The 57949-nt window shown below is 36.2% G+C and overlaps 3 protein-coding genes and 1 long non-coding RNA gene across 5 annotated transcripts; 3 read left to right on the forward strand and 1 right to left on the reverse strand.

Moving 5' to 3' along the window:
- Nucleotides 1-13251: 13251 nt before the first annotated feature.
- Edem1 (ER degradation-enhancing alpha-mannosidase-like protein 2) lies at nucleotides 13252-16855 on the forward strand. The gene is made up of 4 exons (XM_073977679.1): nucleotides 13252-13510; nucleotides 13595-13928; nucleotides 13983-14777; nucleotides 14888-16855. Exons 1-4 carry the CDS (start codon nucleotides 13401-13403, stop codon nucleotides 16544-16546), a joined length of 2898 nt encoding a protein of 965 aa, XP_073833780.1. The 5' UTR covers nucleotides 13252-13400; the 3' UTR covers nucleotides 16547-16855.
- Nucleotides 16856-19035: 2180 nt separating this feature from the next.
- Nucleotides 19036-21551, forward strand: LOC141399265 (uncharacterized). Of its 2 annotated transcripts, none has more exons than XM_073977735.1 (3): nucleotides 19036-19167; nucleotides 19393-19648; nucleotides 21259-21551. In XM_073977735.1, exons 2-3 carry the CDS (start codon nucleotides 19450-19452, stop codon nucleotides 21546-21548), a joined length of 489 nt encoding a protein of 162 aa, XP_073833836.1. In that variant the 5' UTR covers nucleotides 19036-19167; nucleotides 19393-19449; the 3' UTR covers nucleotides 21549-21551. The 2 variants fall into 2 exon arrangements, with proteins under 2 accessions (XP_073833836.1, XP_073833837.1); XM_073977736.1 differs by having other exon boundaries at nucleotides 19036-19162.
- Nucleotides 21552-21568: 17 nt separating this feature from the next.
- Npc1b (Niemann-Pick type C-1b) lies at nucleotides 21569-55478 on the reverse strand. The gene is made up of 9 exons (XM_073977678.1): nucleotides 55260-55478; nucleotides 33909-34148; nucleotides 32880-33811; nucleotides 32510-32811; nucleotides 26456-27394; nucleotides 26091-26390; nucleotides 22712-22821; nucleotides 22490-22644; nucleotides 21569-22421 (listed from the first exon to the last, which is right to left on the reverse strand). Exons 1-9 carry the CDS (start codon nucleotides 55264-55266, stop codon nucleotides 21672-21674), a joined length of 3735 nt encoding a protein of 1244 aa, XP_073833779.1. The 5' UTR covers nucleotides 55267-55478; the 3' UTR covers nucleotides 21569-21671.
- On the forward strand, nucleotides 42123-51117 carry LOC141399266 (uncharacterized). The gene is made up of 3 exons (XR_012411802.1): nucleotides 42123-42547; nucleotides 42990-43062; nucleotides 49290-51117. It is a non-coding gene; the product is annotated as an uncharacterized lncRNA (long non-coding RNA).
- Nucleotides 55479-57949: the final 2471 nt, after the last annotated feature.

Here is a 57949-nt window from a genome sequence, read left to right on the forward strand (position 1 = left end):
TATTCTCGTAAAAATTATAAAAATGTGTGTAACTTGAACGTTCTTCCATCTTCGGTGATAACGTATGACAACTGTTAGAAATTTAATACAGTTTGTCAAGAGCTGGAAAACTATCGATATTTCTAACATTATGCCATGTTCATACTAGAATTTGAATCACGTAGTTCGTTCTCATAATTACGTAAACGAATTAACCCGTTCATACTACATGGTACACAATTCATAGCAACATTATTCATATTTTCATACTTTTTATTTTCTGATTTTAAAGAAAGTTTCGTCCAAAAGACGAGTAAAATTAATTGATATGAACTGAAAAACTATTTGACCTTCTTTCAGATATCTATTTAATATTTAATTACATTATTTTCATTCATCTTTTCTATTTTTTCTCACAATTTTGGTGTTTTCAGCAAATAAAAATATTTTTCTATTTTCAAAATTAACGAGAGAGAGACTAGGGATAAGTAAAACCGATTTCGATTAATCGGTTATTAGCCGTAAAATCTCTAAAAATCGTAGTCGACTGTTGACTGTGCGAAAACCGTATAATCGATTATTCTTAATCGACTTTCGAAAGTCGGAGTCGACTATTAATCGTGGACGACTATTAGTCGTAGTTGACTATTGGGTGTGCTAAAACCGCGTAATGGACGGTACTTTTTTGTACATGCGTACATCACATATTGCATCAACGAAAACGGTCGATTATGATCGGTTTTCCGCGGTTAACGAATAATCGAAACTCGACTTTTAGTACACTCTCAAATAATCGACTAACCGAAAATCGAGTTTTAAGTTTTTCACGAAAACCGTATAATCGAAAAACCGATTATTGCATTTCACTGCGTATCCCTAAGAGAGACCTGCCAAAATAACTTTTTGTTATACAGACTTTCTGGCAGCCATTTGATTTTTGTTTTTAAATTTGTACGCGAATTTGAAACGAAGGACAAGAAATGCAACTGCAATAAACGAAAATAGAAAATTTGCTATGATTTGAATGTTTATTAGTCCTTAAGAACAGTACACATTGTCAGTTTTGAATGACGATTTTTTGCAATTATCGATAACTGTCCAACCGTCCAGCAACCACAAAACATTTTGTGGTTGCATGATGAATGACAAAAATGAACGGCCACACTAGCAAGCAACAACAAAGCTGTCATTCAAAACTGACAATGTGTACCCAGCTTTAAACCGTTTACTTTTCATTCAGGTTTTGCAGTTTTACTAAAAAATTTTGGGTTTTTAATAAATTTTAAAATTTATATTTTTTCTGTCATAATTAATTTATTTCGATAAATTCTCTCATTTGTTAGAGATGGGACAAATTTTATCGTCGTTCTGAGAGTAATTTAAATTGAACAAAGTACACAAATCGTTGTTCGTTCTCAAAATTTTGTATGGGAAATGAAGTTATTATATCGTAATTTGGGGTCGAACAACGAATAGAGAACGAATTACAGTCAGTCTGAACAAGGCATTAGATACTTTCGATATTTCATTTCAAAAAATCGATTGATATAGATTCCCAGCAAAATGTTTGGATCCGCAGATGCAGTTGAATCACTACAAGTGTACAGTACATGTGCCGTTCGAGTACATCTTTTCCTATGAATTCACTTATGAATTTTATAAGAGAGTGCGCAGCTAGGATGCACTCCATTTCGATTCCACAGCACACAGCTAGGATGCACTCCATTTTCGATCCAAATCACAACTTAAGATGCAGTGCTTTGGATCGAATTTATATGCATTCTTCGGATTGCATTTTTAATCAGTCTGAGGATGCAATTAAAATGCAAGCCATTGCGAAATATCGCAAAATAAATAAAATGCATTTATTATTTGTGTAAAACAAGAACACAAAGAACTTTATTATATAAACTTACTTACTTAGTTGGCCCATTACAGAACATTTGTTCCATAGACCGAACTAGAAAAGATCTCCATTCCTCTCTGTTTTTCGCTTGACTTTTTGGAATACCGCGCCTTTCCATTTCTTCATCCACTTGTGTGCTCCATCGAAGCTTAGGCCTGCCGATTCTGCGTGCACCGCCATGTGGCATGTATTCATACGCCTTTTTAGCGGGTTCATCATCGCTCATTCTCATGATATGGCCTAGTCAACGCAATCGTTGCATCTCGATACGTTTAACTATATGCATGTCTTTGTATAGCTTATATAGCTCGTGAAAGGCTGTCTCCTTGTCTGAAACCTCTTTTGGTACAAAATTCTTCGGAGAGGTTCTTTCCAATTTTAACTGAGGACCTAGTATCAGTTAGAGTTATCTTACAAAGCCGGATGAGCTTTGCGGGAATACCAAATTCAGACATTGCATGGAATACCTTTGATCGGAGGGGACTGTCGAATGCTGCTTTATAATCGACAAAAAGGTGAAATGTGTCGATCTGCATCTCTTGGGTCTTCTCTAGGATTTGCCGCAGGGTAAATATCTGGTCAATGGTGGACTTGCCAGGTCTAAAGCCACATTGGTATGGTCCAATTATCTTGTTGACCATAGGCTTTATTCGTTCGCACAGTATCCCTGACACTATCTTATAGGCAATAGGGAGTAGACTTATGCCCCTATAGTTGGAGCATACAGTCTTATCTCCTTCCAGATGGTGCTAACTAGCTGATGCATACACCTTATCAGCGCGTCGCCTCCGGTTTTAAACAGCTCGGCTGGTAAGCCATCGGCTCCTGCTGCTTTATTATTCTTCAGCCGGTTGATTGCTGTTTTTACCTCATCTTGGCCGGGTGGTATACATTCTATACCATCTTCTGGCTCCTGTACATCTCGATTTTTTCACACTCCCGCTTTCTTGCGGAAAATACGTTTCTCTTCTCTCCTTTTCTCCCGATATCTCTCTCGTGCGCTACGCGTTGCTACTGATTGTAAAGTAGCTCTATATGCCGCATTTTTATCTTCGGTAGCAGCACGACACTCCTGGTCATACCATGAATTCCTTTGTGGAGGTCTCTGGAATCCAAGTATGGATTTTGCGGCTGTTTGCATGGAGTGGGCAATATTTTGCCATTGTGTTGTTATGTTATCGGGACAAGGAGTGCTCGCGTTAAGCAATTGGGCTAGTTGAGTGGAATATGCTGTGGCTATCTGTTGTGTTTGCAGCCTATCGATGTCCAACTTCCGCGTTGTGTCTGTTCGTGCTTTATTTGCAACGTTTAGACGGGTACGTACCTTTGCTGCAACAAGATAGTGGTCCGAATCAATGTTTGCGCCTCGGAACGATCGTACATCCAACACGCTGGATGAATGTCTTCCATCTATCACAACATGATCAATTTGATTACTTGTTCTTTGATCTGGGGACAGCCAGGTGCCCTTATGAATATCGAGATGATTAAATCTGGTACTGCTAACTACCATGTTTTTCGCAGCTGCAAAGTCTATCAGCCTCATACCATTGTCAGATGTTTCACTGTGGAGACTGAATTTCCCGACTGTTGGGCCAAAGATATTCTCCTTTCCAATTTTGGCATTAAAATCGCCTAGAATGATTTTAATGTCATGGGCAGGGCAACGGTCATATGTTTCTTCTAAGCGCTCGTAAAATATATCTTTGGTCTGTTCGTCCTTTTCTTCAGTGGGAGCATGAGCGCAAATAATAGCCCGTTTCCACGTCGTTTGTTTTCCTATTCGTTGTTCGACCCTCAAATACGAATAAATTACTTGATTCCCCATACAAAATTCTAAGAACGAACGACGATTTTTCTACGTTGTTCAAGTAGAAATACTCTCCGAACAACGATAAAATATGTCCCATCTCTAACAAATGAGAGCATTTATCGAAATAAATTAATTATGACATGTCTAAATTCAAAATCGAAAAATTAAAATTTTTAGAAAAAAGGAAAAATATGAATGAAAATTAATGAACTAAACATTTTATAAAGAAGCAGAAGGAAGATGGTTGTGTTTCCTTCTTAATTCCACACACATTTCTTGTCCATTAGTTCAAAATCGCGTAAAAAATCAGAAACAAAAAGGAAACAAATAACTGAAAGTCTGTATACACAAACATTGTTTTGGCATGTCTCTCTCTCTCTCTCTCTCTTTAATTTTGAAAATAGAAACATATAAAAATATATTGAAAATACAAAATTATTCAGAATTTATGGAAAAATGAATGAAATGTGTGTAGTTAAATATAGAAGATACATTTGAAGGAAAGTCTATTGTTTTTCCTATTTATTTAATGTATATTTTATGTGTTTTCGGTTCAAATTTTCGTAAAAACAAGGAAACAAAAATGAAGGAAATTTTGTTTATGTTTCTGTTAATTACAAATAGTGTCGTGGAAACGGGTTAATTCGTGTACGTCGTTCGTCAGGCGAACAACGTAATTGAAACGCTCGTGTGAACATGACATAAAGCTGATGTTGAAGAATTTAGCTTTTATTCGAATTGCAGCAAGTCTTTCATTCACTGGGGTGAAGCTGGATACCAGATGTTTTAGTCTCCGACTAACTACGAATCCGCAACCAAACTCATGCTTTACGTCATGGCAGCTATAATACAGTGCGTCACCTTTAGGTGTTGTTGTGACGCCTTTCCCAATCCATCGTATTTCCTGTATGGCAGTAATATCGGCCTTGTACTTTTCAAGTACGTCTGCCAATGCGAAGACTGTACCTTCTCTATAAAGAGTGCGAACATTCCAGGTGCAGATTCGCAGATCATGGTCCTTAAAACGTTTGCGGGGTTCGTCAACTTTAGAGGGGTTTGTTTTTCTTTTCTTTCGTTTTTTCATAGTAGGCTGTTTTTTCTAGGGGAGGGTTACTAACCCGACGCCCAAACCCAAGTTTTTAACGTTCTTATGGGTGAACGCGCGGCACATGTTAGCTCACTACCTTAAACGGGTGTTAAAGGCAGTTCCCCAGGTGACACCACGGGGAGGTCAGTGTCCACTTGAGATGAAAGAGGGACCAAGATAAATCCTGGGCTTTGCCATGTTAAAACCGGTCAGGACCGTTCCTTGGTATCTTCCATCCCCTACGTCACCCTTATTATATAAACACAAATTAAAAAAAGTTTTCAATAAATTCAATCACATTTGAGCTTACTTCCTCCGTTCTCGATTTAATCCAAGTGCATCTGATTTTCTTTCATCATCCTATAGGTTTTTTATGTTGCCTTCCCATCACTAGTTCAGCTTTCGACATGAACTCCAACATCACTCCATTAAAAATTTCCGTCTCGTGAATTACCGCACAAATTTTCGCAACTTAAGTTGATATTTATTTATTTTTATTTTATAACAAATTCTTCGAAATGTATACACTCTCGTTTATTTTTTGAAGAAATGTGTAGGGATCAACCAAATGTTTTTTTTTCTGTAGAGACTGCCTATAAAATGTATCGAACGGAGTGCGTTTTTCATAACTCTGTTGGAGTACATCCATGGTTTAATAAGAAAGGTTAGCCAAAGTTTTATGTCAATTTAAATTTTTTCATTCGAGTATGCCTAAAACGTCAAAACAATATAAACGAACTGTGTATGTTTGTGTGGTGTTTGAATAATATGCCAAACAATTTTAAAAACAATCGAATTCAATGATTTTTAAAATTGTTTTTATACCATTGGTATAGAAGAAATTGGTGAGATTTACATTGAAACAATCAGTTTATCATATTCACAACTCGATTATGTGGAGAAAACTTAACTCTTCATTCATTTTTCGCGTTTTTAATAAAATGCTCAAAAAATGCATTGTAAACAAACCCACTTGTTGCTTTTATTTTGAAGTTTTAGGAATTCTAGAAAAACAAGGGTTCTATAGATTTTTTTCATTTAAATCTACCTCTTTACTTATACCATGAGTACATCGAAAGATGTTGTGAAATCATAAGCTGTATTCCAGAACTAAAAAGTTTTTACAATTTGTACGACTTTTACACATTTTACTCGAAAAAGCGTTCCCGTACACAAAAAAGGTTGTAAAATGTGCACTTCTCTTTAAACAAAAATGGCGCTGAATGACGCTCTCTTTAAAAACTTTTTACACGACAAATTTGGGCGAGTAAAAAAATAGTAACATGGTTGCAAAATACCAAATACCTCTCAATAATCAGATCTAAAGCTCTGTTCCAGAACAAAAAAAATTTAAAATTTTTACCACTTTTACACATTTTGCGTTCCCGTACACAAACTTTATATGAACATCGTTTACGACTTTTACCACTTTATAAAGTACGGGAACAGGCCAAAACTTACTACTAAACTTACCGTAATGCTTGGTTTACATTCGGCGTCGTTTCGTGATTTCGAAGGCGTTTCGTGATTTCGTCCGGAATCAAGCAAAATTTATCATGATTTCGCATACAAAAATGAAATCATCTCATTTCGTGATTTCAGCGAAATCAACATTGAAATCACAGTACACATGATATACAACCTTGCTTTTGCATAAAAAAGTACCAAAAGTTGCAACACTTTTCACGTACAAGGTAGATGTGCGAATTGCTGCAACAAAAAATTTTAGTATTACAATTTGTAAACAACGTGAAAAAATATTAAATTACTTTGTTACAATGCTATTTTCATTGTGTTCCCGTACTTTTTTATGGTAATTTTAGGAAATAGATCAAATTGTCAAATATTTCTCCCCCATACAAATTTCCTAAAAAATATGGGAACGGAAAAATGACGGAAATTGCAAAAACTTCAGCAGAAATGTCAAAATCAACGTATCAGTTATAATATTAGACACCAATGAACATATGAACATGCTTGCTTCTAGTTTCTACTAGGCCAAAATTGTATGGCAGAAAAACAGGAGAAGAGGGTGTTATTCGGCGCCATTTTTGTTTAAAGAGAAGTGCAAGTCTTGCTAGATTTCGGAGTACGGGAACGCATTTTTAGCACTAAACGGAAAACAAAATTTATTATTATGATGTTTCAACGATAAAATCATTATTTTTTTTTTTTTTGTTTTTTGGTACTATACACAATTGATATGATATACAGATAATTTTACGAAAATTTTCCAAATAAAGTTGTAAAGTTCTACATTGTCGAATATTTTTGATGTTTAATTCAATTTACAACAACTTGTTTTGAAAATTCATGTTCAATCAGCTGCGCATATGCATCTACCTTGATCATTGTGATCTGTTTGAAATCAACAAAAAATAAGTGTAAACACCGCGGTGTATTTCAGGATTTCGTGAAATCCAGTGGATTTTGGAGCGCAAGTGTAAACTTGGCATAACTCAAGTTTACGTTCTTTGGTATAGTGTTTCAAAGCGTATACATTGCTAAAACTGCTCACTACCAGTAGAATAACTATTATAAATGTTCGCCAAGTGCACTTCATATTGCTTCATTGGCACCTAATCTAATAAAAAATAAAAATATATGCAAAATATGCAATCAAAACAAAAACAGATGTGTGGTATGTTCAGTGCATGACTATTTCAATGCCGGCAAATTTAACCCATAACTGTTATAATTGTAACATTATAATTAACCCATAATTGTTACATGAAAAAGAGAAAAAACAGCACACAATTGAATAAATTGAAATGAAACAATTTTTGCCTTATGATATCGAATAAATACTAAAAATTAGTAGATTCTTGCAGTTCTGGAACAGACCATATTTCGGGAAGTATGGACTTTCGCAATAAATGATATATATGTTTGTGATCAGGTTGACGAGACCTACCTATGAAAAAAATTTGGTCCTGATCCGAGCTTAATGAAAACATTAAACTTAAGCCAAAGTCTCAATGCCAAATGAAAGGGGGAGTCCTCACGAGAATTTTGGCATACTCCATGTGTTCCAGGTCAGTTTTTGTAGAACAAAGAATATACTGATTTCCAACTGGTGGTCAGGACAGAAAATTGGCTTTGGAAGCCACAATATAAAAACATACATAAAAGTCTCAACTCTAAATGAAAGAGGGAGTCCTCACGAGCATTTTGGCATACTCCATATGTTTCAGGTCAGTTTTTTGTAGAACAAAGTTTCCAATTTTGGTGTTCAAAATTTGTGCCAAATTATTCTTCTTTGCCGTTCACTTTGTGCTGTTCACTTCTTCTTATTTATAATCTGTGCATACACAGTTTGCGACAAACAACGCATTTTCTTCTATTCTTGTATACTCCCTCTTTTATAAAATAATATACATATATTCCATATATTTATAAAATGGAAATAGTGTTTGAAATGTTGCCAAATGTATTGCAATGTAAAACCGAAAGCCCAATAAACGAAAAAGGTTTGCGTCATTAACCCATTACCGCCCTCTGTCCCCATATGAGGACACCTGTTTAAAGAGAGACAACTATAAATAATACCGTTATCTTTCTCATTGTAAATACACATATGACTGCTGTAGGCTACGTGTGATTTATAAACTAGGACACGTGGTCCCAAGAGCCAAACAAGTGTTATTTTTAGTGTTTTGTAATCTCGATATCGGTTCAGCTGTGTTTGGTAAAAAAGTTTTACTGTTATTAATTATACCAAGTGATTTAAAGTTAGTAATTCTTGGTGTATAATATCTCGATTACGTGTAGAGAAGCGTGTTATATTTGAAATAAACAAAAAGTGGGAATTTTATTGTTCAGTGGTTATAACCATCTACCTACAGAGCGAGCATATTGGAGTTTGGATGAAGAGCTTGGGGTCCCTTTGGTCGCAAGTACTATGAGACGAAATAGATTTTTAGAAATAAAGAAAAACTTGCACTTCGCAGATAACAGCAAAATCATAACTTCGACTGACAAAATGTTTAAAATAAGACCCCTTTGCAATCTAATTGAAAGAAATTCATGTCAATGGGGTGTTCCCCACGAAAACTTGTCAGTAGACGAATCCATGATAAAATATTTTGGTCGCCATTCTGCGAAGCAGTTTATTATGGGAAAGCCAGTGCGGTTTGGCTATAAGAACTGGGCAGCAACAAGTTCAGATGGATACTGCTACGGTTTTGACATTTATTGTGGCAAAACTACAGAAGTAATTACTGATCCTTTAGGCGAACGAGTTGTTAAATCTCTGCTTGCAAAAATGCCTATAGTTCCAAAGGAGCACATCGTATATTTCGACAACTTCTTTACAAACTACCATTTGTTGTGTGAATTGAAACGTCTGGGATATAGAGCCACTGGTACAATACGAGATAACAGAACAAAGAAATGAACAAAAAGTGTTTGAGAGCAGAATATGATTATCGATTTGACAAAATTAATGAAATCGCAATAGTACGTTGGAAAGACGACAACAACAACGACGATGGCAACAAATTTTGATCATATAAATCCACTAGGAAAAGTGAAACGATGGTGTAAGGATCGAAGGGAAAAGGTGGACTTCCAAATACCAAGACTCTTCGTCAATTACAACCAGGGTATGGGAGGTGTAGATCAAATGGATCAATCCATTAGCCTCTATAGTGTGTCCATAAGAGGAAAAAAGTGGTGGTGGCCTACATATACGTATCTATTAGATTTGGCAGTTAGTAACGCGTGGCGCTTACATGTTATAAGGTGTAAAGCTGAAAATAATCCACCGATGGACCAATTATCGTTCAGACGAAGCATTGCTCGGGCGTATTTACAACCTACAACATCACGACATCGCAATTCCTTGTCCGTAGTAGTTAGTGACGATCGAAAAAACAACGGCCATAACCCGGAACGCATATCTAATCAATTACGATGTGTTGTTTCTCATGCAAAGTGTCGCTGGAGATGTGAATTATGCAAAAAAACTCTTTGTGTTGAACGAAGCTGCTTTGGGCAATTCAATTTTTTTCAATTCAATTTTTTTATTGAGTCTTTTCGAAAAATATTAATAAGTTCACAATTGCATAAAAAATAATAACTTAAAACTATTACGTGTTGTTTTAATTACAATATGTGAATGTAAAATAATCATTACAGCAACTAGCTTATTTTATAAACTGGGGAAACATGTTAAATAGAAACTGTAATGGTATACCGAGCTTGCTCCCGGCTCTTTCATATCTAGAGAGCGTGTCTCAATTTCTGCTTTGGGCAATTTCATAATTAATCTGCCCATTGTCCCCATGTAGGGACACCCCTTTTTCTCAAAAGTGAGCAACGAATTTTAAGTTTTTTTATGGAATCCCTTTTATTTAGTCGGTAATGAATTAATAAAGATCAATTAAAGCAATTTTTGACCGACAGTTTTCTTTTGGGCGTTAATGGGCTAAAAGGCTTGTATTTTGGTGAAAAGATAAAAAATTTTTCTTTTCACCTAAATGCAAGGTCTATAGCAAGAAGTCGGAATCTCTCGTGGTACAATCATTTGGAAGGTAGGTCAGGTTCGAAAAAATTGTGAAAAATAAGGCCTGGGTGTATTTGCTTATTCTGTCAGAATTACCATAAATGGTACAATCATTTGGAAGGTAGGTCAGGATCGAAAAAATTGTGAAAAATAAGGCCTGGGTGTATTTGCTTATTCTGTCAGAATTACCATAAATGAATAAGCAACAGTAGTGGGATTCTGTAACTCATTTTTGCTGTTGCCGACAAAAATCGGTAAAAGTTAATCGCAAAATTATGACTAAAAACATAAAGAAAAGTTGTAATCACTGTTTGTTGTCGGTAGAGGCGAGCGACTACTTTTTATTCATCGTTAACTTATCGAAAAATTTCGTTAATTATCGAAATTATAAGCATTTTAATTTTACTGACAATTATCGATAACAGCAAAAATGAGTTACAGAATCCCACTACAGGTTGTACTGTTTATTTAATATTTTGGGTCATTAACTAAAACGCGAAAAATAAATGGGTGGCTAAATTTTCTTAGTCCGTGTTTAGACACACAAATTTCTCGGGAAAGTAAATTCAGTTTTTAGGCAATAGGGGGTAGGAAAGAGTATTGAGGAGCTCTTTCCTCTCCGCTCTCTTCCAAAAAAATCAATTTACTTTCCCGAGAAATTTGTGTGTCTAAACACAGACTTAACAGAGTCAGCTTCTGTATATGTTCAAAAGTTTGTTTCATCACAATGTTGTAATAAGTATAAATAATAAATGTTGTAATAACAATTTTCATTTCGACTGAATTTTAATATGTATAAAATATTTTGTCATATTTTTCAAAACCATACACATACATACACAATTTCTGTATACTGATTTGAAAAGAATAAGTCCCAATTTACATTGGGCGAGTTTACTTGCGGCAATTGTAATTTTGGAGAGAGAGGTGAGGCATATGGTAACCCTTTGCCTCTCAGCACCCTCCATGGTATAATAATACAGGTAGCATTATCATGCCAGCTGATGGTAACATAAAGTGTCAATTGCATTGTATTGACGTCAAATTTTGACATCTTTTGTTGCCAACAATTGCCGATGCGGCTACCTGTGTATTTGTACCATGGCACCCTCTCTCACCTACAAACTGACAATTGCCGCAAGTAAACTCGCCTAATGTAAATTGGGACTAAGCAAACCAATCATGATAGAACAAATACAAGGTAAAGTTAATACTACAACAAATACAACTCGAACAACAACCACAAAGGAATTTGTTTTTGTTTGTAACGTTACTGCCAGTTGTATCTGTAAACAAAACAAGGAAATGTCTATAAATTATTGGAATTTAAAAAACTAATAATTTTTCACATTTGGTTGAATATTTTGGAAAACATGAATGAAAATTCGTTACATTTTCAATTTGTATGTTTCCACATCATTCCACTAAATTCATAAATTCTCGCAGAAAGTAGAATTCTTGCAGAAAAGTTTGGGGTCGCTGAAAATTCATAGAAAAAGGAGAAGCTGTTTCAATGTTTTGTTTTAGAAATCAAAGAAGCACATGTTTATTAGGGCTTTATTTTTTTAAATTTTAATAAAATACCTCACATATTAACAAACGTTGTATCGCCTCTACAAGCGGGGATTTACTGCGCGGCTTATCGTTCGAATTTGGAGGAGGTTACATATCATTGATATGAAGAAGTCTTTCTGGGAAATGGTTTTTTCCGAATGATATATTTTTTTCTCAAAAAATATATGTCCCTAATGTACATCGAAATAGAAATTAATGTATAAAATGTCATATGAAATTTGGCACTAACGTTACAACCCAGTTCAGTCAGCTGTTTATTGCTGCTACCTTTTCTTATTCTACCATGCAAACCAATAAGAAAAATTGTAATCAGCTGTTTGCTATGTCCTACCTTGTAATGATTCTACCATGGGAATTTCTCATAGTTTGTTTGCAAGTCCCAATTTACATTAGGCGAGTTTACTTGCGGCAATTGTCAGTTTGAGGGTGTTGAGAGGCAAAGGGTTACCATATACCTCATCTCTCTCTCCGTTAAACTGACAATTGCCGCAAGTAAACTCGCCTAATGTAAATTGGGACTAATTAAATAATGAAAAATTTACAAAAATGCCAAAAGTAGTAGTTGCACGGTTACATTAGAGTTTTTTTTTGCCGGATTAACCCACTTCATGATAGTTTATTTGACGTTTGCGCTATGGAATTGACATTTCAAATCCAAGCCCACTGGGTTAATGCGGTTAAGAGTAACCGGGGTATAAGTACACTCCCGCTCATCTGAATAGGTTTGACCATTATTCTCTTTATATGTTAAGTTTTCTTCAGAAGTATTTGGATTACAGGTCCATACTATATAGCTTTTGAGAGTCCTATATAATGGAAACATTCGCATGAAAAATCATAACGGTGTTGCCATATTTTCGGACAATATCTCTGTTATAATAAAAACGTGCCAAAAAGCTCATCTGTAGTGCGATTATCTAACTCATTTGTTGAGTGAAAAGTTCAAATAAAAGTTGACAGCACTATTGCTATCGGTAGAACTTTACGACTACTTTTTATTGGTCGCTAACTTACCGAATAATATCGTTAATTACCGAAATTATAAGCATTTTAATTTTACCGACATTTGTCGGTAATGGCTATATCACACCATATGCTTTTTCACATGTATGGCATCAGCTGGTATATTTGGCATTGAGATTTTGGCTTAAGTTAAATGTTTTCATTAAGCTCAGATCAGGACCAAATTTTTTCATAGGTAGGTCTCGTCAACCTGATAACATTTATTGCGGAAGTCCATACTTCCCGAAATATGGTCTGTTCCAGAACTGCAAGAATCTACTAATTTTTAGTATTTATTCGATATCATAAGGCAAAAATTGTTTCATTTCAATTTATTCAATTGTGTGCTCTTTTTTCTCTTTTTCATGTAACAATTATGGGTTAATTATAATGTTACAATTATAACAGTTATGGGTTAAATTTGCCGGCATTGAAATAGTCATGCACTGAACATACCACACATCTGTTTTTGTTTTGATTGCATATTTTGTATATTTTTATTTTTTATTAGATTAGGTGTCAATGAAGCAATATGAAGTGCACTTGGCGAACATTTATAATAGTTATTCTACTGGTAGTGAGCAGTTTTAGCAATGTATACGCTTTGAAACACTATACCAAAGAACGTAAACTGGAGTTACGGTAAGTTTAGTTCTGGTAGATCTGGAAGATCTGGAAGTCTTATTAAACGAATGTGTTTGCTGATACAATTGTTATGTTTCTTAGTGAACAAGTACGTGGTATGTTCCAACATGCCTATGAGGGTTACTTGAAATATGCTTCAGATTATGATGAATTACGACCATTGACATGTGATGGTGTGGATACATGGGGTAGCTATTCTTTGACCATGATTGATTCTTTAGACACCTTGGCTACAATGGGTAATTTTACGGAGTTTCGTAGAATAGCTAAGCTATTGGAGGAGAAAATGGATTTCGACAGAGATATTAATGTATCGGTTTTTGAAACCAATATACGAATTGTTGGTGGTCTGCTATCGGCCCATTTGTTGTCCAAAAAGGCTGGAGTGGATTTGGAAGAGGGCTGGCCTTGTCAGGTAAGTGAATAAGTTCTGGACATTTTGCGGTTATGGAATTTTGTTTTCTTTTAGGGTCCATTGCTGCGTATGGCTGAAGACGTGGCGAGACGTTTGCTGCCCGCCTTTGACACATCCACCGGAATGCCTTATGGTACTGTAAACTTACGTTATGGAGTACCCAAGGGTGAAACCTCCATAACATGTACAGCTGGTGTGGGCACTTTGTTGGTTGAGTTTGGTACCCTATCACGTTTAACGGGAAATAGTATCTATGAAGAAGTGGCCTTGAATGCATTACACTCATTGTGGAAAAGAAGATCCAATATTGGTTTATTTGGCAATCACATAGACGTGCAGAGTGGTCGTTGGACGGCTTTAGATTCTGGAATTGGTGCTGGCGTCGATTCCTTTTTTGAATATATGGTCAAGGGGGCGATATTATTACAGCGGCCGGAGCTGTTGGATATGTTTCATGCGGCACGTCAATCGATTGATAAATATTTACGCCATGAAGATTGGTATGTGTGGGCCAATATGAATAAGGGCCAGGTAACGCTGCCAGTGTTTCAGTCTTTGGAAGCTTTTTGGCCTGGTATCTTAAGTATGGTTGGTGATAGATCCGCAGCAATTAAGACAATGGCCAATTATGCCAGTGTGTGGAGGAAATATGGTTTCTTGCCGGAATTTTATACCATAACTACGGGAGAGGCGGCGGCGAATAGGGAGAGTTATCCTTTGAGACCAGAGTTAATAGAATCCGCAATGTATTTGTATAGAGCCTCCAAGAATGAGTTCCTGTTGGAGTTGGGCGAAAGTATGTTGCAAACCATTGAACATAGTGGCAAGACTCGATGTGGTTATGCTACGGTAAGTAAACAAAGGTTTCGTCAGAACATCACTTCTCTTAAACTGAACATACGTGCGTCATGAAATTAATTGAAGAAGTATTTGAAATCAAAATATTTTTCTCTTTACAGATCCGTAATGTGGTCACCCACGAGAAAGAGAATCGCATGGAATCCTTCTTTTTATCGGAAACCACCAAATATTTGTATTTATTGTTTGATGAGGATAATTTTCTGCACAATGGTGCAGGCAGAGGAGATATTGTGGATTTGGGAGCCATCAATGGTGGTGGACAATGTGTTGTGAATAGTGGACCCTATATTTTTAACACAGAAGCCCATCCCATTGACATGTCCGCCTTGTATTGTTGCCATGATCGCAAGCAAGATTTATTCGATGGCTTGGATTTACAAAATTTCAGTGATTCCGCTTTGGCCAAGGCTGATTACGAAGCAAATATAAAGGATAAAATTGAAAATGATGCATATTGTTCACCTCCGCCAAATCGGGAACGTGTAAGAAAACCGATACGACCCAACTCTAACAAATCCAACAACCAAAACCAAGAGCCCAGTATGGCTGTTGATATTGAGGTATTTGATGAAAACAATAAGCCAGCTGGAGATATTTTGGTGGAGTCCTTTGAACGTGTTAAACACGAGTATCTCACCGCTAACAGAACTCCGCCAACAGGGGTACCAGGTTCCACCTCGCAACGTAATCAATTAACGGTTTCAGATTTACAAGATTTCTTTGGCAGAAGACGGGATAACTTTAGAAATCCCCAAGAAGTTTTGGAGTATACTGTGAAATTTTTGAAAAACTACACCCTAGACCCCTCGTATATCGTAAGTTTAAAGTTATTCGATAAGACAGTCACTGAGTATCTTGGATCAGCCACTCAAAAGGAATATGGAAGTACCACAAAAACCCTTTGGAACCTTTATGAATTGAAACAAAAATATCAAATGAATATGGAGCTCTTGAAGGCCTTCAATTTACACATCCTTGAAGATTTTGATAGTAAAATGGTAGAAAAGGTGTTGCTGGTCTTAAACGGTGATCAAAGTGACGTCTCCAATAATGTGATATGGAATAAAATGACTGAACTTTATTTGGAATATTCCAAATCTTTGACAAATACCACCGAAATGCAAAATTTCCTATTGCGGATACTCATCAATGGCTCAGAGGAGAAGCAGAGCAAGTATAGAGCCCTGCTCACACAGGAAGAAATAACAAAGCTGTCCCCGGAAATTGTGGATGTGTCGCAACACTTAAAGGAATTTTCTTATGCCAAAAAGATCGTGGAGGCAGAGAAACGTGTCACTGATACATTTGAACAACTGCAAAAGCTAATGGCCGATATAAATAATAAACAAAAAGAAAAGGGAGATATTAAAAAGGCACAGCCTTCTGATACCACAACCACCAACGGCACGAAAGAAGTCCAACACCAAAATTCCTCTAGAAATTCCAATAATTTAACTACAACTAATTCCAATATATCTTCAACTAACACAGTTTCTAATTCGGATGACACCAACCTAATACATTCCCCCTCCACCAAAGAGAATGAAAATAATTCCGTTTCAGTATGGACCCACTTGGTCGATACATTCTTGGGCAAAAGTTCTTCACAAAAATCCAAATTTGATGCCGGAGACCTTTTACAAAAAACTCGCAAATCTCTTGAACAATATCAAGCTCTGGATATCAACTACAGCCTGCTAACATGTTCGCGTCCTAAATTTATTGAACAATTTGCTTATCGTTACTATCATCCATAAGCAAATCGCGAATACTCTGTTTGACAAGGTATCTTCATCATCATCTTTATAGTCTGTATATTTTTTACAATATATTTAAGACTGTTGAACACTGCTTGCTGTGTATTCCCGCCCAGCCATGTGAATTGAAAACAAAATAAAGTTGTAAATAATTATTTATATTAGAAAGAGAAAAAAAGAATTGGAAAAGAAGAAACAATAATCATTCCACCAAAAAATTGTGTTGTGTAAGTTACGTTGACAAAATGTGTAATTGAGTGATTTGATTATAAAGTAAATAAATAAAAACATATTGATATAAGTTAAAAAGATTTGTGTTTTTTTTCTGTGCCCATGCCCATGACCTCAAGAAAGGTGCTTTTTTAAAGAATATTTTTTCACCCATCACCAGGCCACAAAACGTGGATTTTTTAAAGAATATTTTTTCACCCATCACCAGGCCACAAAACGTGGATTTTTTAAAGAATATTTTTTCACCCATCACCAGGCCACAAAACGTGGATTTTTTAAAGAATATTTTTTCACCCATCACCAGGCCACAAAACGTGGATTTTTTAAAGAATATTTTTTCACCCATCACCAGGCCACAAAACGTGGATTTTTTAAAGAATATTTTTTCACCCATCACCAGGCCACAAAACGTGGATTTTTTAAAGAATATTTTTTCACCCATCACCAGGCCACAAAACGTGGATTTTTTAAAGAATATTTTTTCACCCATCACCAGGCCACAAAACGTGGATTTTTTAAAGAATATTTTTTCACCCATCACCAGGCCACAAAACGTGGATTTTTTAAAGAATATTTTTTCACCCATCACCAGGCCACAAAACGTGGATTTTTTAAAGAATATTTTTTCACCCATCACCAGGCCACAAAACGTGGATTTTTTAAAGAATATTTTTTCACCCATCAACAGGCCACAATACGTGGATTTTTAAAGAATATTTTTTCACCCATCAACAGGCCACAATACGTGGATTTTTAAAGAATATTTTTTCACCCATTACCAGGCCACAATACGTGGATTTTTAAAGAATATTTTTTCACCCATTACCAGGCCACAATACGTGGATTTTTAAAGAATATTTTTTCACCCATCACCAGGCCACAAAACGTGGATTTTTTAAAGAATATTTTTTCACCCATCACCAGGCCACAAAACGTGGATTTTTTAAAGAATATTTTTTCACCCATCACCAGGCCACAAAACGTGGATTTTTTAAAGAATATTTTTTCACCCATCACCAGGCCACAAAACGTGGATTTTTTAAAGAATATTTTTTCACCCATCACCAGGCCACAAAACGTGGATTTTTTAAAGAATATTTTTTCACCCATCACCAGGCCACAAAACGTGGATTTTTTAAAGAATATTTTTTCACCCATCACCAGGCCACAAAACGTGGATTTTTTAAAGAATATTTTTTCACCCATCACCAGGCCACAAAACGTGGATTTTTTAAAGAATATTTTTTCACCCATCACCAGGCCACAAAACGTGGATTTTTTAAAGAATATTTTTTCACCCATCACCAGGCCACAAAACGTGGATTTTTTAAAGAATATTTTTTCACCCATCACCAGGCCACAAAACGTGGATTTTTTAAAGAATATTTTTTCACCCATCACCAGGCCACAAAACGTGGATTTTTTAAAGAATATTTTTTCACCCATCACCAGGCCACAAAACGTGGATTTTTTAAAGAATATTTTTTCACCCATCACCAGGCCACAAAACGTGGATTTTTTAAAGAATATTTTTTCACCCATCACCAGGCCACAAAACGTGGATTTTTTAAAGAATATTTTTTCACCCATCACCAGGCCACAAAACGTGGATTTTTTAAAGAATATTTTTTCACCCATCACCAGGCCACAAAACGTGGATTTTTTAAAGAATATTTTTTCACCCATCACCAGGCCACAAAACGTGGATTTTTTAAAGAATATTTTTTCACCCATCACTAACGTGGATTTTTTAAAGAATATTTTTTCACCCATCACCAGGCCACAAAACGTGGATTTTTTAAAGAATATTTTTTCACCCATCACTAGGCCACAAAACGTGGATTTTTTAAAGAATATTTTTTCACCCATCACTAGGCCACAAATCGTGGATTTTTTAAAGAATATTTTTTCACCCATCACTAGGCCACAAAACGTGGATTTGTTAAAGAATATTTTTTCACCCATCACTAGCCCACATTAGTTGCTTTATGTTCTCGTTACACCCTTGTAAACCTCTTTCCCTGCAAATAAGTGAATTTCAAAAAGTTTGCAATATCAGAAAAGCACAATTTGAAAACTTTTGTTTATCATCGTATTGAAATTATTTTGCGGTTCATTACCTTACCATTCATTGATAGCTGCCCTGCCATGCAATCAACCCAAAAAGAATCAACAACTACCAAAAACAAATATTTTGCAAATAGTTTTTGTTGTTGCTTTTGTCATTTAAGGAAGTAGGTCCTTTGCAAATCTCAGCTGCGAGTACAAGTTGTTTTGTTGTCACGGACTTAAAGTGCGTGTTTTACATGAATTTTTCTTTCCACACAATACCCCACATTCCTAAGAAGACTAACTCTTTTACTCAATTCCGATTTTGTGGTGGAGGTAAGGTAGGTTCCAGCAATAGGGAACTTGGTATGGGGGATACATAAAGTTATGACAATCGTCATAATCATCCAAGTCATGAACACAAAATTAAATCAATGATAAACTTAATAACTAACTCCTATAAAAATAATAATATATGTTGTTGTTGTTGTTGTCGTGGTCGTTGTTTTGTATTTGTTTTTCACTTATTTCATTTATTTGTTTTGTGGTTTCTCCATCATATTTAGTTGTTGGTTGAGGCTTCATGTAATCGGTAATGGATAGTGGGTACATGGGCGAGAACAATGTCTTCAAATTCAAATTCAAGTCCCAAGACCGGGAAGTCTAGTGGAAATAAAAGCAGTGGTGGAACCACTCATGAGTCTGTTGAAGAAAGTGGTATAAAAGAACCTCGTCCTCTGCCATATCTATTCGAAAAGGAATTAATAAATCGGGCCAATAAGCATATTCATGTTGTGGATGATTTTCAACCATCGCGGACAAGTGAGTATATATGTAGAAGTTAAAAAAATGTTTGGGAACATGCTAAAATTGAACCACGGTGCGTATGGATATTGGAAATAATTTTAAAAATATTATTCATAAGTACGCATACTTTCAAATAATTTTCCAATGATTGTCAAACGTGGATTTATTAAAAAATATTTTTCAAGGATTATTTATCAAACGTGGATTTATTAAAAAATATTTTTCAAGGATTATTTATCAAACGTGGATTTATTAAAAAATATTTTTCAAGGATTATTTATCAAACGTGGATTTATTAAAAAATATTTTTCAAGGATTATTTATCAAACGTGGATTTATTAAAAAATATTTTTCAAGGATTATTTATCAAACGTGGATTTATTAAAAAATATTTTTCAAGGATTATTTATCAAACGTGGATTTATTAAAAAATATTTTTCAAGGATTATTTATCAAACGTGGATTTATTAAAAAATATTTTTCAAGGATTATTTATCAAACGTGGATTTATTAAAAAATATTTTTCAAGGATTATTTATCAAACGTGGATTTATTAAAAAATATTTTTCAAGGATTATTTATCAAACGTGGATTTATTAAAAAATATTTTTCAAGGATTATTTATCAAACGTGGATTTATTAAAAAATATTTTTCAAGGATTATTTATCAAACGTGGATTTATTAAAAAATATTTTTCAAGGATTATTTATCGAATTGTTAAAAAATATTTTTCAAGGATTATTTATCAAACGTGGATTTATTAAAAAAATATTTTTCAAGGATTATTTATCAAACGTGGATTTATTAAAAAATATTTTTCAAGGATTATTTATCAAACGTGGATTTATTAAAAAATATTTTTCAAGGATAATTTATCAAACGTGGATTTATTAAAAAATATTTTTTAAGGATTATTTACCAAACGTGGATTTATTAAAAAATATTTTCAAGGATTATTTAACAAACGTGGATTTATTAAAAAATATTTTCAAGGATTATTTATCAAACGTGGATTTATTAAAAAATATTTTCAAGGATTATTTAACAAACGTGGATTTATTAAAAAATATTTTCAAGGATTATTTATCAAACGTGGATTTATTAAAAAATATTTTCAAGGATTATTTAACAAACGTGGATTTATTAAAAAATATTTTCAAGGATTATTTATAAAACGTGGATTTATTAAAAAATATTTTCAAGGATTATTTATCAAACGTGGATTTATTAAAAAATATTTTTCAAGGATTATTTATCAAACGTGGATTTATTAAAAAATATTTTGCAAGGATTATTTATCAAATGTGGATTTATTAACAAATATTTTTCAAGGATTATATCAAACGTGGATTTATTAAAAAATATTTTTCAAGGATTATATCAAACGTGGATTTATTAAAAAATATTTTTCAAGGATTATATCAAACGTGGATTTATTAAAAAATATTTTTCAAGGATTATATCAAACGTGGATTTATTAAAAAATATTTTTCAAGGATTATATCAAACGTGGATTTATTAAAAAATATTTTTCAAGGATTATATCAAACGTGGATTTATTAAAAAATATTTTTCAATATTTTAAGATTTATATTTCTTTCTCTCTTTCTTTCCTCTCTCACAGCACATCATATAACTGCAAAATTTTATGCTCATCACCAACAAAGAGAGCCTGAAAATGAAAAAGTCTATCGACGCTTTATCGATAGACCCTGCCCTGAATGGCATCTAACGGAAAATGGTGTTTATGGGTGGATGCCCCAGACACTCAAGCCAACCCACCTCCTCAGTGAATTGAATTTCATCAATGCCCCCAAGAGAAGATGTTGCCTCACCGTCTATGGGGAGATATTGCAAAGCGACAGAATTACCGAGAGGCCAGGTTTTAATGGTTTGCCTTTTCATTTACAATAATAAAAAAACAACAACAAATATTAATTTTATTCGTTTTTTATTACTGTTCGTATAAAAAATAACTAATTATGTTAACTTATATAACTAAAGGCTTATAGACATAAATATTCTTAGATACCTAATTTAAATGTTTTGTAATGTATATTCTGTGGGTTCACGTTCTCCTTTACTTCTTGGTCCGAAGAAACTAAGCAGGACGGGTAATAATATTAAGCCATGGGCTGCTCCTATTAGAACTATACCCAAATACATGCGGAAATAGAATACCTCAAAGACTTGGGAATTGGAGAAACCCAAGACAATAATACCGGCAAATTTGGTTAAAGTAATGCCGGACAAGACACTGCTACCTGTTACCGATAGGGAGTGCAGGGCCCGTTCTTGTTTGCTACCAACAGCATTTTTGTACGAACGTATAATGTGCGACACAAACTCGACACCAATACCCACTGAGACTACCAGATTCACCAAAGAGATGGCATTCAATGTAATGCCCCAGGCCCACATCATACCGCACATATTGATCAGAATTAACAAGACCATAAAGAGAACCATACCCGCCGAGAGTATATCAAATCCGGTTATAAGGAAGGTTACCAAGAAAATGGCCACAAGCGATATGCCCAGAGAGAAGAGAGCATCATCCCATATTGTCAAGTATTGTTCGTAGAATATGAAGAATACACAATAGGGGAATATGGTAGCATCCACGTTATTCTCGGCGAACATTTCGTTGATTTCAGCTGCCACACGGCGAGCCTCACGCAAGGCACTGTAGAATTGTACCGATGTCGTTGAGGTTGTGGAATATTGCATAAAGTAGGTATCCAAGATGGTACTGGCACCCTCGTGATCCAGGGTGTAAACAACGGCCTAAGGGAGGGAGAGACAGGGGGTTAGAATTTGTGTTTTCATTCTGGCAAATCGTGTCCTGTACTTACATCTGCATATGCTGCCCTACCAGCCTTGGCACACTCAGCATCGGGTAAGTCAGACAAGAAATATGGAATATATTGCCTAAAGGTTTCATCTGTTGGTCTTAAGCCATCTTCCATGAAGGAACGTGGACAAGGTTCACATTCGTATTCCTTGGAATCTGGAAAAAGAGAATGACGAGGGGTTTGTTAACATTTTTGTTGGAAATAGTAGACAACAAAACTTACTGCTTGGACAGAAAGTATTATCGGTGGTGTTAACTTTACAACAATCGGAAATGCGCAACCAATCGATGTAATCATCAATCCATGAAGATGCAGGACGGGCCAGGTAGGTACTGTAAGAAGAGATATTCATTAGATTTATTTTTAGAACATGGGGACGTAGATTTTTAGAAGAATTTTTTCAAATACTGTTTTTTTTAAGATTTTTTTCAAGAACGTGGATTCTTAATGAATTTAAGAATTTAAAGAAAGACATTTTTTTTTTCAAGGACGTGGATTTTTAAAGAATTTTTTTCAGAAACGTGGATTTTTTAAAGAACTTTTTTCAGGCTCGTGGATTTTTTAAAGAATCTTTTTCAGGCTCGTGGATTTTTTAAAGAATTTTTTTCAGGCTCGTGGATTTTTTAAAGAATTTTTTTCAGGCTCGTGGATTTTTTAAAGATTTTTTTTTTAGGCTCGTGGATTTCTTAAAGATTTTTTTCTAAGGGCGTGGATTTTTAAAGAATTTTTTTCAGGCTCGTGGATTTTTTAAAGAATTTTTTTCAGGCTCGTGGATTTTTTAAAGAATTTTTTTTTTGTGCTCGTGGATTTCTTAAAGATTTTTTTCTAAGGGCGTGGATTTTTTAAAGAATTTTTTCCAAGGACGTGGATTTTTTAAAGAATTTTTTCCAAGGACGTGGATTTTTTAAAGAATTTTTTCCAAGGACGTGGATTTTTTAAAGAATTTTTTCCAAGGACGTGGATTTTTTAAAGAATTTTTTCCAAGGACGTGGATTTTTTAAAGAATTTTTTCCAAGGACGTGGATTTTTTAAAGAATTTTTTCCAAGGACGTGGATTTTTTAAAGAATTTTTTCCAAGGACGTGGATTTTTTAAAGAATTTTTTCCAAGGACGTGGATTTTTTAAAGAATTTTTTCCAAGGACGTGGATTTTTTAAAGAATTTTTTCCAAGGACGTGGATTTTTTAAAGAATTTTTTCCAAGGACGTGGATTTTTTAAAGAATTTTTTCCAAGGACGTGGATTTTTTAAAGAATTTTTTCCAAGGACGTGGATTTTTTAAAGAATTTTTTCCAAGGACGTGGATTTTTTAAAGAATTTTTTCCAAGGACGTGGATTTTTTAAAGAATTTTTTCCAAGGACGTGGATTTTTTAAAGAATTTTTTCCAAGGACGTGGATTTTTTAAAGAATTTTTTCCAAGGACGTGGATTTTTTAAAGAACTTCTTCCAAGGGCACTGATTTTTTAAAATTTTATCCAAGGACGTGGATTTTTTAAAGAATTTTTTCTTCAAGGACGTGGATTTTTTAAAGAATTTTTTCTTCAAGGACGTGGATTTTTTAAAGAATTTTTTCTTCAAGGACGTGGATTTTTTAAAGAATTTTTTCTTCAAGGACGTGGATTTTTTAAAGAATTTTTTCTTCAAGGACGTGGATTTTTTAAAGAATTTTTTCTTCAAGGACGTGGATTTTTTAAAGAATTTTTTCTTCAAGGACGTGGATTTTTTAAAGAATTTTTTCTTCAAGGACGTGGATTTTTTAAAGAATTTTTTCTTCAAGGACGTGGATTTTTTAAAGAATTTTTTCTTCAAGGACGTGGATTTTTTAAAGAATTTTTTCTTCAAGGACGTGGATTTTTTAAAGAATTTTTTCTTCAAGGACGTGGATTTTTTAAAGAATTTTTTCTTCAAGGACGTGGATTTTTTAAAGAATTTTTTCTTCAAGGACGTGGATTTTTTAAAGAATTTTTTCTTCAAGGACGTGGATTTTTTAAAGAATTTTTTCTTCAAGGACGTGGATTTTTTAAAGAATTTTTTCTTCAAGGACGTGGATTTTTTAAAGAATTTTTTCTTCAAGGACGTGGATTTTTTAAAGAATTTTTTCTTCAAGGACGTGGATTTTTTAAAGAATTTTTTCTTCAAGGACGTGGATTTTTTAAAGAATTTTTTCTTCAAGGACGTGGATTTTTTAAAGAATTTTTTCTTCTAAGACGTGGATTTTTTAAAGAATTTTTTCTTCTAAGACGTGGATTTTTTAAAGAATTTTTTCTTCTAAGACGTGGATTTTTTAAAGAATTTTTTCTTCTAAGACGTGGATTTTTTAAAGAATTTTTTCTTCTAAGACGTGGATTTTTTAAAGAATTTTTTCTTCTAAGACGTGGATTTTTTAAAGAATTTTTTCTTCTAAGACGTGGATTTTTTAAAGAATTTTTTCTTCTAAGACGTGGATTTTTTAAAGAATTTTTTCTTCTAAGACGTGGATTTTTTAAAGAATTTTTTCTTCTAAGACGTGGATTTTTTAAAGAATTTTTTCTTCTAAGACGTGGATTTTTTAAAGAATTTTTTCTTCAAGGACGTGAATTTTTTAAAGAATTTTTTCTTCAAGGACGTGGATTTTTTAAAGAATTTTTTCTTCAAGGACGTGGATTTTTTAAAGAATTTTTTTTTCAAGGACGTGGATTTTTTAAAGAATTTTTTCTTCAAGGACGTGGATTTTTTAAAGAATTTTTTCTTCAAGGACGTGGATTTTTTAAAGAATTTTTTCTTCAAGGACGTGGATTTTTTAAAGAATTTTTTCTTCAAGGACGTGGATTTTTTAAAGAATTTTTTCTTCAAGGACGTGGATTTTTTAAAGAATTTTTTCTTCAAGGACGTGGATTTTTTAAAGAATTTTTTCTTCAAGGACGTGGATTTTTTAAAGAATTTTTTCTTCAAGGACGTGGATTTTTAAAGAATTTTTTCTTCAAGGACCTGGATTTTTTAAAGAATTTTTTCTTCAATGACCTGGATTTTTTAAAGAATTTTTTCTTCAAGGACGTGGATTTTTTAAAGAATATTTTCTTCAAGGACGTGGATTTTTTAAAGAATTTTTTCTTCAAGGACGTGGATTTTTAAAGAATTTTTTCTTCAAGGACGTGGATTTTTTAAAGAATTTTTATCAGGCTCGTGGATTTTTTAAAGAATTTTTATCAGGCTCGTAGATTTTTTAAAGAATTTTTATCAGGCTCGTGGATTTTTTAAAGAATTTTTTTCAGGCTCGTGGATTTTTTAAAGAATTTTTTCAGGTTCGTGGATTTTTAAAGAATTTTTTCAGGTTTGTGGATTATTTAAAGAGTTGTTTAGACTCGTGGATTTTTTAAATATTTTTTTCAGGTTTGTGTTTTTTTTAAGAATTTTCGTCAGGGTTGGGAATTTTTAAGAAAATTTTCTGGGTTGTGGATTCCTTAAAGAATGTTTTTTCAGGGTCGCGGATTTTTTAAAGAAATTTTCTTTCAGAATCGTGGATTTTTTAAAGAATTTTTCAGGATCTTGGTTTTTTTAAAAACAAATTTCAGGGTCGTAGATTTTTTTTAAGAATTTTTTGAGGACCTTCAAATGTTACTTACATCTCTGGATAACGGGACTGAGTGTATAGCTGCACCGACAATGAATTGTTGTTGCACTCCACACCACCACATATCAAATTTTGATGATCACGATCGGTGTAATCCAAGCCGGGCTTGAGAACCCAGTAAACGGGAGCACCCATGGCCAATAGATCATCCATATAACGGAAGTATTTGACAACATGTGATTCCTTGGGCATAGACATTTCCTGGTCCAAGCCCAATTCCAAATTTGGTGTCACCAGCAATGACAGAGATGTGACCACAAAGAAAACAATGCAGACAATGATTTTGACAGGTCTGAAAGGCGATAAAGGATAATTAGAAAGAAAGACTCCCTGAAGGTTCTATAAGGCCCCACTTACTTGGACAAAATGAAGGGGGCATAGAGGTTTTTAAATAGCTTCTCCAAAACACCCACACTTTCATGGTTGTTACTATCCCCGGATTTCTTAGAGGTTTTGCAGCAACAGAACAAATCCAAACGTCCCGATTCATAGCGTCTCTCATCCAAAGCCATCATGGCCACAAAGGCGGTGATTTGGAAGAGGAAATTGAAGAAAATGGCAGCGGCAGCATACATGGCAAATGTCTTTACCGCAGGCATATCCGAAATGGCACCAATGGCAAAGCAGGCAAATTCTGAACCAGCAGTTTGCAAAATAGAAGGTCCCACCTGGCCCATGGCTTCACCAATGGCCTCCTCAACACTGTCGAACTTTTTGCGATTCAAACGATGATACGTATGGACCATAATAAATATATTATCCACACCCACAGCCAACACCAAGAAAGGTATAACTTCGATGGCCAACATAGTTGTGACCACATCCAAGTAACCCCAGAAACCCAAACTGCATGCCACCGAAGCCAAGACAATGATGATACCACCAATTGCCAAAACAATTTTCGATTCTCTCAAGAAATGTAAACAGCTGCGGATTTTGCCCAAAGCAATGGCCACATAGACGAACATCACCACATAACTGATGAGCACAGTAGAGACTTCACCTTCGGACAGCTCAACAATGGCATCTTGGATGGAACGTTCAGCGGAGAAGGCAATATCAAGTTTGTCATTTGTATAGTTTTTCAAGAAGTCAACAAAACGCTTCTCCCATTCCAAATTGGGTTCCAGCAGGGCTTCATTGTTTTGATTTTTACCCAGGAAGGTTAAGGATACACCTGTGGCTAACAGGTAATTGGGATCTTCACCGGAATTTACTTTGGGCATACCACCCACCGAAATACCAGGTTCAATGGGACCACCGTAAGGACCAAAGCAGGCCTCCAACATGGGTACACTGAAAACGAATAAAAGTTGGTGAATTATTGGATTTAAAAAAAAAAATAGGAAAACTTCCATTCAGCCGGGCTGAATGGGGTTTTCTTTTGGAAAACTTCTATTCAGCCGGCTGAATAGGGTTTTCACTAAGAAAACATCTATTCAGCCCGGCTGAATAGGGTTTTCATTAAGAAAACATCTATTCAGCCCGGCTGAATAGGGTTTTCATTAAGAAAACTTCTATTCAGCCAGGCTGAATAGGATTTTCATTAAGAAAGCTTCTATTCAGCCAGGCTGAATAGGATTTTCATTAAGAAAACTTCTATTCAGCCTGGCTGAATAGGGTTTTCATTAAGAAAACTTCTATTCAGCCTGGCTGAATAGGGTTTTCATTAATAAAACTTCTATTCATCCTGGCTGAATAGGGTTTTCATTAAGAAAACTTATATTCAGCCTGGCTGAATAGGGTTTTCATTAAGAAAACTTATATTCAGCCTGGCTGAATAGGGTTTTCATTAAGAAAACTTATATTCAGCCTGGCTGAATAGGGTTTTCATTAAGAAAACTTCTATTCAGCCTGGCTGAATAGGGTTTTCATTAAGAAAACTTCTATTCAGCCTGGCTGAATAGGGTTTTCATTAATAAAACTTCTATTCATCCTGGCTGAATAGGGTTTTCATTAAGAAAACTTATATTCAGCCTGGCTGAATAGGGTTTTCATTAAGAAAACTTCTATTCAGCCTGGCTGAATAGGGTTTTCATTAAGAAAACTTCTATTCAGCCTGGCTGAATAGGGTTTTCATTAAGAAAACTTCTATTCAGCCTGGCTGAATAGGGTTTTCATTAAGAAAACTTCTATTCAGCCTGGCTGAATAGGGTTTTCATTAAGAAAACTTCTATTCAGCCTGGCTGAATAGGGTTTTCATTAAGAAAACTTCTATTCAGCCTGGCTGAATAGGGTTTTCATTAAGAAAACTTCTATTCAGCCTGGCTGAATAGGGTTTTCATTAAGAAAACTTCTATTCAGCCTGGCTGAATAGGGTTTTCATTAAGAAAACTTCTATTCAGCCTGGCTGAATAGGGTTTTCATTAAGAAAACTTCTATTCAGCCTGGCTGAATAGGGTTTTCATTAAGAAAACTTCTATTCAGCCTGGCTGAATAGGGTTTTCATTAAGAAAACTTCTATTCAGCCGGGCTGAATAGGGTTTTCATTAAGAAAACTTCTATTCAGCCTGGCTGAATAGGGTTTTCATTAAGAAAACTTCTATTCAGCCTGGCTGAATAGGGTTTTCATTAAGAAAACTTCTATTCAGCCTGGCTGAATAGGGTTTTCATTAAGAAAACTTCTATTCAGCCTGGCTGAATAGGGTTTTCATTAGGAAAACTTCTATTCAGCCTGGCTGAATAGGGTTTTCATTAGGAAAACTTCTATTCAGCCTGGCTGAATAGGGTTTTCATTAGGAAAACTTCTATTCAGCCTGGCTGAATAGGGTTTTCATTAGGAAAACTTCTATTCAGCCTGGCTGAATAGGGGTTTCATTAGGAAAACTTCTATTCAGCCTGGCTGAATAGGGTTTTCTTTAGGAAAACTTCTATTCAGCCGGGCTGAATAGGGTTTTCTTTAGGAAAACTTCTATTCAGCCGGGCTGAATAGGGTTTTCTTTAGGAAAACTTCTATTCAGCCGGGCTGAATAGGGTTTTCTTTAGGAAAACTTCTATTCAGCCGGGCTGAATAGGGTTTTCTTTAGGAAAACTTCTATTCAGCCGGGCTGAATAGGGTTTTCTTTAGGAAAACTTCTATTCAGCCGGGCTGAATAGGGTTTTCTTTAGGAAAACTTCTATTCAGCCGGGCTGAATAGGGTTATCTTTAGGAAAACTTCTATTCAGCCGGGCTGAATAGGGTTTTCTTTAGGAAAACTTCTATTCAGCCGGGCTGAATAGGGTTTTCTTTAGGAAAACTTATATTCAGCCGGGCTGAATAGGGTTTTCTTTAGGAAAACTTCTATTCAGCCGGGCTGAATAGGGTTTTCTTTAGGAAAACTTATATTCAGCCGGGCTGAATAGGGTTTTCTTTAGGAAAACTTCTATTCAGCCGGGCTGAATAGGGTTTTCTTTAGGAAAACTTATATTCAGCCGGGCTGAATAGGGTTTTCTTTAGGAAAACTTCTATTCAGCCGGGCTGAATAGGGTTTTCTTTAGGAAAACTTATATTCAGCCGGGCTGAATAGGGTTTTCTTTAGGAAAACTTCTATTCAGCCGGGCTGAATAGGGTTTTCTTCAGGAAAGCTTCTATTCAGCCGGGCTGAATAGGGTTTTCTTTAGGAAAACTTCTATTCAGCCGGGCTGAATAGGGTTTTCTTCAGGAAAGCTTCTATTCAGCCGGGCTGAATAGGGTTTTCTTCAGGAAAGCTTCTATTCAGCCGGGCTGAATAGGGTTTTCTTTAGGAAAACTTCTATTCAGCCGGGCTGAATAGGGTTTTCTTTAGGAAAACTTCTATTCAGCCGGGCTGAATAGGGTTTTCTTTAGGAAAACTTCTATTCAGCCGGGCTGAATAGGGTTTTCTTTAGGAAAACTTCTATTCAGCCGGGCTGAATAGGGTTTTCTTTAGGAAAACTTCTATTCAGCCGGGCTGAATAGGGTTTTCTTTAGGAAAACTTCTATTCAGCCGGGCTGAATAGGGTTTTCTTTAGGAAAACTTCTATTCAGCCGGGCTGAATAGGGTTTTCTTTAGGAAAACTTCTATTCAGCCGGGCTGAATAGGGTTTTCTTTAGGAAAACTTCTATTCAGCCGGGCTGAATAGGGTTTTCTTTAGGAAAACTTCTATTCAGCCGGGCTGAATAGGGTTTTCTTTAGGAAAACTTCTATTCAGCCGGGCTGAATAGGGTTTTCTTTAGGAAAACTTCTATTCAGCCGGGCTGAATAGGGTTTTCTTTAGGAAAACTTCTATTCAGCCGGGCTGAATAGGGTTTTCTTTAGGAAAACTTCTATTCAGCCGGGCTGAATAGGGTTTTCTTTAGGAAAACTTCTATTCAGCCGGGCTGAATAGGGTTTTCTTTAGGAAAACTTCTATTCAGCCGGGCTGAATAGGGTTTTCTTTAGGAAAACTTCTATTCAGCCGGGCTGAATAGGGTTTTCTTTAGGAAAACTTCTATTCAGCCGGGCTGAATAGGGTTTTCTTTAGGAAAACTTCTATTCAGCCGGGCTGAATAGGGTTTTCTTTAGGAAAACTTCTATTCAGCCGGGCTGAATAGGGTTTTCATTAAGAAAACTTCTATTCAGCCGGGCTGAATAGGGTTTTCATTAAGAAAACTTCTATTCAGCCGGGCTGAATAGGGTTTTCATTAAGAAAACTTCTATTCAGCCGGGCTGAATAGGGTTTTCATTAAGAAAACTTATATTCAGCCGGGCTGAATGGGGTTTTCTTTAGGAAAACTTATATTCAGCCGGGCTGAATGGGGTTTTCTTTAGGAAAACTTATATTCAGCCGGGCTGAATTGGAGTTTCTTTAGAAAACTTATATTCAGCCAGGCTGAATGGGGTTTTCTTTAGGAAAACTTCTATTCAGCCAGGCTGAATGGGGTTTTCTTTAGGAAAACTTCTATTCAGCCAGGCTGAATGGGGTTTTCTTTAGGAATAGGGTTTTCATTAAGAAAACTTTTATTCAGCCTGGCTGAATAGGGTTTTCATTAAGAAAACTTCTATTCAGCTTGGCTGAATAGGGTTTTCATTAAGAAAACTTCTATTCAGCTTGGCTGAATAGGGTTTTCATTAAGAAAACTTCTACTCAGCTTGGCTGAATAGGGTTTTCATTAAGAAAACTTCTATTCAGCCTGGCTGAATAGGGTTTTCATCAAGAAAACTTCTATTCAGCCTGGCTGAATAGTGTTTTCATTAAGAAAACTTCTATTCAGCCTGGCTGAATAGGGTTTTCATTAAGAAAACTTCTATTCAGCCTGGCTGAATAGGGTTTTCATTAAGAAAACTTCTATTCAGATTGGCTGAATAGGGTTTTCATTAAGAAAACTTCTATTCAGCCTGGCTGAATAGGGTTTTCATTAAGAAAACTTCTATTCAGCCTGGCTGAATAGGGTTTTCATTAAGAAAACTTCTATTCAGCCTGGCTGAATAGGGTTTTCATTAAGAAAACTTCCTTTCAGCCTGGCTGAATAGGGTTTTCATTAAGAAAACTTCCTTTCAGCCTGGCTGAATAGGGTTTTCATTAAGAAAACTTCTATTCAGCTTGGCTGAATAGGGTTTTCATTAAGAAAACTTCTATTCAGCCTGGCTGAATAGGGTTTTCATTAAGAAAACTTCTATTCAGCCTGGCTGAATAGGGTTTTCATTAAGAAAACTTCTATTCAGCCTGGCTGAATAGGGTTTTCATTAAGAAAACTTCTATTCAGCCTGGCTGAATAGGGTTTTCATTAAGAAAACTTCTATTCAGCCTGGCTGAATAGGGTTTTCATTAAGAAAACTTCTATTCAGCCTGGCTGAATAGGGTTTTCATTAAGAAAACTTCTATTCAGCCTGGCTGAATAGGGTTTTCATTAAGAAAACTTCTATTCAGCCTGGCTGAATAGGGTTTTCATTAAGAAAACTTCTATTCAGCCTGGCTGAATAGGGTTTTCATTAAGAAAACTTCTATTCAGCCTGGCTGAATAGGGTTTTCATTAAGAAAACTTCTATTCAGCCTGGCTGAATAGGGTTTTCATTAGGAAAACTTCTATTCAGCCTGGCTGAATAGGGGTTTCATTAAGAAAACTTCTATTCAGCCTGGCTGAATAGGGTTTTCATTAAGAAAACTTCTATTCAACCTGGCTGAATAGGGTTTTCATTAAGAAAACTTCTATTCAGCCTGGCTGAATAGGGTTTTCATTAAGAAAACTTCTATTCAGTGTGGCTGAATAGGGTTTTCATTAAGAAAACTTCTATTCAGCCTGGCTGAATATGGATTTCTATAGGAAAATTTCTATTCAGCCTGGCTGAATATGGTTTTCTATAGGAAAATTTCTATTCAGCCTGGCTGAATGGGGTTTTCTTTGGGAAAACTGTTATTCAGCCTGGCTGAATGGGATTTTCATTAGAAAATTTTTATTTAGTAAGCTTGAATGGTTTGGAGAATTATACTTACTTCAAACAGTCTTCCAAATGATTCAAATAATTGATAACATAGCCATTTTCATCTTCATATTCAGTCTCGAAAAATTCCCAATCATTTTGGAAAAATCCAAAAATTGATTGTACCAAACATTTGTCGACACTGGTCTTTTCACCGGGATAAAGAATGGGAGCATAACAGACTTTATCCAAACCAATACCATCTTCTATGCCAATGGCCTCAATGGCTTCCTGCAATCGAAATACTTCCACAAGGAAACTTTTTTCGTAGGCAGGACCGAATTCTGTAATACCGCCTGTGGTATTGTGGGTGAACTGAAGAGGGAATGAGATAAAAAAGAGATTAACTTCAGCTTATAACTTTCCATGAAATCACATCTTACCCCAGATCCATTGACGGGTTTAATGAAAACTTGATTGGTCCTATAGAAGGGGCCAAAGTGCGAATCAAAATATTCCTTTTCCAAACGAGTTTGACTTTCTTCGCCAGCCCATAACTCAACGGGATCTGTTGTAACTTGCATGTATGTGATGCCATAGCAAAGGCCACCAATTACCCATGACAATATGGCCAAAATCAAGACAGGATGTTTGGCAATGAATGTACCGCCGGCACGGAATACTTTGTACAGGACATCATTGAAGCAACCAAAGCCAGAAAAACATCCGGGGATATTACATTTCGAACGGAAACGTTCAAATACCCACACGGCCACAATAAAGACAACAAAACCGGCCATAATAAACAAACCCATTAACACAAAGACCTCCTCATGGGCCACTGGTATATCGGTAATGACACACGAATCTGGACAATCAATACAAGCACAGGCGTATTTATTTTCATAGGCCTCCGAACATGACAGCGGGTACATTTTTAAACGACCCTCCTCCGATGATTCATTTAAGAAGATATAATTAATGGGAAAGGGTACATAGTCACTGACATCCGTGTCACCCATAAACCGATACCATTTCTGATGGTCACATGTCCTGGCATTATAAGCACCACAACCTAAATCCATGGCGGGACGTCCGGTCTGTGAGTGTTGTATATATTTGCAGCTGTCATAGATGCTTTCGACAAATTCATCATCGATCCGATAATCGATTTTTTCCACATATTCCACACCGTTGTGGGTGTTGTGATAGGGGGTCAGGAAGAGACTGTGATTGTGGGCACATGTCATCGAACAGATACTGAGACCCATATTCACCACACATGTCGGGCAGCGGGAGTAAATACCATCAGCCTGGGACATACCCTGTTCCATGGCTTGGATTTGATCACCATCACAGCACAAATACATGGGGGCTGTAGGAAGAGATGGATATTAAATACAAAATAGGTATATATGTATATTATGAGAAGATAGATAGAGAGAGAGAGAGAGAGAGCGTGTAATATTTACCATCCGGATCATCGCCTTTGTAGTAATCGTATAGAACAGGACAACGTGTCTTGAATATAGCCTCTGCAGCTGGATCATTTAAGGGTAAAGCTTCGCCATTGTATGCTTTATTTTGCCAATGTGCTCCTTCCATATGACTGTGGCCGTACCAAATACAGGTGGCATTGCTTCGGGGGATATTTTGTAGGCACAGCAGGAGACAACTTATCGTTAATATCACAGCTAATTTATTCTTCGATTCTGAAATGCAAATATTGGATATAAATTAGCAAAATAAAATATTTAATTCATTGGATTATTCAAATATTGTTGTGGAAGTTTTTGATGGGTTTTCAAGGTTAATCTCAGGCCAAAAAATATACACAGTAATCAGAAAATCGAAGTTCGAATTGCTGTGGTTTTGAAATTAAGAATTCATAGAATATTTAAAATAACAAGTAAAATAAAAAAACAACAAAGTAGAATAATATCTGAACCCAACCTTAATCAAGGGTATTGATAGGCTTTAGTAGGACAAGTCTGGAACTTATCTTTGCCCCTTTTATCTTAAATCCCTTGTATCTAAGAGATAGAGTCTCGTAGTAAATTACCAACTGCTTATGATCACTGGATCTATGGAATAGCTGTATCTCAGATTATAAGCCTGACATTAGCCCGCTTTTGGAAGGTCATAATCGCCTGGTCCTGGGGGACTTTAATGCGCATCATGAAATGTGGCATTCGGCCCTCGGATACGACCAGAGGGGTATAGCGCTGGCTGAGCAGATTGATAGCTCTACGTTTTGCTCGCTCAATGAGGACTGCCCTACCAGAATTAGACATAACCATCGTGTCACCTGGCAACCCGTCATTTTCCTTGGATCAGACCATCTCCCAATAATTGTCTCCATCAGCAGACCACCCGATTTCATTACCTCTGAACGCGGCACATTCGTCAATCATGGGAAAACTGATTATCCGAGTTTCAGAGAGTTCACCAATCACCGCTTCAGAGAATTGCCCAATCCTTCTGATGTTCGGGTAGCGGAAAGGACGTTCCGAGAGATCATCAATACTGCAGCCGCTCGCCATATACCTGCTGGTCGAATACCCGAAGTAAGACCAAATTTCCTAGCAGAGGCGACGGGATTAGCAAATGAGCGTGATGAGCTTCGTCCAACCAACCCCGACGACCCCAGAGTCATGGAGCTGACACTGGAAATTAACGGGCTGGTCGGCGAACATAATCCGAACAAGTGGTTAAATCATCTGAAGAGTTGCAACATCGGAGCCGGTATAGGTGAATTGTGGGCAACGGTTAAGTCACTCTCGAACCCCGGAAGGAGGGATGACAGGACCTCAGTCACGTTTGGCGACGTTACGTTGACTGACCCGAAGAGGTGTGCAAGTTACCTCAATCGACAGTTTGTCGAGCACCCCGAGAGTGACAGGGCGAAGAGAGGAGTGTTACGTCGCATTAGATCTTTTCCTGCCGAGGATGAACCACCACAGTTTACAATGGATGATGTTGCGAATGACATCAGGAAAGCTAAATCATCCAAAGCGTTGGGCCCTGACGGAATTTCCATGGTAATGTTGAAACAGCTGGATGAGCCGGGAGTGGAGTATCTCACTAAAGTTCTCAACCTGTCGCTAGCCACCCTTATTGTTCCCGAAGTCTGGAAAATGGGGAGGGTGGTCCCGCTACTGAAGCTAGGCAAGGATGCCAGCAAAGGTGAATCGTACAGGCCGATTTCGCTTTTGTCACCTGTCTGTAGCGAAGACCCTTGAGGCCTTAGTCCTCCCCAGCATTAGAAATAGCTATCAAGTTGCATGGATTCCATAGGCAGCACAGCACAACAACAGCGCTGCACGCCATCTCCACACATATTTGTCGAGGACTCAACCAGGAGCGGCCGTGTGATAGAACAGAGATGGTGGCGCTTGACTTATCAGAAGCCTTTGATACTGTCAAGCACTCCACGCTGTTCGAGGACATCGAGCAGACAACCCTCCGTATAAGTCTGATAATCAACTATATGTGTGGTCGCCAATCGTATGTGGAGTTCAGGAACAAGAAATCCAAGCCCCGTAGAGTGAAACAGGGAGTTTCCCAAGGAGGGGTGATATCTCCGAAAATATGTAACCTATACCTCTCCTGTATTCCGCCGCATCCATAGGCATGGAGATCGTAATATGCGGATGATTGTACGATCTTGGCATCAGGTACCTTTACTAATGTTATTTTCTGATCGCTAGATGGACTGCAGGGGTGAGTACTGAGTTGAATGTCACGGTCGATGGCAACAGAATTCCGACCACAAACTACTCAAAGATTCTGAGGACAACATCGGCAGCTTGTTGACGTTGTCCGCGCATGCCACAGCTATTTGCGACAAGCTGAGATGTCCTCAAGTCCCTAGCACCATCCAAATCACCATATGGTTAATAGGACATCCCCCGCCAAGGCGTGACAGTAGGGATCTTGATTATCTTGAAAGACAGATCCAACGTTAAAAGAGAGAACCCCACACAGATGCAGTTGCAGATGTCATAAACAACTATCGAGTGGATGCGGTCCTCGGAGAACCATTTCCCATCTATTGCAGCTGAGGAGCATCAGCTGCCCCAACTACGCAGCAGAGACATGAACAATTAAAACCAAAGATGAAAAAAGCTAGAGACAACTATGGATCCAAGGCCTACAGAAGCACACATAATAGATTGTTCATTATTGTGATTTGATTTCCATTGTATTTTATGTCACAATAATGTATTTGACAGCAAATTAAATATTCAGGGCTAACTAGTTTGGGCTGAGTGTCCGACTGTATAGACTGTGGATGGATCTATAGAAGAATTTTAAAAATATACTGGACCGATCGAGTAACTAACAGTGAAGTCTTAAGAAGAATGACCATCGATCGACAACTGATTAAAACAATAAAAAATCGTAAAATCTCATATTTTGTGTACATGGTGAGAAATAATAAATACCAACTCATCCAAACAATTCTCAAAGGGAAATTTGAAGGAAGACTCAGCAGAGGAAGAAGATAACTTTCCTGGTTAAAGAATATATAAGACTGAGTTGAAATATACCAAGCAATGGTCTTGACCTAACTTAACATGGCCAAGCCCAGGATTTATCTAAGGACCATGATCTGCGAATCTTCACTTGAAATGTGGTTATAGAGAAGGTGCAGTTTACGCATTGTCAGATGTACTTGAAAAGTACAAGGCCGACATTACTGCCATACAGGAAATTCGATGGATTGGGAAATGCATCACAACAACACCTAAAGGTGACACACTGTAATATAGCTGCCACGACACCAAGCATGAGTTTGGTTGCGGATTTTTAGTTGATCGGAGGTTAAAACATCTGGTCTCCAGCTTTACACAAGTGAATGAAGGACTTGCTACAATACGGATAAAAGCAAAATTCTTCAACATTAGCTTTATTTGCGCTCATGCTCCAACCGAAGACAAGGACGAACAGACCAAAGATATATTCTACGAGCGCTTAGAATAAACATATGACCGTTGTTCTGTCTAGACGATTTTAATGACAACATTGGAAAGGCACAACAGTCGGGAAATTTAGTGTCTATAGTGAAACATCTATCAATGGAATGGGGCTGATAGACTTCGCAGCGGCAATAAACATGGTAGTTAGCAGTACCAGATTTAAGCATCTTGATATTCATAATGACACCTGGCTGTCTCCAGATCAAAGAACAAGAAATCAAATCGTAGCGCACAAGAGATGTATCGGGAGAAAAGAAGAGAGAAGAAACGTATTTTTCGCAGGAAGAAGAGAGAAATGGAAAAGCGGGAGTGTGAAAAAACGAGATGTACAGGAGCCAGAATGAAGTCCGAAAATTCTATCAAAGGGTGAAACATCAAACTGATGGTTTTGGTACTGGAACATTCTCCTATAGAGACCAGCAAGATAATTTAGTAACTGAAACAGATGGGGTGCTCGGGATATAGAAAAGAACATTTTTCCAAACGGTTCGTATCCAATGCTAACGAAAACAAAGAACATACACAGATCCAATCCCAGAAGAAGGTATTGAATATATACCGCCCAACCAAGATGAAGTAAAGACAGCAATAAATCAGCTGAAGAATAATAAAGTAGCAGGAGCCGATGGCCTACCAGCCGAGCTGTTCAAAACCGGAGGCGACACGCTTATAAAGTGTATGCACCGGTACCGTTCTTTGGGGGGCTATATAAAGGCGTGGGCCTATACCGACAAAATTCTGGGGAAAAATTTTATACCTCCAACGAAGACTAAATACTAAATTTCAGCCATTTGGGTGTGATAATTAAACTAAAATCTTCAAAATACCGAAAATCGGGAGTTACCATTCTATGGGGGTTATATGAAGGCGTGAACCTATACCGACACATTTTATATGGAAAGTTTTATATACCAAAGGGAGACTAAAGACCAAAGTTCAGCCATTTCGGTGGAATATTGAAATACCGTAAATCGTTGGATACAGTTCTATGGGGGCTACATGAAAGCGTGGGTCTATACCGACAAATTTCATATGGAAAGTTTTATATCCCAAATGAAGACTAAATACTAAATTTCAGCCACTTCGGATGAATATTGAGGCCACAACCTTCAAAATACCGAAAATCGGTAGGTACCGTTCTATGGGGGCTATATGAAGGCGTGGGTCTATACCAACAAATTTCATATGGAAAGTTTTATATCCCAAATGAAGACTAAATACCTAATTTCAGCCATTTCGGAGGAATATTGAGGCCACAACCTTCAAAATACTGAAATTCGGGAGGTACCGTTGTATGGGGGTTATATGAAGGCGTGGGCCTACACCGACAAATTTCATACGGAAAGTTTTTTTACCCCAAATGAAGACTAAGTACTAAATTTCAGCCACTTTGGTGGAATATTGAGGCTAAAACCTTCGAAATACCGAAAATCGTGAGATACCGTTCTATGGGGGCTATATGTAGGGGTGAGCCTATACCGACAAATTTCATGTGGAATATTTTATACCCCAAATGAAGACCAAATAGCAAATTTCAGCAATTTCGGAGGAATATTGAGGCCACAACCTTCAAAATACAGCAAATCCGGAGGTACCGTTCAATGGTGGCTACGTGAAGGCGTGGACCTATACCGCCAAATTTTACATGGAAAGTTTTATACCCGAAATGAAGACTAAATACTAAATTTCAACCATTTCGGAGGAATATTGAGGCCACAACTTTCAAAATACCGAAAATCGTGAGGTACCGTTCTATGGGGGCTATATTAAGGGGTGGGCCTATACGACAAATTTCATATGGAAAGTTTTATACCCCAAATGAAGACTAAATACCAAATTTAAGCCATTTCGGTGTGATAATGAAACTTAAACCTTCAAAATTCCGAACATCGGGTGGTACCCGTGGACCGATATAGTCCATTTGCAATAATAGACAAGTAAAAAAGCATTAAGTTCGGCCGGGCCGAACTTTTCATACCCTCCACCATAAAATATTCTGAACTAAAATGGAATAATTACTTTTCATTCCTGTCCCCAACTTTAAGTGGGTACGTTAAAATGTCAGATAATGTTTATGTACATTTATGCTTCATTCGGGAGGCCCTTTTTTATGGTGCCTATATCTAACTATGTATGTTGAAAATTTTTGGTGGGCTAGAAATTGGGAGGTACTGTTATATAGGGGTTATAATAAAACATGGGCCTATGTTGACAGTTTTTGATGGGAGCCTTTAATGTCAAATAACTCCTAATTCGGTTAAAAAATTTAGCTAGAATCTTGAAAATATCAAAAATCGGTATATAACGTGGGAACTTCAAATGTCATTAACAGCTAGTTCGGAGGTATCTGGGCTATACGAAAATATGAACTTAAAAGAACCGTTATATGGGGGCTATACCAAAACATGGACCTATGTCCACAAGTTTTGTCATATAAGTTTATTGACATTTAAGAACTTTAAATGTCAAATTATAGCTACATCGGTCGGAAAATGTAGCTACAAACATCAAAACACCGCAAATCGGGGGTACCGTTATATGAGGGCTATACCAAAACGTGGACCTATGTCCACAAGTTATGTTATATAAGTTTATTGACACTTAAGAACCATAAGTGTCAAAATATAGCTAAATCGGTCTGAAAATGTAGCTAAAACTATCAAAATACCGTAAATCGGGGGGTACCGTTATATGGGGGCTATACCAAAACGTGGACCTATGTCCACAACTTTTGTTATATAAGTTTATTGACACTTAAGAACCCTAAATGTCAAATTATAGCTATATCGGTCTGAAAATGTAGCTAAAAACATCAAAACACCGTAAATCGGGGGGCACCGTTATATGGGGGCTATACCAAAACGGGGACCTATGTCCACAACTTTTGTTATATAAGTTTATTGACACATAAGAACCCTAAATGTTAAATTATAGCTACATCGGTCTGAAAATGTAGGTAAAAACGTCAAAATACCGTAAATTGGGGGGTACCGTTATATGGGGGCTATACCAAAACGTGAACCTATGTCCACAACTTTTGTTATATAAGTTTATTGATACTTAAGAACCCTAAATGTCAAGTTATAGCTAAATCGGTCTGAAAATGTAGCTAAAAACGTCGAAATACCGCAAATCGGGGGGTACCGTTATATGGGGGCTATACCAAAACGTGAACCTATATCCACAAGTTTTGTTATATATGTTTATTGACACTTAAGAACTCTTAATGTCAAATTATAGCCAAATCGGTCTGAAAATGTAGCTGAAAACGTCAAAATACCGTAAATCGGGGGGTACCGTTATATGGGGTCTATACCAAAACGTGGACCGATATATCCCATCTTCGAACTTGATCTTCCGACGGCTAAAAAAATTGTATTCCCCAATTTTCAGCGAAATCGGTCAACAAATGCGACCTGTATGTTGCGAACGGACGGACGGACGGACGGACGGACATGCATAAATCGACTCAGAAAGTGATTCTATGTATATTCCTAGAAGGAACTATATGGGTCTATCTCGCTTCCTTTTGTATGTTACATACAAATGCACTAACACATAATACCCCTTACCACATAGTGGTGTAGGGTATAACAATTCTGTACCAAATTACAAAGTTCTATCTTAAAAATTGTGATATGTATCTTCCCAGCAAACACAATGTCGGACGTCCGACACGTCTGCTCAAAGTCGGAAGTTTTTTCCGACACGTCTGACCGAATTCGGTCCGAACTCTGTCCGATTAGTCTGACGAACTTTTTCCCTCTCTCTCTCTCTCTCTGAAGGGATTTTTCTTATTTTTTCTCTTGTGCTGCTTTGGCTATATTCATTGTAAATAAGCAGAGAGAAAAGAATTGTACATGTTGCGCTCGCACATGTTGGGCAAATTGTGTGTATTTCTTGATGTGCCGATGAAGTGCGAACGAAAGAATGAGTGCTCGGGTTTTAATTTCTGTGACGGAGAACAAATTTCTTTTATTTTTGTTATGCGTGTTGATGTATGATAGTGTTTAAAGATCATTCATAGTGAACCGTTGTATACACATTTGTTTATTTTTATAAAGTTAATGAAAGTAAATATTTTTTCGTCAAACTTCAACGCTTTTTCGTGGAAAGTCATATGTTTTATAAATATTGCCAAAGTTAAGTTTCTTTATACTTTCATGTATATCAACTTTTGTATGTGAAGACATGTATTTTTTCATATATTAATAAAATGGTTTTACATATTTCACAGATCCTGTTGATAAATTTGTTGTTCCTACTGCTGGTGGGGACGTACGGATTGAAGAAAACCACTGGGTTTCGAATATCAATTCCGTTAGGTCAAATAAGTCCTCATAGAGAAGGTTAACCTTGCAAAAATCTATAATATAAACAGGCTATAAGATGATATTAAAACCCTTCATATGTTTATAGTAGGTGTTCAATATACGATTGAACAACATATTTTTTATTTTATGAAATTTTAATTGAACAATAATTTTCATTTCTTTCATTTAATCATAATTTGCATATATTTGTAAGTTAAGTCAAAATGCAGTAAAGCGGACTACAGCTGATCTGTATTATTGACCTTGGCCTTGAATTTGAATTTCTCTATTTACTACATTTCTGCATTAACCTTGAACTTGAAATTCTCTATTTACTTTTACTCAATTCCTACTCCAACTTCCACTTGTTTCTTTTCGCTCTATTTACTTCAGTGAACATACAGACATACCTATGTATGTGTACATAGACCTTTATGTTGTTGTTGACATTTTTTTACTCAATCTCTTATTATGCCCTTACACACAAAAGGGATAGAGAAGAAGTTTTAGTTGTTTCGCGAACTAGCTATCAAAAAGATCAAAATTGTCTTTCAAATCGAGAAAACAAAAAGAAAACAAGTGGAAGTCAAACGCAAGGAAAAAACTTACAATCATTGTCGAAAAACAAATCTTGATATTTAAATAAGTAAATTAAACATAACTAAACAAAAACAATTGATGTGAATTGAAATTAAATTTTTTATCTTTCAAAGTAAAACAAAACTGAATTAAACTATTGTGAACTTTGTGTTTAAATAAAATTTGTAAAACCAAAATCAAATGACATCTTTTAATCAAAGAGGCATAAAACAAGTGGTAACTAAAGTGGACAAATAAAATAACAAATATTTAATAAGACAAATATAAACTAAAATTTACACAAAACCCCACCCCCTTGTAAATAAACATTTGGTCCCCACGAGCCGAATCGTGTGAAAAGTGAAAAATTACACTGTTAACAAAAACAAAAAAAAAAAAAAACAAAAAATAAATAACGAGCCAGTGACATTAAGTATAAAAGAAGTTCATAGTGACATAGTGCAAAAATCGTTTCATGTTCATAATATTTGACCTTCAAAATCGACCTAATTTGTTCTTGAACGGTGCCAAAATTTTGTTTGTCAAATTGTGTTACTTGTCGATCACAAGAAATAGAAAAAAATTCCCCGCTATTTCTAACGGACCTTTGTACATACAAATGTTCAATGTATATAACGTTGAACATCGCCAACAAATGTGTGTCTTCTTCTCTTTCCAGATTGCAGAAATTTTAACAAAATTGGAGTAAAACGACCTCAATAAAATTTACAAGCAAGTACATAAGAGAAGCAGTAAGTACAAACTCACCTATTTTTTATTTTGTACTAAGAGAGAGAGACTTTAACATATGACATTACATCTCTGAGAGGACATAGGGTTGCCATCTCGGATTAAATTTGAACATTTTTTGGGGAAAGTTAAACACATCAAAACAAGAAAAATAAATGCATATTTATTGAACTCATCTGCAGCTGAACATACCAGAACAAAAATTAATTGGCATTTTGATATTAATTTACGAAACTTTTTATCACTTTGCGGAATACGACATTTTTGCCCAACTTTACGTTGCTTTTGAATTCTCATACTGGGATTCGTGCTATTTGTCATAAAGATCTTTTGAAAACCACATACCCTTTTTTCATTTTGGCATAAATCACGTTTTGGTCGTTTTTTCGTCGACTTGGTTATTGTCTTTGGACCTTTTTGTAATATATTTAATATGTATTTTAAAATATTCTGCAACACACAGAATCAAAATTGACATTTTCAACCATTTTGTGACGTCGAATTACCTAGATAACTTTGGGATTTTGGTCGATTAATAAGATTTTGGTCATATTTAACAACATAATACAAATTTTGGAAATTATTAATGTCGGATGCTCAAGTTTACCGACATTCACAACAAACTTTAATATTCTTGGATTTCACTCGTACATTGCTGATTCTTTTGGAAAGTTTTTTTTTTGTAAAAGCACTAACGTTGTACAACACTTTGGGCTGTTTATAACTCTACCACTTTATCATTTGGATTTTTTGGAAATTTTTGAACGATTTTCTTGAAGTTTAAATACGAGTCCTTGAGGACATTGCATTTATCTGGTGAAAGTTGCCACTGAACAATATAATAACTCAATTTGAATAGTTTTTTTTTGGGAAAATCTCGAGTTAGTTCTTTGGACATTGTGAAAATATGGACATCACAAAAAAGTTCACTAACGCTTATAACGACCTGATCGATTTCAACGAATCGCAGGTTGGCGGTGCGGCAGAAGATAATGTACATTGTTTGCAAGCGCTTCGAGTTCATCTGGATCACATTTGGACACAAGTAAAACGATGTTACGAAGACTGTCGGGATTATGATGTCAAGGAAGGAGAAGCACCTGTTGACCTTACAAAACTTAGAGCACATTATAGAACGGCTATTTCAGTATACAAATCCACGTTAGGCATAATAAATGCAGAAATAGATACCCTTACCAATAAGTCAACAGAACCACATGAAACGACTGTACAGGACAATTCCGTACGTCGTTCAATAAAGCTTCCCCCTTGCGATACCGATGTTTTTTATGGTAGCTACAAGACGTGGCCGACCTTTAGAGACCTTTTTTCGGCTATTTATGTGGAAAATTCCGGAATTAGCAAGGTTGAAAAGTTATATCATCTTTAACAAAAGACCAGTGGGGAAGCTAGGGACATTATAGCGCATATCCCACTCACACATGACGGCTTTGACTTAGCGTGGAAAAGCCTAACCGACCGGTATGAGAATAAGCGCATGCAAGTGAATGAGCAGTTGAAGACTTTGTTCAGTTTACCTACGGTAACTGTTGATTCAAGCTCATCGTTAAAGTCACTGCAAAGGTCAGTAAATGGTTGTTTAGAAACCTTAAAGACTTTGGACATTGATATTGTAACATGGGATCCAATTCTCATTTATCTATGTTCACAAAAGTTACCTCGAAGCTATTTACAGGACTTTGAAAATACGTTAAGCGACAGTTCAACAATCCCAACATGGAAAAAATTCGATAACTTCCTAACACAACGATTCAAAACTTTAGAATCTGTTGGAAACATTCAACTTTCGACCTCAAAACTAGCTCAAGTTAATAAAGGAAATCCCCGACCTCAAAAGGAAAGAGTCAACTCATTTCAAACGAATGTTGAATACAATTCAAAGACAAATTTAACATCAGCTTCCAATAGACCACAAAAATCTATGAATCTTAAATGTCAGTACTGTAAAGAATGCCACTTAATGAGGAATTGTCCCAAATTTCTGGCAAAAACCGTAAACGATCGGATTCATGTCGTCAAAACGACAAAGACATGTTACAATTGCCTCCTAACTGACCATGGGGTTAGCGAGTGCAAAAGTAAATTCAATTGCAAACATTGCAATCTTCGACATCACACTCTTTTGCATAAAGGAGGTGAATCAACGACCTCCTTTGAATCACAGCTTGACGTACGACCTACCACAAGTACTCAAGCCCTAACAACAACCATACAGTCCACACCTTGTACAAAAACCAATCATCTAACTTCACTTGCTCTTCGCGATGAGAATCGACCTCAGTCGAAATCAGAAGAGACCTTGCTTTTCACAGCCTTAGTGGAAGTTGAATCAAAGGGAGAGAGATTCGAAGCCCGCGCAATCATCGATTCCGGCTCGCAATCGACCTTTATTTCTGAGAAGTTAAAAAATAGACTTCGACTTCCAACCAAACGTAACCTGGTGCACGTCTCAGGTCTTAACCCAGCAATGATGGAAACGTCAACACAAGCATGCCTTTTCACAATTCGCTCGCGGTTAAACCCTGAATTCAAACTTGACGTTTGGGCCCCTGTTCTAAAGACATTGTCATTCAACCTACCACCACAAAATATGGATATAGATATCTATGATGACCTAGATCATCCGCTTGCAGATCCACATTTTCATAAAAGCAGACCAGTTGACATTCTCATTGGTCTCGACATTTGTCCAACTATCTTCGACTTAGCGGTTCCGATGCGTTCACATGGCTCCCTATTGACTCAAAAAACTGTGTTTGGGTGGATTGTGGGAGGACCAGTAGAACGATCGACCCAGTCACCTAGCCATGTCTCACTCTTTAATGCCGTTGCCCTAGATAATCTGTTGACACAATTTTGGGAGGTGGAGGAAACGCCAAGTGAGACTTTGCGCTCAAAAGAAGACATTTTTTGCGAAAATCTTTACAAGTCAACGACTTCCAGAACAGCCTCCGGGAGATACATGGTGAACCTACCCTTCAAAAACGAGGAAAACATTGGCCATTCTAGGAACATAGCAATGGCGCAGTACCTTCGGATGGAGAAAATTCTTAGTACCAAACCAGAAGTCAAGGATTTATATGACAAAACCATCATGGAGTACCTGGACTTGGGGCACATGAAGAAAATTTCAAAGGACGATATCAATAATGGACCTAACTATTACCTTCCACATCATGCGGTAATAAAACCGGACCGTGTGACCACCAAGCTCAGAGTGGTTTTTAACGCCTCATCTCCCTCAGACAATAAAAAGAGTTTAAACGACATTTTGTTCCCTGGACCAATCCTTCAACAGGACCTTATTCTCCAGACCTTAAAATGGAGATTTTACAAATTTGTGTACAATGCCGACATTACCAAAATGTACCGGCAGATTTTAGTCCATCCTTCACAAACAAGGTATCAAAGAATACTATTTCGGACATCACCTAAAGGGCCAATTGAGGATTTTGAGCTCCTTACAGTGACCTTTGGAGTTAATTGCGCTCCTTTCCTAGCAATCAGGACCTTGTTGCAGTTAGCTGACGACATCAAGGACATATACCCCTTAGCCTCTCAGATATTAAAAAACAACATGTACGTGGATGATGTTTTGGCAGGAGGACATACCGTGGAAGAAGCAGTAACTTCAAGAAATCAATTAAATATTGCATTGATTTCAGCAGGATTTGAATTGAGAAAATGGGCCTCAAATAATCCCATTATAATCAATGACCTCCCACCTGAACAACTTTTATCGGATGAGTGTTTACACCTGTCAGAAAATGTTGTAACAAAGACGTTGGGCATCAAATGGAACATCAGTAGTGATTCCTTTTCGTTTCCTCAACCCGATATCACGCTGAAGTCGTCGTTTACAAAAAGGGAAGTTCTCTCCGTAATAGCGCGGTTTTTTGACCCCTGCGGTTGGCTAGCGCCTATTATCGTTGTTGCCAAGATCATTATGCAGCAGATATGGCTCGATAAGGGCGGATGGGATGACGGACTTAAACCACTCACATCATCTGCATGGGAAAATTTTCTGCAAAATTGTCCAGACATTCAACATCAGGAAATACCACGTTGGATACAATATACTCCGTCATGCAAGATAGACATTCACGGGTTCTGTGATTCGTCTGAAAAAGCATATGCTGCGACCTTATTTATTCGAATCGAAGAAAATGACATCATACATACAAACCTCCTCGTTGCAAAAACCCGTGTTGCTCCAGTGAAGAAAATCTCCCTACCTCGGTTGGAACTTTGCGGTGCCGTTCTTCTAGCAAAATTAGCATCTTCAATTGTACCAAATCTTAACCTTTCACAACATGACATACACTTTTGGACGGATTCAACAATCGTCCTGGCCTGGCTTCGGAAACCGCCATGTGTATGGAATACATTCGTCGGAAATCGAATATCTGACATTATGGATAAGGTCGGAACTTCAAATTGGCGTCACGTGGAATCATCACAAAATCCAGCTGACATAGCAACAAGAGGATGCTCTTCTAACGACCTTAAAAACAATACTTTATGGTGGCATGGACCTCCATGGCTTCGAGAACCGAAGAATTGTTGGCCTCAATCTCAGCATCATGGTGAAACAAATTTAGAACGAAAACAAATCAAAACATTTGTTATCCCATCGATTAAAGATCTTAAGGAAACTGATCCCTTAAAAAACTTTTCGACCTTATCAAAAGCGTATCGATCATTTGCATATGTCGCTAGGACCATACAAATAATACACCAACGTAGAAACCCAGGATCCTCCAGCGACATTCGTTTAGACGAAATACAAATTGGAAAATGGAAACTTATTCTACTTACCCAACGTCACTATTTTGGAGAAGAATATACCTTGCTATCCCAAAAACGAAAACTACCTACGAACAGTCCGCTTTTGACTTTAAATCCGTTTATTGACGCCAATGGAATCATGAGAGCAAACGGACGTCTTACGAATTCTCCCATGTTAACCCACAATGAACGACACCCAGTTCTCATCCCACATCATTCCCAACTGGCCTTACTACTAGTTGAACATGCACACAAATATACATTACATGGGGGAAACCAGTTAATGATCCGTATCCTACGATCAGAGTTCTGGATTTTCAGACTTAAACCTCTCGTAAAAATGGTCATAAATCGGTGCAAGGCCTGCATCATATATAAGAAGCGTACACAAAATCAAATAATGTCGTCCTTACCTCCGGAACGAACGCAGTTTACTAGACCTTTTTTGAACACCGGAGTAGATTTTGCAGGACCTTTTAATATACGCAATTTTACAGGACGTGCATGCCTTATCACAAAAGGCTATGTCTGCATATTCGTATGTTTTTCAACCAAAGCCGTGCATTTGGAAGTCACAAGCGACCTTAGCACACATGCATTCCTAGCTGCCTTTACTAGGTTTATAGGACGACGTGGCTGCCCTGCAAAGATGTTCTCTGACAATGGGACCAATTTCACAGGTGCAGCGGAAATGCTCAGAAAAGACAGATTGGAATTCTTCCGACAGATTAAAAATGACCTTACCCAGAAGTATGCACACCAAAACCTAGATTGGGCGTTCATTCCTCCAGGAGCCCCACACATGGGAGGACTTTGGGAGGCAGGCGTAAAGTCATTCAAAATGCACCTCAAGAAAATGGTACCAAATATGACATTTACCTTTGAGGAGTTCTCTACAATCCTTACACGCATTGAATCCTGCCTTAATTCTAGGCCTCTTTGTCCAAATAGTGATGATCCCAACGACCTTTCTCCCCTTACACCTGGACATTTTCTCATTGGTTCTCCTTTATTAACTCCAGCGGAACCCGACATATCCGAAGAAAACATAACGATAGCCAACCGTTGGAAGCGTTTAAAAATATTATCTCAGATGTTATGTCAACGATGGAAGAACGAATATTTAAAAGAATTACATCGTCGTTATAAATGGAAAAGACATCAAGATAATGTTCAACTCAACGACTTAGTTATAATAATGGATGATAGAATGCCTCAGAATGAGTGGAAGTTAGGTAGAATTATTAAGTTATGTCCAGGCTCAGACCAAAACATCAGAGTTGTTGATCTTAAGACCTCGAACGGAGAAATTCGACGACCTATAACGAAACTTATTCCACTACTCTCTGAATAGCTTATAGACATTTCATAACTCCATACCTTTTCAATACATAATCTAATCCAATCTTATTCTTTGCAGACATGGCACCACAACCTCGAGCATACAAAAGTTTTTATAGACCACGCCCTTGGATACACTCATGTGGTCTATGTAAACAGGATCATCCTATTAAAACATGCCGTGAGTTTCTATGTCTTACTCCTGATGAGCGGTTTGAGGTCGTATGCCAATATTATTATTGCATAAATTGCTTGGCTTGTTCACACAATCGCCCCAACTGTCCAGCCAAATCGAGTTGTCATGTTTGCGGCGAAAGGCATAATTTTTTGCTGCACTCTGCTTCACAAGTGAAAGATTTACGACCACAACGACCAAGCCGTTCGCAACAGCGCCAGCAGCCAACAAAAAAAACGGTCTGTTTCAGCAAAACCGCCTGCACAACGTCAACAACAAACAGCGGCGCGGTCTGTTTCATTGCACAGACCTCTACAGCGTCAAAGTCTTTCGCAACAACGGTCTGTTTCCTTTCAAAGACCTGGACAGCGCCAGGCACCAGCAAGAACACGATCTCCATCGTCATCCAGACATCAACGGCAGCACGCTCCAACACGATCATCAAATAGAAAGAGCCGATCATCAACACGATCAACCACATCAAAGGCAGCAGAAAGACCTAAGCTAACGGACAAAGACTTTGCGATGGCACCACGACCAAATGTGCCCTTTGCCCATTCCAAGGTATTCATACCAACCGTTCAAATTCGCATAGAAATGCCAAATCAAGGAGGTGCATGGCATCTATGCAGAGGAAGCTTAAATTTCCATGCGACGGTATCCAGAATTTCCAAGTCTTTGCAATCCAAGCTCAAATTGGAGACGTTCAACCACGGTGAAACAAGATTTGCAAAGTTCGTCATCGCGTCCAGAAATTCACGCAAAATTTGGAAAAAGGAGATAACTGCCATAGTGACAAGCGACCTACCAAAAAAACCCTATGCTGGCCCAATTGAAGCAAATCCTGCCATTGATTTCCCAGAAGATTCCCTGGCGGATCCTATACCCCGCAGCAATACAGCCATTGAACTTGAACTCGGGGCAGACTTATACAAAACCATCTTCCGTAACGGATGTCTGGAAACCGAAGTAGCTGGTGTCTTCGCCCAACCAACCGCTTTGGGCTATGTATTTGTTGGAGTTGTAGAACACATGTGAGCAGCTGTCACGGAGAGGCGGCATGTTCAATATACGATTGAACAACATATTTTTTATTTTATGAAATTTTAATTGAACAATAATTTTCATTTCTTTCATTTAATCATAATTTGCATATATTTGTAAGTTAAGTCAAAATGCAGTAAAGCGGACTACAGCTGATCTGTATTATTGACCTTGGCCTTGAATTTGAATTTCTCTATTTACTACATTTCTGCATTAACCTTGAACTTGAAATTCTCTATTTACTTTTACTCAATTCCTACTCCAACTTCCACTTGTTTCTTTTCGCTCTATTTACTTCAGTGAACATACAGACATACCTATGTATGTGTACATAGACCTTTATGTTGTTGTTGACATTTTTTTACTCAATCTCTTATTATGCCCTTACACACAAAAGGGATAGAGAAGAAGTTTTAGTTGTTTCGCGAACTAGCTATCAAAAAGATCAAAATTGTCTTTCAAATCGAGAAAACAAAAAGAAAACAAGTGGAAGTCAAACGCAAGGAAAAAACTTACAATCATTGTCGAAAAACAAATCTTGATATTTAAATAAGTAAATTAAACATAACTAAACAAAAACAATTGATGTGAATTGAAATTAAATTTTTTATCTTTCAAAGTAAAACAAAACTGAATTAAACTATTGTGAACTTTGTGTTTAAATAAAATTTGTAAAACCAAAATCAAATGACATCTTTTAATCAAAGAGGCATAAAACAAGTGGTAACTAAAGTGGACAAATAAAATAACAAATATTTAATAAGACAAATATAAACTAAAATTTACACAAAACCCCACCCCCTTGTAAATAAACAGTAGGTGAACAAACATTTAAATTTAAGGATTTTAAGTTTTCATGAATTAACTGTGTACATTTTACACTTTTAAATAATAAAAACAAATTCTGTGCGAACGGCGGTAAATAAATCAGAAATTCATACAATAGTTCATCAGACTTCGGACCGTATTCGGTCCGAAAGTCGTCCAAAACTTCCGAATTTCATAAGATTTTTCTTCCGAATTCGGACCGATATCTGTCCGAACGTCGGTTAATAAATCAGAAATTCATACGACAGTTCATCAGAATTCGGACCGAATTCGGTCCGAAAGTCTGCAAAAACTTCCGATTTTCATCCGAATTTCGGTCAGAGAACACGTCAACCACGCCATATGACTTTCGGTCAGAGTTCGGACCGAATTCGCATCCGAACTCGGATGTTTTTTCCGACTTTCGGATCGAATTCGGTCCGAATTCGGATGTTTATTCCGATTTTGGTTTGCTGGGTTGATTTCAACAGACGGACAGACAGACGGACATGTTTATATCGACTTAGAATTTTACCCTGATCAATAATATATATATAAAGTCTGCGATGAATATTTAAGTGTGTTACAAACGAAATGACAAATTTAATTATACCCTTCATATTATGGTGGAGGGTATAAAACTGGAGGAATGGAGATCTTTTCTTAGTTCGGCTTATGGAACAGATGTTCTGTAAGGTAGAGTTGGACAATCTAGTTCCTGGAGCGGATCGATCTTTCTAGTTCCTTTTCCCAAAAGGAACTAGTTCCTTTATATAGTTAAATAGTTCCAAATAGTTCCGAGGCCGATATAGTTCAATGAATCTTTCTCTTCCGTCGTCCTTTTTATGTCCTTCGTTCCAAATAGTTCCGAGAGTGAAGTAATTTAACGAATCTTTCTTTTTGTTTTAATCTTATATGCTGTTTATATTAGAGCTTTTTGCAGGGTTAACCTTCTTTATGAGGATTTGTTTGAAATATAAGCAATGGAATTGACATTTAAAACCCAGTCGGTTTGTTAAATCCGTTTATATATAAACGGGGTATTATGGTGGATGAATTGACATACAAATAAATAAATTGCAGCGATGAAACGAGGATGTTATTTACGTTTATTTTACAATGTGACCGCATCTGAATGATGAACGAGAAAGATCGAATTGAGTGTGGAATTAAAGGAAGAAAATGAACTATACAAATGAAAAGAATTATATGTTCGACTGGAACTATATGAACTAAAGGAACTATGTTAATGCAAGAGCCGGATATAGTTCCAATAGTTCCTTGTCCGAAATAGTTCCTTGGAACTAGTTCGTTCCGGAACTACACTACTCTAAGGGCCAGCTAAATAAGTATATAAGTTTTTTGCCTTTTATTACGAATTTCCAGTACGTATCCAGTTACTATCAAGTATAGTTCTACCATAGTATAAAAATGAATAGACAAAGAAATCCTCTCTCTTAAATTCTTTCGCTGAGTGTGAATTGAGTCACTCAGTTTTTAAAATGGCAATAACTATACATTCTAAACTATTTATTCTGGTAAAAGACAATATGTGAGTAATCTTGGCCGCACTTACATCCTCATATAAAAATATTTAACAAAAAACTGCAATTTACTCCAAAATATTGTGCAATTGAGCAAAAACGCTGCGCAGTTTCCGTAAGGGCGACATCTAAAAAACAAGCATATTACAATTTCTCTGTCTATACTGCTTTGTTTACATTTACGAAATCCATTCGATTTCAACTTTCAATTCCTTTGCGTATACGTCATATGAAAACTCCTCCGAAATCAATTGGATTTCATTTGACGTTTAAGCTATGGATTTGACAGTTGAAATCGAGTGGATTTCGTAAATGTAAACTTACTATTAGTCTACGGGCCATTATTATGTGTGTTCGTTTACTCAAAATTTGTACAAATTGTTACTGGATGTTGTTCGTTTACTCTAAAGTACAATGCAAAAGAGCTTAGTCGATTGCAAGAAGTTACTGGACTTGTACAAATTATTGAGTAAACGAACACACCTATTATATGTGTTTTTTACTATCTGATGGATTTGAAAACGCAAAATAAACTAATTTGGAGGCATTAAAATATAATTTTCACGTTGAAAGTTAATACAAAGAAGCTTCTCCTTGAAATTCAATCATCACTTTTAACTTTAAGTTAAGCGGAACGCTCCAAATCTGTTCGGTAAATTCAAAATATATCAAAAGAAGACTTGTAATAATGGGGGTATGGTTCTACACCTCAAGTGTATGTAAATCACATGCAAATTTTCAAAATTGTGGATTCATGTGTTTTGCATTCATTTTCATGTGCAGTGAAAATAATTATGATCTAATCACATTTGTTAGCTTTTTTAAGTATGTTCCAAAAAAAGTATTGTACCGCAACTGGTCAAACACACAGAAATGTTTCTTTTTATACCCTCAGCCTTTAGGCTAAAAAATGTGCCTCATCGAAATAATGGTTTTAGACCCCAAGTATGTTTGTACGAAATGTGTTTCAGACAATTTGGAGTCGATCTAGCCATGTCCGTCCGTCTGTCTGTCTGTCCTGCTGGCTGGAGCTCACGATAACTCTCGAACGGATGAACCGAGTCGGTTCAAATTTTGGCTTTCGTAGTATTTTGCCCAAACTTAGTTTAAGTTCAAAGATGAGCTACATCGGTCCACTCCTTCCGGTACCTCCCCCACAAAAGTTCGAAAATCTTCGGAAAGTTTGTGCGCACGATATCTCTTGAAGGGAGTTACCGATTTGGTCCGTACTTTGTATAGCGTAAACTTTCTACCAGAGTAATATGAGGTTCCAATATGGTCTCAATAGGTCCACACCTTCGGGTACCTCCCACACAAAATTTCGGAAAAGTTCAGTTTAGGGCCATCTCTCGAATCGCTTTGATTTTTGTTTTAGCAACTTGTATTCACTGCCCTCCGTACGACGGTATAAGTTTCATCAGGGGCAAGTCCATACTTCCTGAGAAAATAGCATGAAAGTTGCAAAAAAAACCCTATGACACCGTGTGAGGTGGTTGGAGCGCAATATAACTCTCGAACGGATCTGCCGATTCGATCCAAAATACGGCCTTAGTTATATTTTGTTTGAAGATAAGCCATATCGGTTCACTCCTTCAGGTACCTCCCCCACAAAAGTTCAAAAATGTTCGGAAAAATTGTTCGTACGGTAACTCTTGAAGGGAGTGTCCGAATTGGTATATACTTTACACATCCTAATATATCTACCAGATATAGATCAGGTTAAAATATGGACTATATTTGTCCACTCTATCTGGTTCCTCCCACACAAACTTTCGGATAAGTTCACTTTAAGACCTAATGTCGAATCACTTTGATTTTGGTTGAAGCAACTTGCATTCGCTGCCTCAATTACGATGGTAAACGTTTTTTTAGGGACAAGTCCATACTTCTTGAGCAAACAACCCGAAGAGTGTAAACACTCCCTATGGCACCATATGTTGTGGCTGGAGATCCACTTCCATAACGGTCAAAGTCGATCCATTCCTTTTAGTATCTCCTCCGCAAAACTTTTGATCTTTAATCCTAATCAACATTTTTGTCAGTTCAAACGCCCAAAATTTTTAAAACCCCCTAAATACATACGTATTTTGAGAAAAAAAATTGTTTCAATATATACAGGCTGAGGGTACATCTCTGTCGGCAAAGTCGACTGATACTATTTTACTTGTTCTCATTAATCATTTGAGACACTGTATATGAATCAGTATTCCTTGTTAATTTAAAACATTATCACTCAGATTATATTTGTTGATTTTCTAAAACACAAAGATTTCCACCACAATTATTATTTTTTACTTTTTTTTCCAATAGTGACTTTAGTTCTTTAAAATATAGGTGTATCGAGCAGCACATAGCCACTTTAATAAATAAATGTTCAAAAAAAAAGAAAAAATTGAACATTGGAACTTTGACTATTATAATTCACTTCCACACTGAACAAATTTTATTAAAATAATTTGAAGTATTTATTTTTCTATACCATTCATTTTTGTTGATTTTTTATCCACTTCGTTTAAATTAAAAAAATTGTTTCAACACTGATAATCCTTTTTATCGTTGTTTTTCTATATTTATTCCATTATATAAAATTGCCAAAATTTGTACTTCAAGGATTTTCACTTAGCACTAGTAGTTCTTCGCGCAGAGATTAGAAACGATTAACCCGGTCCGATTGAATTGAACGACCGTCGAAAACTGTAAAAATTATTCACATGTTGTTCAACTTATTGATTAACCGTGCATTAAATGTTGTTCGTGTTGGAGATAAACCAATCTGTGGCCAAAAACAAAATTGTATTTTGATAAGATTTTCGATGAGTGTTTTGAGGACGAATCATTGGGGAGTTCATGATAAGGCCAGTTAGCAATGTTAAACACCTGCAGTACCTCCAACCAACAACTATTGTTGATGTGTGTGTGTGTGTGTGAAATATTTGTCATTAATGGTATTTAATTGACTAAAATGTTATGCGGAGAGTTTTATGGGATCCTTGACAGAAGCTATAGGTGAATGAAAATTCCCCCAAAAAGATTAGAAAATATTTATGGATGTATTAAAGTTGCAGGATGTGGTATTATTATAATAATATTCTTAGTTATCGGTCTGTTATTCGTTCAGATTTTTTCATTTCAAGATTTGATCGTCAATCTAATTTTAATTATTTAAAATAATATTTAATATTTATTTAAAATAATATTTGGAATAACCAACATTTTTCTTAAAAAGCAAAGTTTATGGGTCTAATACTAATTTAAGATTAAGGAAATCCAGTGGATTTTATTTGATGTATAACGCTATGGAATTGACATTTAAAATCTAGTGGATTTCGTAAATTCCTCTAAAATTATTGTCCAACAATTTTCATTTCAAAATACACCCTAATTGGTCTAAATGTTCCTCAATATGTAATACTCCGTTTGCACTTAACCGGATTTAATAAGCCCACTGGTTTTCAAATGTCAATTACATAGCGCAAACGTCAAATAAATTATCATAAAAAGGTTAACCCGGCAAAAAAGTCTAGTGCAAACGCCGTTTAAGGTAACGCAAATTCGAATAATGGAAAATGTTTTTTAGTTGAAAATATTTACCTATTCCTCAGTTATTATTTCTTATGGACCAAATGGATCAGTTTCAATACAGCCATATCCCATGAACATCTTTAAATTGTTCCTAGCAAACTATTTTTGCAAATTCATCCCCACACTTATTTAAAAAAAAAAAAACAATATTCTTTCACTTACACATTAAATACTGAAAATATACAGGTGCACGATTCACTATCGCTTTTTATTGCCGAATTATTTTTTGAAACGATAACGAATTGAACACCTGTTAATACTTTTTTTAAATGTTTTTTTTTATTCTTGAACAACCTTTTTCCATATCAATTTTCCGTTAAACATTCTTTTGCTCTTTATTTCATTTGGCGTCTATACTGAACGGAGTTTTTTTTCGACAATCAGCAATAAAACTCTGATAAGGCAAATGTGAATTATTCACAACCTGCATGTTATTTGGTAGCCAGTAGCTCAGATACGCCCAACATCTGGCTGATTATGAAGTGACACACAATTTTTTTTATATCGGTTATAATCGCATTTGAAAAAGGTATTATTGATTAAATGCCGTATAACTGATTAACTATAAATTTTGGGATTGTAAAGATTGTTTGATGTTTTAACAAACATGTGCCTATAAGTTTTATAGTATCAAACATTAAATAGTTTTTTTACCAAGGACCCAAATACACTAAACATTTGTTTAAATCTATTAATATTAAATTAGTTGATAAATGTATAAATGAATTTCATTCCCTAGCCTTGAACGATAACAGTATTCAATTCTTTAATATTTGATCAAAACGAATTAAAATTTCAAATAATTGTCCCACTAGCATTCCCAGCAAAATTTGACGGAAGGGGTTCTTTGCGATGACGTGATTTCATGTCATCTTTTGCATTGGTTCAAAGGAAGTCGTGAAAGATCCGATCTTTTCATTAGGATTTGAACCAATGCAAAGGAAGTCGTGAAAGATCCGATCTTTTCATCAGCATTTGTACCCATTCCATCGATCCAATAGAGATGATGTTTGTGTTTTTATTTACACACCTGTTTATTTTCATTTTGGTATGTTCCAGTACTGCAGTAGTAGTAAAAATAAGTAGATTCTTGCAATTTCTGGAACAGACCAAAGTTGTTAGAACTGTCGTCGTGATGTTGTCTTACATTTCCTGCATATCAAACAACTAAAACTTCTAAACAATTGGTATTATATGAAGTCCCAACCATCGAGCTAAAAATAGAATCGGACTGCACACATTGCTATTTTAAAAGTTCCCTTGTCTGTTCTAAATCTGACATATGTAGAATGAAATCAATCAAATCTCGCTTCTTGGAATTTGAAAAAAAGTCCGAAACGAAAAGTAACAAGAATCTGAAAATAAAGAAGAAACTACTTTTGGAAAGAAACAATTAAAAATAAATTAATTAAGCATGAATGGTATTTTCCATAAAAAGTCTCTCCTCCCCGTTCGTTACATTTTGTTCTTAGAGATCCCTAAAGCAAGCCGGGTTGTAGATCCCTACATATTTCCGTCACTAAACAAAAAGTATAAATTACCAAAATGTTGTTATAAAATAACACAATTATAAAATAAAAGCAATTT

This window comes from Musca autumnalis, unplaced genomic scaffold (assembly GCF_047663935.1).
Source record: "Musca autumnalis isolate F117 unplaced genomic scaffold, ASM4766393v1 scaffold_3, whole genome shotgun sequence".
Classification (NCBI taxonomy): domain Eukaryota; kingdom Metazoa; phylum Arthropoda; class Insecta; order Diptera; family Muscidae; genus Musca; species Musca autumnalis.

Excerpts from the sequence above, each read along its gene's own strand:
- Edem1 (XM_073977679.1), top strand. The coding sequence starts at position 13,401 with ATGAAGTGCACTTGGCGAACATTTATAATAGTTATTCTACTGGTAGTG. Across the intron at positions 13,511-13,594 it reads GAACGTAAACTGGAGTTACG|TGAACAAGTACGTGGTATGT; the intron begins GTAAGTTTAGTT and ends TATGTTTCTTAG. Across the intron at positions 13,929-13,982 it reads AAGAGGGCTGGCCTTGTCAG|GGTCCATTGCTGCGTATGGC; the intron begins GTAAGTGAATAA and ends GTTTTCTTTTAG.
- LOC141399265 (XM_073977735.1), top strand. The coding sequence starts at position 19,450 with ATGTCTTCAAATTCAAATTCAAGTCCCAAGACCGGGAAGTCTAGTGGA. Across the intron at positions 19,649-21,258 it reads TTTTCAACCATCGCGGACAA|CACATCATATAACTGCAAAA; the intron begins GTGAGTATATAT and ends CCTCTCTCACAG.
- Npc1b (XM_073977678.1), bottom strand. Across the intron at positions 27,395-32,509 it reads CATTTGGAAGACTGTTTGAA|TGTACCCATGTTGGAGGCCT; the intron begins GTAAGTATAATT and ends ATTCGTTTTCAG. Across the intron at positions 26,391-26,455 it reads GCCCCCTTCATTTTGTCCAA|ACCTGTCAAAATCATTGTCT; the intron begins GTAAGTGGGGCC and ends ATCGCCTTTCAG.